This window comes from Oryza sativa, chromosome 10 (assembly GCF_034140825.1).
Source record: "Oryza sativa Japonica Group chromosome 10, ASM3414082v1".
Taxonomy (NCBI): domain Eukaryota; kingdom Viridiplantae; phylum Streptophyta; class Magnoliopsida; order Poales; family Poaceae; genus Oryza; species Oryza sativa.
In genome coordinates this window covers 15,516,045-15,581,019 of record NC_089044.1, presented here as the reverse complement: position 1 = coordinate 15,581,019, position 64,975 = coordinate 15,516,045, and the positions used below count along the sequence as shown (strand labels likewise).

The following is a 64,975-nucleotide window of genomic DNA, read 5'->3' as shown; positions in this document are numbered from 1 at the left end:
CATGTCAGTCATGGTAAACAGTAACGTCAGAGGATCTCAATCCCACGCAACTATACAGGGATCATACGAACACACCATGTGCGCACGCGAGAAGGCGATCGAATCCAAAGCTCTCTCTCGTCGCGTGCCGAAAGGCATTTTGTTCTCGATGCCCAAATTCCCTGTGCAATTATCTCTACCTTTTTATCATGTAAAGCTTTGTCAAGTATTTGGGCGTCTCCTAGCTTAAGCTTAGTCGTCTCCATCATGGTGGGACCCAATCAGATGCACATCTTTGTCTGGCCATGATCGGACCCAACCTTTCTGGCATTAATGGAGATGATGGTACTTGCAACGCCGTGGGTCGGTCGAGTTGGGCTTGGATCTTCTGCTCGGAATTCTTTTATCGATTGAGATTCCATTTTTCCCAGCTTGGGAGAAAAGAGATGATAAATTATTGGAAGGATTTCTTGTGAAAACCTCTCTTGTAGTAATATATAGGTGGGATGCGTATCACGATTCGTGATGTTGTCGCTGGGCCTGTTTGTCGGTGACTGTTTGTGTTTATGTTCTATAAGGAATTTTGATTGTGAGTAAGCGGGTGTTTTTTTTTCTTTTTTTTTTAACATATGGGGCCTGTGGATAAAGGAGGCAACTTTTAGATGCTAATGATTGTGTTTAAGCCTGAGCTATTTTTTACTGTGCACTAAGACTGTACTGGTTGAGCTGCTTTTTTTGTGGCCAATTCTTTAATTCTGGAAACTGATGGGGTAACAAAGTCTTTCTCTGAAGACTTGCTGCCAAAGCAATGGGAAGTTACTGATGACGTTTTCTGACCGGCAAATGAGAGATTTCAGGCCTGGAAAAGCCGCAACCCCAGCTATCTGGGGCCATGCCATGTGAATTGTGATGAACCGTTATATGCCGTTGGATCGAAATCAGACGGCGGTCGGCCGCTCCAGATGTGCAGGGGAGGATGATGACTAGGTACTATGATGGACCGCTTCCATGATTTCAGAGACAGTTTGGGGGAGACATGGTGCAATGGTAGAGGCAGTGGACCATTGCAAACTGATCATTCTGATTCAGGTTTGGGGTGACAGAAGTAATATCATTGTCTGATTTGTGTGCGGCTTTCTTGATCCTGATAAAATTAACTTCTGTTCTGATTTCAGAAGTTACAATGATGTTCTGTCAGTCATTGCATGCTTGTGGTTCTTGAACAGATCACTGTATCAAATTCTACTACTCCATCAGTTAGGAGTAACAGCTGTTGGAATCTCGGCCAACTGGCTTCTTGTCTTGCTCTGCTTCCTTGATCACATCTTTTTGAGGAACTTTTGATCAGATTTGATTAGATGGCCTGGTCTCTCTCTGAAGAAAACAAATGCCCAATTCAGCTTTGCAGTGCCAATTGCCAAGCTGCTATTATTGTTCTTAAAAAAAAAGCTTTTAGAAATCTATTTCTTGCTGCTGGCAAATCATCAAGAACCCCCAAAAAGACAAATTTCCACAAGCAATTCTTGCACAGAGACCTCAAACACCCACAAAGCAGTTTGATCCTTGGAAGAACTGTAGTAGACTCCAAGTTGCATTTGGATTCTGAAGTCTGGTGATTTTTAAGTCTGAAACAAAGGCCTGTTCACTTTGATGCCAAAAAAAAACTTATCAAATTTTGGTATTGCCAAAATTTTGATAGAATTTCTTATACAGTTACTAAAATTTGACAGCAAACTAAATGTAGCTATTTTTTTTAGCAATTTTATCAAAATTTGGTAAGATTAAAAATAGCATCAAAGTGAATAGGCCCATGGCTCCATCAAGCCTATAGCCTAGCGTGGCAATCCATCTATCCACGCTGTCAGATTAGCTAGACCGGCGCCTAATCAGCCTCTCCAAGCTAGTAAGAAATTGCAGCCACTTGTTTGGAAGGAACCAAAATGTCAGAATCTTTGCTGATGGTGGCTAACGACTGACGGCAGCTTATCATCTGACCAACCAAACCAACCACTCTTCTGCTCATCATCAGTTTCTTTTTATTGATTTCCCTTTACAAAATTGCGGGCAGAGAAAAGTTTACTTGTCATCAAGTATAATAAAAAAAAACCAGTTGGTACAGTACAACATCTATCTTGGATTTCTACCATTGCTGAAAAATGACTCGAAAAGAAAAAAAAATATTGCTACACGTACTAAATTTTTCTTACTAAATTTGTTCGAACAATCGTCTCAACTGTTTGATTCAAGCAGATGGAAGTTATAAAAAATCTAGATACACTCATAGCATGACATGTCAGTGTTAGTAAGAATTTAGTAAAAAAAAGTTAGTACGTATAGACTTTTCCAAAAAAAAAATCATTTCATCCGAAGAACTGCTACTCGGAAACATGACACTGACACTGTGACACAGCCAAGAATAGTTCATCTACATCTCTCGACTACAAATTTGCGAGCAGATGATGTTGAGTTGTGATGAAAATTTATTTGCACATAATAAAGGCCAGCTTCTGTCGGAGCGAAGCGGAGGCCCGTCATTGCCGGAGGCTTGGGCCGGAAAAATGAATCAAAAAGGAAATTCTCATTTCTTGGATTTTCAACATTGCTGGAAAAATGAATCAAAAAGGAAATTCTCATTTCTTCTTCTGAAGAAGAACTGCTAATCTGAAACATGATACTGTCACAGCCAAGAACAGTGTTCATCTACAAAGGAGAAAAAAAATATTAATTTTCTCTTGCTGCAATGCTGGCATCACAAGGATGCTGTGGCTGCACTCGCTGAGGGTGGGGCCCACATGGCCGCCGCCTGGCGGCGCCCACCGGCCAGGCTTTAAAATTCCACCGCGGGATTAAAAATGGGTTTGATTTAGTGTGAGAGATAATTAAAACCGTCGTTATCCTGGGGTATCCAAGAGAAGAATAAATTGGTTCAAGGTCGGAAACGGCGGCACGCAGCCACTGGAGAAAATTTTCCAGCGATTTGTTTTTGCACACCCGATCGATTTTCGCCTACCATTTCATGTAGCAAAGTTAATCATCCGCTCTATTATGTATAAGAGTCTTCCAATAAAACAATGTGATGCACATTGACAATGATAGCATCATGATTAGAAGATACTAGTACTTCTCTACTATTGTTGACCCTCGTAGCACCGTTAATTTTATCTATAGAATTTACTTAAAAAAATCTATATATACTAAAAAAAGAGTAATTATGACTGCTCGGATGGCCTGTATATTGGCGTTGTTTTTACCTTGCGAGTACGAGTTACAGACAAATTTCATCCAAATTCTATCAGAAACGCAATTTTGCCATAATTTCTACATTAGGAACAGAAAAAGGTATGCCTTTCTATACATTGCAGCATACTACTGAACGGAAGCAAAAGCTCCAAGCAACGTGAAATTTGTCACGGACAACTCTGCAGCCACAAGGAGCTCACATGGGGATCATTACTCTGCCGCGTGTCTTGATCTCCGGATTAGACTAATCAATCGGATAAACCAGCGGCCTACAATGATCCAATCGAAGCAAATCCCTTGGTAAACGGCTTAATTAATTATTAGGAGTAGACAATACTACCAGCTCTGGTCTGGAATGGACTCTGGCAACTTGTCCTGATGGAGAACCCAAGAAAGAACATTGTTGAGTGACACAATCACAGTGGGGAGGCTTGGAGGTTGGATCACATGGACATGACAAAAATTAATCATATTGGTTACTCAAGGAGTGATACTGCATTTTAGTAGTGATTAAAAAAATAAAATACATGGCACAACCAAATGTCATTTTAAAGGCTGAGATGAAATGTAAGCAGTAGAAAAATGAACGAAACTTATTTTTAAGATAAAACTCTATATCTGTATTATTACTGGTTTAAAAACTCGCAATGAAAAATAAACAATTAAAAGTCCCAAAATCAATTCTAATATTAAAATTTAAGAAAATAAATTTTAGGTGCATATAATTTTAAAACCAATAAGACAATGGAAACCATTTGATAAGCTCATGGATTAAATCCACACCTTCATTGTACTCTAAAAATTTCTACATACGTCTTTATTGTACTCTATAAATCTTGCTGGAACCACCATTAATGTAGTGCTTAACTGCTTACTAATGAGCTACATATATACTTTGCTTACACACAAAATCATAGTTAACATACTAACCGGGTAATATGCACATGATGGGTTACGCATTAAAAAATAGTATGAAACGAAGGATGCGGACTAAGCATGAAAATGCTTAGTGTGAGAGCAAAGTTACGGTGCACTTTATCATGTAGTATCATACAAAGTTCAGCATGCTTTTTAAGTTTTCTTTACTTATCTAAAAGATTCCTGTACAATAGGAAAATGCCACAAAGGGTTGTCCATAACATGAAAAATTCTGTTCAATTAAATGCCAAAAAATTCAAGACAAAAATTCAAACACCCCCCTATAAAACCCATCATTTCGATTCGAATCAACAAAAAAAAGCTAACCTTTTTCAGTAGTCAAACAAAAGAGAAATGCCAACAACCCAATACAGAGTTTGCTTAACCAAAAACCATCAATTCCAAATATTAAAACCGTTGCACCAGCATTTAGTTTTAGATTTCACCCAAATAAATACTCCAATCCCAGTAATGACGCAGTTATTCCCAAAAAAAAAAAAATCACAGCTCATCGCATTAGTATTAGGCAGCAAATCAAATCACTGGAATCACTCACTGCTCCTGAAGAAAAGTTTCCCCTTTTTTATTCTTCTTGCTCAATTTTTTTTTTCTCTCTTGTTGGGACCTACCACCACCTTCAGTGGTAAGGCAGCCTTTCTTCTTGGTGGCATCGAAGCAAGCACTGCACAGCGCAGAGCAAGAAGCCAGACTCCAGACTGTGAGAGAAGGGGAGGCAGGATGGGTTGAGGAGGAGGAGGAGGAGGAAGAAAGGAGGCGACTTGGTGGATCCAAGGAGGCCACTGCTTTTGCTTTGCTGCTGCTGGGATTCCACTTGGTATGCTTCTCTTCTCTCCCTTTCTATATCCCCTCGATTTGCAGGATTGGATCTTTGGTTTTTCTTTTCTGCTCCGGTTACTGGTTTATTGATCTTTGTTTGTTGGTGCTTGAAAGATCCGATTTTTTTTGTGGTTCTTGGTGGTGTTTATGTGATTTGTTTCTGCTGGGGAGGAATTGTTTGGTGTTGACGGGGTGGTGGTGGTTTGGTTTGGTTGGTGGGACAAAAGAAGAGCAGTCGGTGCCAAGCCTAAGGAATGTTTGTGTGGAATTTGATCATGTGATGAATTTCCTTCCCCCCGGTTTCTTGCCCTTTTCTTCTTGATGATTTGGTTGGATTGCTTGGTTCGTGGTTCGTACGATCTCGTTTCTTCCTGGTGTTCTTCTTCCGTAACATCGCTGTTCGCGATTTCCTCGAGGAGCTTATGGAATTTTGACTCTGGGCTATTCTTCTGTTTTGGAATCCTGCCCGGTTTTACCGGTCATCGTTGAGAGAATTCTGTGTTTGTTTGCATCGGAGGATGGGAATTCTGTGTTATTAGAGGATAAGGTGGCTACTCTGGTGGTGTGTTTGCTTTTTTGTGCATGCAACAATTATTTTTTCTTATTTTTCCTCATCTTATTGTTGCTTGATACATTTTTATGATTCAGTTTCAGGGAGTTGCGACCTGCCAGTGTATCTTCCTGCCCTTTCAATTAATTGGAGAATTAGAACCTGTAAGTACTACTCTAGACTACTGTTGCTCATAGCTGTGTATACAACTTGTTTAGTTGATATTATCTGTACCATTTCTGTTTCTGATATTGTAGGTACAATCATTGCCAAATTGCAGTGGCTGTTCTCTGTGCCTTTCATTCTCTTAATTTCGGTTTCGCTCCTGTTCTGAAGAGTGGGGGAAAAAAATTAAGGCAGTTCTTAGCTTTGGGAGCTGCAGAATATTGCATTGTTGCATAATTCAAGTGCTGAGGAAGTGAGGTCTTAATTATTGTTTGGAGTTTTGCTTTTGTGGCACCAATGGCGGCCTTGGTCGGTCATGACGCGAGGCAGTATTCATGGTGGTGGGTTAGTCATATCAGCCCCAAGAACTCCAAATGGCTCCAAGAAAATCTCAATGGTGGGTCTTCTTCTGTGTTTAGCTCATTTAGTCATGTTTATGCATTTCTTTGATCCATATCATGAAATTGTAATTAGCACTGCACTTTATATTTGCTCACCAAACCGTCAGTAGTATGCTATTCTTTAATTGTTTCTATTTAGCAATACATTTCCAAGGCACATGGTGTGCATGCAAAACACTTTTTCTTTTTTTTATCCCCGTCCTGATTAGCCTTGATGCCAGGTTCAACACAGTCTGTATCTAATTTAGCAATTTGAGTATGCATATGATTTTTTAAATAGTATTAGGTAAATCTTGTAAAATATAAGCTAAATCCTGACATATTTATGCTGCAAGTAAATGAAGTAATATTTTAATCTCTCAGTTTTGATTCATGAACTTATATTGTATGATTCTGTGACTTGTGCCATCTTCTGTTGTCCCTCGAACTTTTGAAAGCAATTTAAGACTATGCCTTGAGCTATCTGTAGTATATGTGCATGCCTTTTCTTGGATAAATAATGATTGGGGTTCCGGGTTTTCTTCTTAGGGCCTCATTTTCCATTTAACTGTTTTCCCATGGGGTTGAAACACTTAGATGATTTTGTAGTTGAATTTCAGTTTGATGCCTGCATATTCACTCATATCATTTAGCAACAAGTCAATAACCAAGGTTGAAGCTAATCTTGTTTTATGCAACAGACATGGATTCAAAGGTTAAAGCTATGATCAAACTTCTCAATGAAGATGCTGATTCTTTTGCACGAAGAGCAGAGATGTACTACAAGAAACGCCCAGAGCTAATGAAACTGGTGGAGGAGTTCTACCGAGCTTACCGTGCATTGGCAGAAAGGTATGATCAGGCCACCGGTGCACTTCGACAGGCCCATAAATCAATTTCTGAAGCATTTCCCAATCAGATGCCACCAATGTCTGATGAGTCACCCGCTTCTTCGGGCCAAGAAGTGGAACCACATACTCCAGACCTGCCCACTTTCACCCGTCTCCCTTTTGATTTGGATGACCTGCAGAAGGATGGAGTAGGTGTGTCACCACAACAATTCACCTCCAAGAGGAATGGTACACACCCTGAGGAAGCCAGTGCACTGCCAAATCGAAAAGGTTTTGATGTGAAAGTGCGTAAAGGCCTAAGCTTTGGAAGCCCAGAAGTTAAAGGCAGTGATGCCATCAGCAATGAGATGGTAAATTTGCAACAAGAGATTTCAAGATTATTAGCTGAGAGCAACAGCATGAAACAACAGATATTATCAGAATCTGAGAGGGCAAACAAAGCTGAAAATGAAATCCAGGTTCTAAAGGATACCATCTTGAAATTGAATTCTGACAAAGACACGTCTCTGCTGCAATATAATCAGTCCACTGAGCGGTTATCTACTCTGGAGTCTGAGCTCTCTAAGGCCCAGGATGACCTCAAGAAGCTAACTGATGAAATGGCTACAGAAGTTCAGAAGCTGAGTAGCGCTGAAGCACGCAATAGTGAAATACAGTCTGAGCTTGAGGCTTTGGATCAAAAGGTGAAGATGCAGCAAGAAGAACTTGAACAAAAGCAGAAAGAACTGAAAAGCTTCAACTTAACCTTCCAGGAAGAACAAGATAAGCGCATGCAGGCTGAAAGTGCTCTGCTTTCAGAGGGGAAAGAACTTGCTCAATGTCAAGAAGAAGTACAAAGGTTGACTAAGGAAATCCAGATGGCAAATGAAAAGTTGAATGAGCTCAAGCAGACCAAAGTAAATCTTGAGAATGCTGTTTCTGAGTTGAAGAAAGAAGTCGAGAATCTTACTGAACAAAACCGCTCCTCCGAGCTGCTTATACAAGAACTTCGCGATGAAATTAATTCTCTGAAGGATTCAAAGAACGAACTTCAAAATGAAATCCAAAGCCTTCGGAGCACCATTTCACAGTTAAACACCGAGAAGGATGCAACCCTATTTCAACACCAGCAGTCTGTTGAAAGAGTATCTGATCTGGAATCTCAACTCTTGAAGCTACAGCCTGAGCTGGAAGAAATTGAACAGAAGGTTCAGATGCTGATGCAAGATCTTGAACAGAAGAGACAGGAAGCAGATAGTGCCCATGCCCAGCTGCAAGATGAATGCAATAGGCACACACAAACTGAAGCAGATCTTCACAGGTTTAAGAATCTGCATTCTCAGTTGGAAGAGGAAGTGATAAAGCTGACAGAAAATCTTGACAGATCAACAAAGGAACTGGAAGAGTTGGAAAATGCAAAGTTAGACCTGGAAAACACATCAAGAGAGTTAAAAAGCACAATCTTAGATTTAAACTCTGAGAAGGATGCAGTACTTCTGCAACAACAGCAATCTTTGGCGAAAATATCTGAGTTGGAGCTACAGCTCTCTAAAACACAGTTGGAACTGAAGAATTCTGAACAGAAAATGCAGCTACTGGAGCTAGAAATCACACAGAAGAGTGAAAGTATGGACAGCCTGACGTTGAGCCTGAAAGACGAAACTGAGAAGAGGGTTCAAGCTGAAACATCACTCATGTCAATGGAGAGTATGTATTCTCAGTCTCAAGAGGAAGTGAATAGATTGCATCTAGAGATTGAGAAGCTTAATTTCAAATTGAATGAATTGGAAAACTTGTCATCTGAACTTAATAGCACCATCTTACTTCTAAATGCCGAGAAAGATGCTACCGATCTTAAGAACCAGCAGTCCCTGGTGAGAATATCTGATCTGGAGTCTGAACTCTCAAAGTTGCAGGCTCAACTGGAGAAAATTGAAGGGAAAGTACAGATGCTGGAGCAGGAACTCAAACATAAGAAAGAAGAAGTGGATAGTCTCCAAATCAGCATACAAGATGAAGCCCATAAGCGCAGTGAAGGTGAAGCAGCTCTCCTTGCAATGACGAATCTTAACTCTGAGTCTCAGGAGGAAGTGAATAGGTTGACCCTGGAAACTAAGAAGCTGAAAGTGAAGTTAAGTGAGGTGGAGAACAGTAATACAGATCTTGAGAATATCGTAGCCAAGCACACACAGGATATCCATGTCCTTCGTGAAAAGAATGTTTCCACTGAACTTATGATAAAAGAACTTCATCATGAGTTGGATGCCCTGAAGGAATTGAATGTGAAACTTGAGAGTGAAATGGGGTTACATATAGGCGAAAAGGAAGCACTTCAGAGAGACTTTGCTTGTCAAAAAGAAGAGAAGCAAAATCTAGAGGGGATACACCATTCTCTCGCTGAGGAAATGAGTACTTTAAAAAGCAGATCAGCAGCAAACCAGAAGTTGATTGAGGACTTGCAGATCATGAACTTAAAACTGAAGGAAGTGTGTGCGAAGAATGAGGTAGAAAAGGCACTTCTCTCAGAAAAGGTTCAAGAGGTGGAGAAGCTTTCTGAAGAATTTTCACTCATGGAGAACTCACTTTCAGATGCAAATGCTGAAATGGATTCACTGAGGGAGAAGATTAAAGTGTTAGAAACTTCAGAAGGCTCTCTGAAGGATGTAATTTCCTCTCACGTTTCTGAAAAGGCTATCCTTACATCAGATCTAGAAACTCTTGGTAAAAGTTATGCTGATATTTCAGAGAAAAATTCTAACTTGGATATCTTAATATCTGATATGAAAGCTGAGATTGAAAATTTGAGAACAAAGCTGACAGATTCTGAAGAAACCTGCCAGGCTCACCTTGCAAATAACTCAGCTCTTTCTGATGAAAAGAACAATGTGTTCTCTCAGGTAACTACTGAAGTTCCTTCTGTAATAGAGATAAATTCTTGCTATGTTTCTTTTAAAACTTAAATCCTTGTATGTAATTAACATTATTTTGTCACTTTTGTTTTTCAGCTGGAGAGCGTTACAGTGGTTATGAAAGCCCTGGAAAGTAAACATGCTGATTTGGAAGACAAGAGCTCCTCTTTATCAAGAGAGATGAATCTTGCATATGATCAAGTAAGAGAATTGCAGGATCAGTTAAGAGTAAAGGATGAAGAATATGAAGCATTTGTTAAGTCACATCAAACACAAGTCAATGACTTTGAGGAGCAGATCTCTTCTCTGCAAAAGAAAAGCTATTACATGAATGAGTTGCTTGAACAGGAACAGGAGAACCACATGAGTGCATCTATTAATGTAGTGATCTTGGAGAACTGTTTGGCTGATTTGAAAGACAAGAACGTTGATCTTTTCAATGAATGCCAAAAGTTTGCAGAGGCAAATCATGCCGCAGAGATGTTAATTTCACAGATGAAGGATGAAGCCAGATATCATCAAGATGAGAGGAAATTTTTGCTAATTCATACTGAGAAACTAAGAGAAGGGATTTCACAGCACATGAAGATCCTAAATATATGCAAGGATCTAGGTCCTGCTAATATAGCGGAGGACAAAATTATTTTGCAGACTGTCTCAGATGAAGCCTCCAACATCATGAAACTTAAAGAGCAAAGTGAAGATGCAAACAGGCTCATGTACACTGAGCTGACAGTTCTCGCAACAGTTATGTTGCAAGTAGGATTGGAACTCAGAGATCTGAATTTGCAGAAGCGTGCCCTTGAGAAAGAATTGGAAACTAGGGCAGCAGAGTTCATTACATTGCAAAATAACAATGTCCAGATGTTGGAGTGGAACGAACAGCTGAAGCAAGAGTTACAGCAAGGCTGTGAAAGGGAAGAGGTTCTGAAAGCTGAAATACTTGTTTTACAAGAGAAGCTATCTTGCTCAAGAGAGTCCTACCAGACTTCACAAAATGAAATTGTGAGCTTGACTGAGAAAAATGAGACCTTGTGTAAAGAATACCAGTCTTTGATTGAGAACTACAATGCTTTGGAGGATGAGAATGGAACCCTTCTTTCAGAATGCATGAGGCTCGAGCACTTGTCTTTGTTCCTTAGGGGCCATAACAATGAGGTAGCAACTGCATTGGGATCTCTTACTGATGAGATGGCTTTGTTGAGTGTAGGTAAGGATGAACTTGATTGCGAAGTCCAAGAGCTTAGCAGAAGAGGTATGATGCTTGAATCGGAAAACAATAACCTAAAGGAGTATTTTATCTACCTGATAGAGATTCTCAGCGCTCAGTTAGCCCTCTCAGAGTTTGATTTGAATATCAACAAAAGCATTTGCCAGGAGTTGGCCAGTGAACTTGAGAGCTGCATGGCACAGCTGTCGCAGAAGGATGATGAGCTACTTGAAGCAGAAGATAAGGTTCATTTGTTGCAAGGAAAGAACCGAGAATTATGTGGAGTTGTTGGCTCGCTTCAGGTTGCCATTGAAGGGGCTAAAATTGTGAAAGAGGAACTCGAGAAGAAAATCACAACGTTGACTGAAGAGGGAAACACCAAAGATGGTGAAATTTCGCTTCTTCGCCAAGCAAACGAGAGACTGCAGGTGGAAGCTGACATCCTAAAAGACAAGGAAGACAGTTTGACTTCCTCACATGAATTACTGTCGAAAGAGGTTGAACAACATGAAGGGGAATTTGTTGTGTTGATGGATGATGCGATATCCTCTTCAGTGAATGCGGCAGTCTATGAAGAGAAGGCACTTGAACTTATGACGGAAAATACAGAACTAAAGGCCAACTTGAGCACACATGTAGCTCTGATAGCATCTTTGTCTGATCATGTCAATGAGCTGGAAGAAAACACTCTTTCTCTGTCAAAGCCCTATAGCACAGAAAGCAAAAAGGTACGCTTCTTCATTCATCTTGTTGACTAGGAATTATTTTCCTTTTTTTTTTGCCTGGTAAAGCAACAAGCAGCTCTTACATTTTAGCAAAATTTAGCCATCATTTAGACTTACATCACCAGTATAGAATGCTCAATAGTAGTATAGTAGTATTATTGAAATTTTTGCTGCTGATCATCCTCCTAACATCTAATGGTAGTACCTGAATATTTCTATTATAGTTTCGTACGTGACATGGGTGTGACACCTTATCATGTTGAACTAGCGTTGTCTACTTCTCACCTCCCTATTTAACAGCTTATCTTCTTTTTTTCATAGGAAGATGCAGAGGTACCTTTTATGCAAGAGCGCAACCATGGGCCAGAATCTCACCCCTTGCCGGAAGGAACTCCAGAGCTACAGCGGTTAATTGCAAGAATGGGAGCACTTCAAGTTGCTATTCGAAATGCCAAAGATCTTCATGATCAGGAGTCAACCAAGTCTGCTGCTACGTTGGCAGCAGCACACAGAGATATTCAAGAGCTTAAAGCAAGAGGCGGGTCGCAGATGGAGGCAAGGGAAATATACTCCGACAATGAGAAGCTGAACAACGTCGAGGGCTCCAAAGGGAAGCAGGTACAGATGATGAAGGATATCGAACTTGATCAAATATCCACATGTCCACCATATGGCACTGGAGCTGCGCTCTACCCACTTAAGAATGGCGCGAATGCTGGGATGGATGACGAGATGCTGCAGCTGTGGGAAGCTGCCGAGAGGAGCTGCAAAAACCAAACATCCAAATCATCATCAGCTGAGCACGACATAGAAGCGGTTGAGGAGGTGAAGAGTGAGTACCCTTCCTCTGAGCTAGCAAGGGGAAGAGACCTTGGAATCAATAAGCTTGAGGTGTCGACATCATCTGTAGAGCCTCATGAGCAATGGAGCAACAATGTACTGGAGAAGCTCTCTTCTGATGCTCAGAGGTTGCAGAGCATCCAAGTGAGCATCAAGGAGCTGAAGCGGAAAATGGGGAGCCCATCAAACGGGAAATCGCCCATGAACTCCGAATACAACACCGTCAGCACTCAGCTACTCGATACCGAGGGATGTGTCTTGGAACAGATCAATTACAACAACAAATTGACAAAGCGGGTTGAGAACTATCCTGCGCTATCAGATAGCATGAACGCGGAGCAAGAAGGGTACCCCAGTAGGAGGAAAATATCCGGACAGGTCCAGAAAGGATCGGAAAACGTGGGGAGATTGGAACTGGAACTTCAGAAGATACAGTATGTCCTGCTAAAGCTTGAAGAGGAGCATGAGTACAGGAGGCTCAAGGTCTCCGATAAGCGCACTCGGGTTCTTCTGAGGGATTATCTGTATGGAAGGAAGGAGAAGCGCGGCGGTGCGCAGAAGAAAAAGAAGAGGGCACCTTTCTGTGGCTGTGTGCAATCAAGAACTGAGACTTGAACCATTTTGTTCTGGCGGGAAACTAGCTATAAAATGAAAAGGGAAGATGAGAGATGTCAGCTCCAAGAGGCTGTAGCACTGCTTTGAGCAGGCCATGTTCTTGGGTTCATCCCCATTGTAATTGAGTTAGTATTTTAGTGCTCAAAACAAAGCATATGTATCTAAAATTTTGGCTTTCCTGTCTAAATGAGGCCATCTAAGCTTAGTTCAATATGTTATAGTTTTCTTTCCATAGCAAATATGATATAGGTATAATATAGCAAGGCATTTTATTTCAAACTATGCTGCATTTGGGTGGCTTCTGCAATTCATTTTTTTCCATCAAGGTCTCAGGCTACAAAAACAGGTAGTTCGTCTGAGAATTGCTACTCTCATTGGATTTTGATTCTCTTTCTGATAGAGTTTCACATTTCCTGTGGCTCGCTACTGTCATGCTCTGAATGCCAATGATTCTGCTGCGTCTTCTGTGCTTTCAACGACTGAACATAACAATGTCTATCTTGTTTGCTGGGGTATCAGATGACGGCAGGACATCAGGCTGTAAAAAAACATTTAATTTAAATTTAAGGACTTAACGTTTCCTGTCAGGCAGTATGTGTTCATGTCAATAATCACAGGAAAGACATCGATAGACCAATCTTCATGTAGAAGTTATGCAAATGGATTATAATTCTTTCAGGTTGAACGTTTCAGACGAATGGTCACATTCAAATTACAGTATTCATGAATTATTTCAGATGCAACTAAGCAATTTAAACACAAATCCACTATGAATTTAGAGTCGATGAATTTACTCACGAATGCAGTTCTCCATGAAGAGTGCTCCAGGGGGAGAAAAGAAACACCCAAACCTTATCATTTCATCAACTTCGTTACTTGCAAACTCATATCGCCTAAGCTTCATGTCAGTATCTCCTGTAAGCAACATCTTCCGGCTTCAAGATTCAGAAAGGTTATCTCTGTATTCCTTTAGGTTAAAGAATTCAGAAATGTAGTAGGTCGCCCACGCGTGGGCGACTCGGGGGGAAACCTAGCACCGCCGCTGCCACTCTCTCCTCCTCTCCCTCCCCTCGCAGCTACCGGAGAACCGAGCGGCCAGCTGGGACGGCGGCGGCAAGGCCAAACGTCGACGGCGCTATGTGCATGGAAGGCGGGCCGGCGCGCGGAGCAGAGGTTGAAGACACGGCGTGGAGGCGGCAGATTCAGCGCCGCCGCGGCTGGATCCGGCCTCCCCATGGGTGGATCTGGATCTGGCCGGAGCAAGCCGCTCTCGGGCAGCGACGACGGGAGGCGAAGGCGGCGGCGTCTGGTGGCTGGCGGCAGCTGGTGAAGGAGGCTAGCGCGTGCGAAGCTGCGACCGGCGGCGGTGGAGACTGGCACGCGCGGAGGACGCAATGGCCGCCGGCGGCGGAGGCAGTAGAGGCGTGGCTGGCGACGGCAAAAACCGGCGTGTGCAAAGGCGCGGCCGGTGGCAGCGGAGGCCGGCGCTCGTGGAGGCCACGGTGGCAGCCGCAGCTGAAGCTGGCGCGCGTGGCCGGCAACAGGAGATGACTAAACGGCGCGATGGAGCGGCTGAGGGCGGTGTAAAGCCTGTCGGCGGTGGCGACGCTCCCGGTGGTTGGCAGTGGACGGTGAGGAGGACGGAGGCTGCCGCAGTGAGAGAATGGAGGCGACGACGATGCGACCAGGCACCCGTTGGAACACGAGCGCCCTGGTCGAGGCGGCGACGACGGTCATGTTGTGAGGGGGGTGTTGAAGCCTACGGCCTTTTGCGGGGAAGAGGGGATCCATTCTTTTCTCACCCTCTCCCTCTCCAACCCAATCACGTGGGTAGCGGAAGCTGGTGCGCGTGGCCGGCGACAGGAGACGACTGAACGGCGCGATGGAGCGGCTGAGGGCGGTGTAAAGCCCGTCGGCGGTGGCGACGCTCCCGGTGGTCGGCAGTGGACGGTGAGGAGGACGGAGGCTGTCGCAGTGAGAGAACGGAGGCGACGACGATGCGACTAGGCACCCGTTGGAACACGCGCGCCCCGGTCGAGGCGGCGACGACGGTCATGTTGTGAGGGGGGTGTTGAAGCCTACGGCCTTTTGTGGGGGAAGAGGGGATCCATTCTTCTCTCACCCTCTCCCTCTCCAACCCAATCACGTGGGTGGACTTGAAGCACGACAAGGGTTGAGACTCTTCTTTGATGGCCGGCCGGCGGCGAGGCGTCGACGTGGTGGTTGCGCATCGAAGGGGATTAGATGGTGGTTTTGCTGAACTGGCATGCACTCTTTAGCGCGGGAGAGTAGAACAATGGGTGAGCCGGCAATGGCAACGCCTGCGGGCGTCGTTTTCCCCTTGGGGCATTGTTGTGTTTTCTATCGTTTCCCAATGGGTTCTTCAGGTGAAAACAACGTCCTGGTTCTCAAGGACAGGCGGCGGTGGCGCTTTTGGCGTCGTTTTCCTCCTTGGGGCATTGCTGTGTTTTCTATCGTTTCCCAATGGGTTCTTCAGGTGAAAACAACGTCCTGGTTCTCTAGGACAGGCGGCGGTGGCGCTTTTGGCGTCGTTTTCCTCCTTGGGGCATTGCTGTGTTTTCTATCGTTTCCCAATGGGTCCTTCAGGTGAAAACCACGTCCTGGTTCTCTAGGACAGGCGGCAGTGGCGCTTTTGGCATCGTTTTCCTCCTTGGAAGCGTCGTTTAGAAGACATATTCCTTGGGGGTGTTGTGTGCATATTTTGTTTTGTTTTAGCAGTATGATCAAACGTAGACGCGTGGTGTGGTGAACGCACGAACTTTATTAGCTTCAAAATGTTTTTATTTCCTGATACAATGCACAGGCTATTCTATTCATCAATTTTCGTTGTTTGTATTACTATCATACGAAATCTATAAACAACATGTGATGTAATTATTATTAGTGCCATATTAAAGTTTTCATCATAAAAGAATTACACTTAATAATTATTTATTACCTTACTGTGTGGTTTTAAATCGGTGTATAACTTTTACCTGGTACTCGTGACACATCCTAAAACTGTGAATTTGGAAGAGAGCATGTCCAAATTTCTACAACTCCCAACTACCTAATCACCCATAAGCAAATATCATTTAATAGGATATTCTAGTATTTTAATCTTACCCAGTAGAGAATAATCCCTTATATTATAGAATGAAGGGAATATCCGGGAAGTTGGGAAGTATCCAGTGCAATAGTACTTCTCGGTGGGAGAATGCGATATCCTATTGCTAGCCTTTAGATTTGAAATGGACGCGGTAGATTGGAGCACTTCCTATTCTCTTAGTTGACAAATGCAAAAAAAAGGACCCTATAATATGTGCCAAAATGTTACGAGCCCTTCCGTTCTCTTCTACTCTAATCTATCTATGGCTATATTTAGTTCCACACCAAAATTGGAAGTTTGAAGAAATTAGAACAATGTGACGAAAAAGTTAAAAGTTTGTGTGGCTAAGAAAATTCGATACGAAGAAAAAGTTAAAAGTTTGAAGAAAAAAAAAAGTTATGAATCTAATCGGGCATAGCCTATGCCTGAGGCTCTATCTCCCTTGTGGCCTTATCTGAATCATTTTTCATTGTTCACCTCTTGTTCGGATACTTGTCCCCTATCTTTTCCCCCTTCCCTGGCGTAAAAGAAAAAAAATATCTCCCGTCTCCACTCCACTCCTTGCGCCATCTCGCGGCTGAACAGGGGAGTGGAGGGGAGGGCCGCCTATCTCCATCTGGCGAGCAGAGCAAGAGCAAGGGAGGGGATCCTGGTGTGGTGAGCATCCACATCCTCTTCCTGATTCATCTCTCTCTCTCCCACCGGGACTACTTTTGCCTGGAATTTGCTTTGCTTTCGTTAAGCTCCTCTCTTAATTTCCGATACTTAACCTTAATACAAGTAGTAACAGTTTGTTTGTTCGTCTCAAGTTGGATTCTCGCTGATGTTTCTTGAAATTCTCTCAGTTTCTTGGTGCTTCTTGGGAATTTTTCAGGTGTTGTTGTTGTCGTTGTTGCTCGCCGGATGTTGGAGGTCTGCTGCTGCTCCGGCGTCCTCGGCGGGTCGCCGCCGTCGTCGAGGACTGCGGGGGTTTCCTCACCTGGACTATCGCCGTCTCGGCCCAGTAAGCGGCGAATCGGCCGCGCCCGGGTGCAGCCGCGCGCGCCGCCGCCGTGCGACGAGCGGAGGGCGGCGGAGGACGTCATCCACGCGCTCAGGTCGGCGGATGGCCCCGCCGAGGCGCTTGAGCGGTTCAGGTCGGCGGCGCGGAAGCCCAGGGTGGCCCACACGACCGCGTCGTGCAACTACATGCTCGAGCTCATGCGCGGCCATGGCCGGGTCGGGGACATGGCCGAGGTGTTCGACGTAATGCAGAGGCAGATCGTCAAGGCGAACGTGGGCACGTTCGCGGCGATCTTCGGAGGGCTTGGTGTGGAGGGGGGACTCCGGAGCGCGCCGGTGGCGCTGCCGGTCATGAAGGAGGCCGGGATTGTCTTGAACGCGTACACGTATAATGGCCTGGTTTATTTCCTTGTGAAGTCCGGGTTTGATAGGGAGGCGTTGGAGGTTTATAGGGTGATGATGGTGGATGGTGTTGTGCCTAGTGTGAGAACCTACTCTGTGCTGATGGTGGCGTTCGGGAAGAGGAGGGATGTCGAGACGGTTCTTTGGTTGTTGCGTGAAATGGAGGCTCATGGCGTGAAGCCGAATGTGTATAGCTACACCATCTGTATTCGAGTTCTTGGACAAGCCAAAAGATTCGATGAAGCTTATCGGATACTTGCGAAAATGGAGAATGAAGGGTGTAAGCCGGATGTCATTACCCATACCGTGCTTATACAGGTTCTTTGCGATGCTGGCCGTATCAGTGATGCCAAGGATGTTTTTTGGAAGATGAAGAAGAGTGATCAAAAACCTGATCGAGTGACCTACATTACTCTGTTAGATAAGTTTGGTGACAATGGTGACTCGCAATCAGTGATGGAAATCTGGAATGCAATGAAAGCTGATGGGTACAATGACAATGTTGTTGCTTATACAGCAGTTATTGATGCATTGTGCCAAGTTGGGAGGGTCTTTGAAGCTTTGGAAATGTTTGATGAGATGAAACAAAAGGGTATAGTGCCTGAGCAGTATTCATACAACTCGCTGATATCGGGGTTTCTTAAAGCTGATAGATTTGGTGATGCCTTAGAGCTGTTTAAACATATGGATATTCATGGACCTAAACCAAATGGTTACACACATGTTCTTTTCATAAATTACTATGGAAAATCTGGTGAATCTATAAAGGCAATACAGAGATATGAACTAATGAAGAGCAAAGGGATTGTGCCAGATGTTGTTGCTGGTAATGCTGTTTTGTTTGGTCTTGCCAAATCTGGTAGACTTGGCATGGCAAAAAGGGTATTTCATGAATTAAAAGCTATGGGGGTTTCTCCGGATACTATCACCTACACTATGATGATCAAGTGTTGCAGCAAGGCATCAAAATTTGATGAAGCTGTGAAGATTTTCTATGATATGATTGAAAATAATTGTGTTCCTGATGTTCTTGCCGTGAATTCTTTGATTGATACACTCTACAAGGCAGGCAGGGGTGATGAAGCCTGGCGGATCTTTTATCAACTAAAAGAAATGAATCTAGAGCCAACAGATGGGACTTACAATACACTTTTGGCAGGATTGGGAAGGGAAGGTAAAGTCAAGGAGGTAATGCATCTGCTTGAAGAAATGTACCACAGTAATTATCCTCCTAATTTGATAACATACAATACGATTCTTGACTGTCTCTGCAAGAACGGGGCAGTTAATGATGCACTTGATATGCTATACAGTATGACTACGAAAGGATGCATACCTGATCTTTCGTCTTACAACACTGTTATATATGGCCTTGTTAAAGAAGAAAGATATAATGAGGCATTCAGTATTTTTTGTCAGATGAAGAAGGTTCTTATTCCAGATTATGCAACACTGTGTACTATCCTCCCAAGTTTTGTGAAAATTGGACTGATGAAGGAAGCTCTGCATATTATCAAGGACTACTTCCTCCAACCTGGCTCCAAAACAGATAGGTCTTCATGCCATTCACTAATGGAAGGGATACTGAAGAAGGCTGGCATCGAAAAGTCAATTGAGTTTGCTGAAATCATAGCATCAAGTGGTATTACCTTGGATGATTTCTTTTTGTGCCCATTAATTAAGCATCTCTGTAAGCAGAAGAAAGCTCTTGAAGCACATGAACTTGTCAAAAAGTTCAAGAGCTTTGGAGTTTCACTAAAAACTGGATTATATAATTCTTTGATTTGTGGGCTTGTTGATGAAAACCTAATAGATATTGCTGAAGGCTTGTTTGCTGAAATGAAGGAACTCGGTTGTGGTCCAGATGAGTTTACTTACAACTTACTTCTTGATGCCATGGGAAAGTCAATGCGGATAGAGGAAATGCTAAAAGTTCAAGAAGAGATGCATCGCAAGGGATATGAATCAACTTATGTTACTTATAACACAATCATTTCAGGTCTTGTAAAGTCAAGAAGGTTGGAGCAGGCTATTGATTTGTACTACAACCTGATGAGCCAAGGTTTCTCACCCACACCATGCACATATGGCCCTCTTCTTGATGGTCTGTTAAAAGCTGGAAGGATAGAAGATGCAGAAAATCTTTTCAATGAGATGCTGGAGTATGGATGCAAGGCCAATTGCACTATCTACAATATACTACTGAATGGACATCGAATAGCTGGTAATACAGAGAAGGTCTGTCATTTGTTTCAGGATATGGTTGACCAGGGAATAAACCCAGATATAAAATCCTACACGATTATTATTGACACACTCTGCAAGGCAGGACAGTTAAATGATGGTCTAACATATTTTAGGCAATTATTAGAAATGGGTCTTGAACCTGATCTAATTACTTACAATTTGCTCATTGATGGTCTTGGAAAATCAAAAAGATTAGAGGAAGCAGTGTCTCTATTCAATGAGATGCAGAAGAAGGGAATTGTCCCGAACTTGTACACTTATAATTCACTAATTCTCCACTTAGGAAAAGCAGGGAAGGCTGCTGAAGCTGGGAAAATGTATGAAGAGCTACTGACGAAAGGCTGGAAGCCTAACGTTTTCACATATAACGCTCTTATTAGGGGGTACAGTGTTTCCGGCAGTACTGATAGTGCCTATGCTGCCTATGGTCGGATGATTGTTGGCGGGTGCCTACCCAATTCAAGCACGTACATGCAGCTCCCAAATCAGCTGTGACTAACTAGTTAGTGACTGAATGTACTTCTTCTGTATAGTTTTGTCTATAAAAGGAAAAGGATCAACTGTAGATAGTCCACTTCAATATATCTGAGGGTTCTGCTGGTTCTTGTTCTACACTATATTTTTGTACTTGATGGAAGAAAATTATTCAATACACAGCTGACTTGATCACTTGAATCATCTGTTCAATTTAACTGACATTGTGAGGTTACAGTTGTTAAACTCTTATCAAGTCCATCCATTATATGTGGTTCAAGTACAACTGATCTGTGTGCACATTACCCATTTTCTTTCTACTGGTATGTCTCTTCAGCCAAATGCTTGTGACATAGTTCAGTTTTACTGCCTGTATAGGTTTACTGATGTGTGCGCATCTTTAGGAAGTTGAGCTAGTGGTTCAGTTTCACAGTGTTACGCTGCTTAGCAACAATCAACTTTTTCCCTGATTCACCTTTTTCTCATATGATATAGCACTGCCAATGGACTGCTTGAGAAGGTTCTCTATTGTTGCAATACATGGAAATGCAGTTAGATGCTTCCTTTCCAAAAGTTTCTTTGTTCACATGATAGTGAATTGGTAGCATTTTGCATACTTTGGGTCAAAAGATGTGCTCATTTCTTGTAGACCATAATTACAACACTGGAATGGCCAATTTCCTTCATGAAAATTTTCAATGAGCAGCCAATGCAAATTCAAATTTACTATTTCCTTTAGTTTGGTTGTGTCTAATCTGTAAGTTTATGGTGATTTTTACTAGAAAAGGTATCGCTAAGTTTCTGAAATTATTTTCATTTCTCTTCAGTCTAGAACTCTAGATTAATTTGTTGATCTTGCTTATATGCCAATTTGTTTGACTATATTTTCCTGTTGTATCTATGATATGCTCTCTCTTTGTTTTGGGGTTTATCATGGTATATTTCTATATTTTATGGTGTTGAGCTGTTGATCATGAGAAAGTAAACTTGCATGTTAAACTGAAGTAATTGACAGTTTGACATTCGTAATACCTTGATATACCCTGATCAAATGTATTTTTGTTCCAAACTCAAGCTACTACTAGGGAACATTCATCTTGATCTATTTATTCAAAGCTTTCTTGTGGTGCTCAGTTTTGTTTTCTGGTTTTAGATTGTAATTTTGTCTGGTAACAAGCTCTTCTTTTGATATTTTTCCCCTTGAAATTCAAAGAAAGGTGTATTTTGCTTGCCTACCTAAAGAGAAGTTTGCAGTTCTAGTTGAACAGTTGTGCATCTGTGAAGTTTGTTATGGATGTCCCCTTTAGGATGCGTTTGGAGTTTGGTATTGAACTGAAGAAGCTATTAATTTTAGTGACCTAACTTCTTGAGTGTTTTTCATTCGTTTGGTGTGGTATATCCATATGCAGAAGTTGTGGATGATGCGTATTGCTTCTTTTTAACCAGCACTCTTCTCTTGTCATGATGAAGGACACCACAGATTCAATAAAGCCATACATATTCTGTTCTCCAGGTATGTTGTAGCATCTCCTTCCTTCAATATGCTAAAACAATTTGAGCTTGTAGATCCATGGACCGAGAAAAAAAACAGATGCAAAAGAATGAAGCATAGTTTACTCCTCTGCATGCTATTGCCAATTGTGCCTACAAAATGATGTTGTATACTTCGATTCAAGGAAAATTTACTCCTCTCATGGTTGCTTCTTGCTTGTTTTCTCATGACTCATGCATTGGGCGTCAATGATGCCCTGCTTTGTTTGCAGTTGGAGATCACCTAGACACCTGCCACTAAACAGTTTGGTCTGCTTGTTGCTGTGATGCGGTTATGCCCTTTTTTCCTGAGGTATTTTTAGAAGAAAATTTCTACATGTTTCATATTGCATTATCAGGGACTCTTCAAACTGTTCGTCCCCGGAAGCTGTCGGCACAGTGAGGAAGCAGATCACCAGCCATCGTAGCTATCACAATGCCAAAGAGCCAACAACAAAGGTCAGGGTCTTGATCTCTTGTATGCCCAGTAACAGGTTAATCCTCCTGGCTCTCTGTACTGAAACAATTTCTCTGGATCTCTTTCCCTTTTGTTTTGGACCTTATACAACCTGCTGATGGTTAATAATGATGTTCTTGAATAATAGATCATGTTAAGCTGTTTGCATGGTCTGCTGCTGTCAAATAGTTTTATGCGGTCACAACTCTTACTAACTGATCAGGTTGACTTCAAGCATTGGGCTAAAAACTAAGATTATGTAACTTAAATAACATATATGCCATCATCTTCAATTTAAGTGATATTGTGTCAATCTTCTGATCAACTGTTTACATCTTCGGGTTATGTAGATTCATGTCATCTTCTTTTACTCTGAAATGCTATATGAGATTGGCAGAATGTCCTGATTTCCCAGGCATGGCGATGGCTGTCCAAGGGCTGCTTAAGGAGAGCTGCTGCTGGAAATGCCCAGCAAATTGCTGATGGATGGAGGATGCATAATCACTCAGTGTGGTGACCATCTGATTTAGCATGGCGTATTTCGCAAAAGGTTTGAAATTCAAAACAGTGTCTCATCGGATACGCCATAGTGATTTTCAGTTTCTCTTATTGGCGTACCTCTGCTTGTGGAACCCTCCTGGATCTGAATATTGCATTCCCACTGTTCCATCTGGCTTCTCCTTCAGGCCGGCAAAGCATTGCAAAACAGACCTAACAAAGATTACTTCCCCCTATTTGTCGTAAGAAACTTTGGATGTTATGTAGAACAGACCTTGGTATATGCAGTTCTTGACCATAAGTTCACTATCTGTCTTCTGCTTGTAATAATTGATCCACCTAGAATTACAAAGTGGTCTTATTATTTCATCTCTGAAATCCTCACTACGAAAGAAACTGGAGAAGACTATTGCAACTGTCATCACAGCGACCTCAGTTTTGCTTCGACAGCTTCTTGTCGCAGTCCTAACACTTGTATATATGTACATACCCTAATCTTAATCTTGCTCCGTTTTAAATCTTGTGCTATCAGTAATCAAGTCCAGTTTGAGCTATGAACTGATCTGTAATTAGATATTACAATCAATACACGAGGAGAAGAACTGGGCAAACAACGTGATGCTGGTATAACTTCATCAAATGTTATATTAGAACTCATATCACGTCACATAAGTGTACACAGAAAACTCAAGTCACATTCTGATTTTTTTTTTTCTCGGATCATGCTAGCAGATGAGATGAGGAATAAATAAGATTGGAAATATGTTATGTACCAGCGAGAATTCTTCACATTCTGTTTTAGTTTGCTCCCTCCCAACTGTTAGTTTTTCACTTACAGATTCAAGAAAATTCAAGCTGAACGCTTAGATTTTAGTATGATACATTTCTTTTATAAAGGGTAGGACCCCCTGTCGTTATTGAAACCAAATGTTGGGGATGCAGAAATTTCAGGGCTAGGGATGCCAGCTAAAATTAAAGGATACAAAAGACCTGCACATCAGAGTTTTGCAGACCAAAGAATCTAACAACAACAGGACCTCACAGGAGAAACAATAAGGACAACACACACACACGAAGACCCAGTCTCCTGAAAACACTACATGGTCAAATGTATATCAAATATTGTGCAATCTCAAACAGGATTAACTTCTTGTATTAACTTGTATAAATGGGGAGTGATTCTCCCTCCCACAAAACTCTAAATAAATTTGTTTTCCTGCTCTATCAATACACAAGGCATAGTTCTTGCTTTCTTAGAAAACATTCTCAGTCAGGATCGCTTTGGAGAATTTGCATGAAAATGTTTGGCGTATCAGTCGCTATCGCTACTAAATTCCTCAAGTTTTGCTCTATCCTCCATCTGCAATAGCACACTCTTAAGACTGAAAAAAGGCATTTCAATACCGCACTCGAAGACTGAAAAAAGAAGATAACCTTAAAAAAAAGAGAGATCAACTCAGTTTGCTTAGGATTTTTTTTGTTCAATTAATTACCGTTTTATTGCGAGTTTGGCGAGTAAGTCCACTGTAAAATTTTACAGAAGAACTTCACATCAGTGAATAACTGGGGCCACGGCCCACACCCACCCTTCAACAGTTAAGAAAGGAAGTCCTCTTTCTATGTATGTTTCAATTTTGAAGATGTATCACAACCAAGCATGTCTAAAAGAGATCCAGCGTCATATTCAAAGAACACAGAGTGGTTTAATATTGTAGCAGCATGAAGATGAGGTACAGCAAACGCCAATCTCATATCGCGGTTTCCATTGAATTGGAACTTGAAAGTTGAAAATATGACAAAAACATCATTGTGGGAAGAAAAAAGAGAATAAACAGTAATCATCTCGAAGGAAAACATAAATTGGTTGACAGTTCCAAACAGAAATTGGTGATGCGGATCTACTTAGCTGCTGGTAGAACCCTTGGCATCCCGCGTCGCCGCTCCATCCATCACCGCCGCCCGCCGGCGTCATCCCCGGTCTCGGCGCCGCGCTTCTTCGGCCCATCCATCCGCCGTCGCTCCTCATCCCCAATCTTCCCTCTTCATCCTTCCATCTGCTTTTCAACCATTGACATATCGTCGAACCCATAGTCTGAATCAGCCGTAATAAACAATTGACGCATACAGTTGACGAACAAGTCAATCAAGTGTTTTGTAGCGCAAATTTGCCAGAAATTCCACTCAACTCGATATTACCAAAACTGCTTGTCCATCGGTTGAACGCGTTCGCTCCCTGCGCGCGCTTAACCACCACTCCATCCGTCCCGCCCCACACAACCTGGGGCCGCATAGTTTTGAATTAAAAAGAACAGCTACATCGTTTTTGGCCGGTGCCAGTAGGAGAGGCAGTGTTCAATACGTCAGAGGATATCGTTGCGTTGAGAGTGACACGCGAGACGACGGGACTCACCTTGTACTCTCGCGGTGGTCTCTCTCGACAGCACCATGGTCTGCGGCAACGTCAGCACCGTCGTCCCCATGTTGCAGCACACCAGCATGGCCAGGGAGCAGAAGTTGGTGCTCGACGCCGACGCCGACGACGACGGGTTGCACCACACCGGCGCAGGCGGGAAGCAGCAGAAGTTGGTGCTCGACGCCGCCGCCGACGGGTTGCACCTCACCGGCGTGGGCGGGAAGCAGCACAACTTGGTGCTCGACGCCGGCGCGGGCGGGAAGCAGCAGAAATTGGTGCTCGACGCCGCCGACGACGGGTTGCACCTCGCCGGCGTGGGCGGGAAGCAGCACAACTTGGTGCTCGACGCTGGCACGGGCAGGAAGCAGCAGAAGTTGGTGCTCGACGCCGACGACGACGGGTTGCACCTCGCCGGCGTGGGCGGAAAGCAGCACAACTTGGTGCTCGACGCCGCCGACGACGGGTTGCACCTCCCCGGCGTGGGCGGGAAGCAGCACAACTTGGTGGTCGACGCCGGCGCGGGCGGGAAGCAGCAGAAATTGGTGCTCGACGATGCCGACGACGGGTTGCACCTCGCCGGCGTGGGCGGGAAGCAGCACAACTTGGTGGTCGACGCCGGCGCGAGCGGGAAGCAGCAGAAGTTGGTGCTCGACGCCGCCGACGACGGGTTGCACCTCGCCGGCGTGGGCGAGAAGCAGCACAACTTGGTGCTTGACGCCGTCACCGACGGATTGCACCTCGCCGGCGTGGGCGGGAAGCAGCACAACTTGGTGCTCGACGCCGGCACGGGCAGGAAGCAGCAGAAGTTGGTGCTCGACGCCGACGACGATGGGTTGCACCACACCGGCGCAGGCGGGAAGCAGCAGAAGTTGGTGCTCAACGCCGCCGACGACGGGTTGCACCTCGCCGGCGTGGGCGGGAAGCAGCACAACTTGGTGCTCGATGCCGCCGACGACGGGTTTCACCTCGCCGGCGTGGGATGCCGCCGACGACGGGTTGCACCTCGCCGGCGTGGGCGGGAAGCAGCACAACTTGGTGCTCGACGCCGGCGCGGGTGCGAGGCAGCAGAAGTTGGTGCTCGACGCCGCCGACGACGGGTTGCACCTCGCCGGCGTGGGCGGGAAGCAGCACAACTTGGTGCTTGACGCCGCCCCCGACGGATTGCACCTCGCCGGCGTGGGCGGGAAGCAGCACAACTTGGTGCCCGACGCCGGCACGGGCAGGAAGCAGCAGAAGTTGGTGCTCGACGCCGAGGACGACGGGTTGCACCACACCGGCGCAGGCGGGAAGCAGCAGAAGTTGGTGCTCGACGCCGCCGACGACGGGTTGCACCTCGCCGGCGTGGGCGGGAAGCAGCAGAAGTTGGTGCTCGACGCCGCCGACGACGGGTTGCACCTCGCCGGCGTAGGCGGGAAGCAGCACAACTTGGTGCTCGACGCTGGCGCGGGCGCGAAGCAGCAGAAGTTGGTGCTCGACGCCGCCGCCGACGGGTTGCACCTCGCCGGCGTGGGCGGGAAGCAGCACAACTTGGTGCTCGACGCCGCCGACGACGGGTTGCACCTCACCGGCGTGGGCGGGAAGCAGCACAACTTGGTGGTCGACGCTGGCGCGGGCGGGAAGCAGCAGAAATTGGTGCTCGACGCCGCCGACGATGGGTTGCACTTCGCCGGCGTGGGCGGGAAGCAGCACAACTTGGTGGTCGACGCCGGCGCGGGCGGGAAGCAGCAGAAGTTGGTGCTCGACGCCACCGACGACAGGTTGCACCTCGCCGGCGTGGGCGAGAAGCAGCACAACTTGGTGCTTGACGCCGCCACCGACGGATTGCACCTCGCCGGCGTGGGCGGGAAGCAGCACAACTTGGTGCTCGACGCCGGCACGGGCAGGAAGCAGCAGAAGTTGGCGCTCGACGCCGACGACGATGGGTTGCACCACACCGGCGCAGGCGGGAAGCAGCAGAAGTTGGTGCTCGACGCCGCCGACGACGGGTTGCACCTCGCCGGCGTGGGCGGGAAGCAGCACAACTTGGTGCTCGATGCCGCCGACGACGGGTTGCACCTCACCGGCGTGGGCGGGAAGCAGCACAACTTGGTGCTCGACGCCGGCGCGGACGGGAAGCAGCAGAAATTGGTGCTCGACGCCGCCGACGACGGGTTGCACTTCGCCGGCGTGGGCGGGAAGCAGCACAACTTGGTGGTCGACGCCGGCGCGGGCGGGAAGCAGCCGAAGTTGGTGCTCGACGCCACCGACGACGGGTTGCACCTCGCCGGCGTGGGCGAGAAGCAGCACAACTTGGTGCTTGACGCCGCCACCGACGGATTGCTCCTCGCCGGCGCGGGCGGGAAGCAGCACAACTTGGTGCTCGACGCCGGCCCGGGCAGGAAGCAGCAGAAGTTGGTGCTCGACGCCGACGACGATGGGTTGCACCACACCGGCGTAGGCGGGAAGCAGCAGAAGTTGGTGCTCGACGCCGCCGACGACGGGTTGCACCTCGCCGGCGTGGGCGGGAAGCAGCACAACTTGGTGGTCGACGCCGGCGCGGGCGGGAAGCAGCAGAAGTTGGTGCTCGACGCCGCCGACGACGGGTTGCACCTCGCCGGCGTGGGCGGGAAGAAGCACAACTTGGTGCTTGACGCCGCCCCCGACGGATTGCACCTCGCCGGCGTGGGCGGGAAGCAGCACAACTTGGTGCTCGACGCCGGCACGGGCAGGAAGCAGCAGAAGTTGGTGCTCGAGGACGACGGGTTGCACCACACCGGCGCAGGCAGGAAGCAGCAGAAGTTGGTGCTCGACGCCGCCAACGACGGGTTGCACCTCGCCGGCGTGGGCGGGAAGCAGCACAACTTGGTGCTCGACGCCGCCGACGACGGGTTGCACCTCGCCGGTGTAGGCGGGAAGCAGCACAACTTGGTGGTCGACGCCGGCGCGGGCGCGAAGCAGCAGAAGTTGGTGCTCGACGCCGCCGACGACGGGTTGCACCTCGCCGGCGTGGGCGGGAAGCAGCACAACTTGGTGCTCGACGCCGGCGCAGGCGGGAAGCAGCAGAAGTTGGTGCTCGACGCCGCCGACGACGGGTTGCACCTCGCCGGTGTGGGCTGGAAGCAGCACAACTTGGTGCTCGACGCCGGCGCGGGCGGGAAGCAGCAGAAGTTGGTGCTCGACACCGCCGTCGACGTGTCGCAGCACACCGTCGGGGGCGCGGAGCAGAACTTGCTGCTCGACAGCACTGATGACGGGTTGCACCACACCGGCGCAGGCGGGGAGCAGAACTTGGTGATCGATGACGACATCGACGGGTCGAACCACACCGTCGGGGGCGCGGAGCAAGACGATGGGTTGCACACCACCGGCGCTGGCTGGGAGCAGAACTTGGTGCTCTGCACCGACGTCGACGGGTTGCTCCACACCGGCGCGGGCGGGGAGCAGAACATGGTCTGCGACAACGTTGGCACCATCGTCTCCGGGTTGCACGACACTATCGCGCGTTGGGAGAGGAACTTGGTGTTCGACGACGTCGGTACAGCCGTTCCCTGGTTGCGCCACACCGGCGTTGATGGGAAGCAGAACTTGGTGTACCACCTCGCCACGGCCACCGTGCAGAGCGTGTGGCGGGAGAATTGCATGGAGCAGTTCAAGCTCGTGCTGGAAGCGCTTCATCAACCTCATCGCCACCTCTATATCGCCGTCGACATGGAGTTCGCAGCGGACGCCGCCACCAACGTGAGCCATAGGCCAGTAACCTCCATCAGCTGCTACCAACACATGCGCAGGTACGTGAACGGAGGTGGCATTTTTCAGATGGGCCTCACATTTGCATTCGTCGGTGAAGGCGAACAAGCTCCCTCGCCGCTGATAGCACTGGAGATCAACTTCGACTTCAACGTCAATTCGCCAAAGTACCATGGCAAGTCGATAGATTTCCTATCCAGTCAAGGCCATGATCTCACGCAGCACAGCAAAAGAGGCGTCGCGCCGGAGTTTGTTTACGAGGGGCTCCTGCGCCACCTCCCGTTCGGCGACGGCTCCGTCACCTGGGTCGCCTTTCACGGCGACTATGACTTGGCTTTCCTCCTCCGCTTGCTGCAAGGGGGAGACCATGGCGGCAATTGCCTCCTGCCGCCTAAGCTTGCCACCTTCCTGCAAAAAGTGCGGGAGAAGTTCCCAGTCGTCTACGACGTGCGCGTCCTTGGGAAGCTGGTGAAGGATGGCTTCAATGGGAGCCTCACCGCACTAGCTGAATACCTTGGAATTCCGCGTAACGGCGACGAACACCACGCCGGCTCCGACGCGCTGCTTACATTGTCCTGTTTCTTCAAGATCGTCAGCCTTTCAGGTCACCAGATGCACCGCATGGATGCTCGGCGGGGATTGCTTGCTGGGTTGGAGGAGTGGAACATGGCTATCAAATGTGCACGCCATATTGACAACCATACTGGAAGCATCTACGTTGTCAAGATGCTACCACATAAGTTGGATGAAGAGGCAAGACGAATTGAAGAGCTGGTGGCCAGCAACTTCAACATCGTTGGAGTAGAGGTAATCCATGCTCAATTGGGTAAGCGCTCCTACGCAGTTGAAGCCCAACAAAATTATGAACTCATCAAGACATTTCTTAAGGATTCTGACTTGTACGAAATCATCGTCACATTTATGAACGCTGAAGGAATGTTGGCTTACAGTCGTGCCTGGAAATTCTGCATCAGTTCCAGGGCAGACAATGCCTGTGTGCATCCTCAACAGTTTGCTAAGTTTATGGCATCTTGTGGGGCATTGGGTGACCCCAACATATCTTGGGTGACATTTCACGGAGCACATGGGATCGCCAGGATGATCAGGTCATTCCTTTCTCCCCAAGACCTTCCAAGCCAATGGTGTTCTTACATTGGACACCGGAGAGCATTCTTTCCTGCTATATACGATGTTGCATTGCTTGTGCGTAGATCCTTTGACATCATCACAATTCCTTGGATTGAGTGCAAAGGAGGACTGCTCGATGTTGCTCAAGCACTGAACCTGAAGGAAATTGAGGCTGACATGGAGGCAGCCAGGGTTCTTCTTACTCTGAGATGCTATATGAGACTGGCAGAACGCCCTGATTTCCCAGGCACAAAGATGGCTGTCCAAGGGCTGCTTAAGGAGAGTTGCTGTTGGAAATGCCCAGCAAATTGCTGATGGATGGAGGATGCATGATCACTCGGTGTGGTAACCGAATCCTTGTTGTGGTTGTCAATGCCATTTTGTCACTTGTCCGTGTAGTTTTGTATCTTTTGTGCTCATACAGAATTTTTCCTTTTAAGACTCACATGACTGAGTTTCTTATGTTGTAACGGTGTAAGTTCAGTTGCTCTTTTGCTCAGACCACTCTTCTTTGTTTTTTTTTTCGGGAATACGCCAGAGGCGAATTTTTTCCATTAAGAGAAATAAAAGTTATTTACATTTAAAGAGAGAGCAGCAGGGGACAGGGACTGGAAAGCATTACAAAATCAAAACTCTTCTTTGTTTTAAGACTCACATTTATAGTTTGTAATATACAAATAGAAGTGTTTTGTTTTTGTAAATTGCACTGGGTTGTATGCAGATGAATGAGTAGAGCAGTTGGATGTGAATGGCGGGTGCCAACAAAAAACGCATCAGTTGTCGAATGCAGATGAATGAATGACCAATTGTAAATGCAGACTGTGAGTGAGAGGTGAATGATCCTTTCCTGACTACAAATAAGCAGTGATGCTAGGTGCTACTAACATGTGTTACTAGCCAACAGGTTGTGATGATTGCGTTTGGTAATGCAGTCTGAAACAAAACGTTACTTAGTAGGAGTAATTGTTTTCTTTTGCATCAGACTGAGCCTGAAGCAAATTCGCCCAAAATTCCAGGCACCTGATGGCTGATGCAAATATAGCGATTCAAGAAAGAAAAAAAGAAAAAGGAAAGAAAGAGACACACATGGCTCACTCGATTAGTACGCCATTAGTATTAGTGACATTTTCTCATGTTAAAGAAAAGGATTAGCCAGAGGAATTAAATTTCAGGTTAATACTAATTGCAAGGAGAACACTAAGAACTACTACTCCTGCAAAGCAGGGGAAACAGAGCAGAAGAAAAGCAGAGGAGGTATAGTAGATGGGGAGCGAGAAACAGTCTCCCTTCGACGCTCTGAACGGGTGAGAGTGACTGAGTGAGGCGGTCTTGGCCAACGTTCTCCAGGTGGCTCCACGCCTCCACCACCGTCCCTGGGGTTTGGTGGCGGCGCGACGCGACTGCGAACACGAGCGCCCACGCGGCCACGCCCACGTACGTAAACCGTCGCGAGAAAGAAGAAAAAGGAGAGGATTACCTGTCCGCCAGAATATCCTACTCATCAATCAGAAAAAAAAAAGATAATATTGTAGGAGTACTACGCGAAATCGCCTGCTACGATTCCGCCTAAATCCAATGTATCATTCGATTGACTTGACTGACATGGAAAGGTTGTACTGCACACCACACTTAGGTCTGTTTAGTTTCCAAAATTTTTTTCCTAAAAACATCACATCGAATCTTTTGACACATGCATAAGCATTAAATATAGATTTTTAAAAAAACTAATTGCACAGTTAGGGAGGAAATCGCGAGACGAATCTTTCGAGTCTAATTAGTCCATGATTAGCCATAAATGCTACAGTAACCTACATGTGCTAATGATGGATTAGTTAGGCTCAAAAGATTCGTCTCGCGATTTCCTGCTAATGGTGTTCTTACATTGGACACCGCAGAGCATTCTTTCCTGCTATATACGATGTTGCATTGCTTGAGCGTAGATGCTCTGACATCAGCACAGTCCCGCAACTGAGTGCAAAGGAGGCCTGTTTGATGTTGCTCGAGCATTGAACCTGAAGGAAATTGAGGCTGACAATGAGGCAGCCAGGGTTCTTCTTACTCTGAGATGCTATATGAAATTGGCAGAACGTCCTGATTTCCCAGGCATGGCGATGGCTGTCCAAGGGCTGCTTAAGGATAACTGCTGCTGGAAATGCCCAGCAAATTGCTGATGGATGGAGGATGCATGATAACTCCGTGTGGTAATCGAATCCTTGCTGTGGCTGTCAATGCCATGTTGTCACTTGTCCGTGTAGTTTTGTAGCCTTTGTGCTCACACGAAATTATCCTTTTAAAACTCAACGGTATAACTTTATTAGCTCATTTTCTCATACCACTCTTCTTTGTTTTAAGGCTCATACATTTATAGTTTGTAATATACAAATAAGAGTGTTTTGTTTTTGTGAGTTGCACTGGGTTGCATGAAGATGAATGAGTAGAGCAGTTGGATGTGAATGGCGGGTGCCAACCAAAAACGCATCAGTTGTCGAATGCAGATGAATGAATGACCAATTGTAAATGCAGATTGTGAGTGAGAGGTGAATGTTGTTTGGACTTGATGATTCTTTCCTGATTACAATTACAAATTAACAGCTATGCTGGCTGCTCCTAGCATGTGTTAGCCAACAGGTTCTGATGATTGCGTTTGGTCATGCAGTCTAAAGCAAAACGTTACGAAATGCTCCCTCCGTCTCATTATATAAGGGATTTTGAATGGATTTGACACATTTTAATACAATGAATATGGACAGACGATTCATTATACTAAGATATGTCATATTCATCCAAAATCACTTATATTATGGACGGAAGGAGTAGCAGTTGTTTTCTTTTGCATCAGACTGAGCCTGAAGCAAATGCCTCCAAATATCTCGGTTCAAGGAAAAAAAAGACAAATGACTCAGTCGAGTAGTAGTACGCCATTAGTGTTAGTGACATTGTCTTATGTTAAAGAAAAGAATTAGCCACATGGATTGATTTTTCAGGTTAATACTAATTACAACTTACAGGAAGAACACTAAGAACTACTCCTGCAGAGCAGGGGAACACAGAGCAGAAGAAAAGCAGAGGAGGTAGTAGATGGGGAGCGAGAAACAGAGTGTGTGTGTGCGCGGTGCGCCCATCCAAAGCGAGAAACAGAGTGAGGCGGACTCGATCGGGCACGTTTTTCTGGTTTGGTGGCGGCGCGACGCGACGGCAAACACGAATGCGCCCACGCCTACGAAACCGCGCGAGGAAGAGATTAAAAAAAAAAAAAGGAGAGGAGAGGATTTCTAGCGGCCCCACCAGTCCGCAAGAATATCCTACTCGCTCAGAAAAAAAAGATAATACTCCTTCCTTCTATACAAAAACTAGCTGGGTGGCCCGCGCAATTACGTGGCTAACACCCAAACAATATCATATATATATATTTTTATGATTTTACTTAAAATTTGTTAAATAGCTATCTCATTTTCTTAAGACTTTGAAAGACCAAACCTTATCATCATCGTGTTTCTAATTATATAGCTTTTAAAAGTCACACCAGTTGCTACCATTATATCATCTCCTTATTTATTTACTCGCTCGATCTACCACTATTTCTATTCATTTTTCTTGGAACCTTTAAAAATTGGATTTGATAGTTTTTAGAGTTTATTGTCACGTTGGGTTTCGTTTTTATAATTTCTAGATGTCCCGTCAAACGTTGTCATTATACTCCTCTACGTCCCGTCCATTGTCTCTTCTCTTTATTTTCATTGAGATTTTAAAAATCGAACATAATTATTGTTTGGGTTCAATTTTTACTTTCTAGAAATCCCGCTAAACTATTAGCGACTTTGCCATCGTACTGCTCTATGGCTCGCCTGCTGTCTCTCTTTTTTATTGTCATTGAGATTTTAAAATCAAACATGATTATCATTGGTTTTTTTTTACTTTTTAGAAGTTCCGAAACCTTAAAAATTGGACTTGTAGTTTCATTTTCTATAATTTTTAGAAGTCCCATCAAACGATGCCACTATGCCCCTCTACAGTCCGTCTGCCTACTACTCTCTATTGTTATTGTGATTCTAAAAACCGAACATAACTATCGTTGGAATTCACTTTTTTATTTTCTAGAAGTCCCGTCAACCGTCGGCGGCTCTGCAACTATACTCTTATACACCCCGCCCGCTGCTTCTCCTTTCTATTATTATTGAGATTTTAAAAATCGAATATGATTATCAATAGGGTTTAATTATTTTACTTTTTAGAAGTCCCGGCAACCGCCTTACTCGTTTGCTTCATGGCCTGCCTGACATCCCACGTTTTAATCGTCATTAGGATTTTATTTGGTGTTTTATTAATAATTTTTATATGTTGTATCAACCGCCACCACTTTACTTCTTTATAGGCCTATTACTTAATTTATCTCATCATATGTTTTAGATGTCTTTTCTTTCAATAGTCTTTATTTTTATCACAAATTTTAGTTATTTATAAATTGTATTCCTAATTGAAAATTTTCAGGATTTTTTTTTAAAAATTAGTTAATAATGTGTTGTGTTCTTTTAATAAAAATTTTTATTTTCAATTTCAGTTGTTTCAAAATTGTATTCCTACTTGACCTCTCTTTTAATTTTTCTAGTTTTGGATATTATATTATTTTTTATTCTAAATTTTAATTAATCTCGTATTGGGTTCTTATATGGATTCTTCTTTCAATATTACTTATTTTTAATTCCGAATTTCAGCTAATTTTAAATTGTATTCCTACTTGAACTCTTCTTTTATTTTCTTTTGCTAATTTCGGATTTATTTTTATTTTTATTTCGAATTTTAATTAATCTCGTATTGGGTTCTTATATTGACTCTTCTTTTAAAATTCCTTATTTTTAATTCCGAATTTCAGCTATTTTTAAATTGTATTACTACATGGACTCCCCTTTCCTTTTCTAATTTTAGAATTTATTTTATTTTAATTTAAATTTTAATTAATCTCGTATTGGATTATTATATGGAAACTTCTTTCAATATTGCTTATTTTTAATTCCGAATTTCAGCTATTTTTAAATTGTATTTCTACTTGGACTCTCCTTTCCTTTTCGGGTGTTTTTATTTTGGAATCTACTGCCATATTGCTATTGTTGTCGTATGTTAATTGGTGTCCTATTACCTGTACATGTCAATACTTATTGGTGTCCTATTACTACTGCACATGTCAATCCATGTCTGATACGTACGTCCAGTTTGCCTGGTATGTCCGTATACGTGAAACCAAGTCTAATCTTCCAAAATTTTAATTAAATCTCAGCCATTAAAATATAGGCTATCAATGATCAAGCGGTCGATATTTTTTCTTTTTCTCCGATTAATGTGGGAATTTCTAGCCCCCACGGCGAACGTGGTGCCTTCTTTTCGAGCTGTCTTAATAATATAATAGATATTACCATACAAAAATTTTTTGTGGCAAATACCTTCACATGCGTTATCATATTGCATTTTGTGTATTTTTTTTCAGATTTATGAAAAGGGAATTTGGGTGTTGTAACTATTTGGAAAGGGACATTTGGAAAGTAGAAACCTTTCTCAAATCTCAAACAGGTGTGAAGTACAACCTTTCCAAGTGATCTCAGTTCACTTCCAAGTGTCAGTCAAGTCAATCGAATGAAACATTGGATTTAGGCGAATCGTAGTTGGACTATTATAGTACTCCATACTTCCCTAAATGTTTGACACCGTTGATTTTTTTAAATATGTTTGACCGTTCGTCTTATTTAAAAAAATTAAGTAATTATTAATTATTTTCCTATCATTTGATTCATTGTTAAATATACTTTTATGTATATATATTTTTATATATTTCACAAAAGTTTTTAAATAAGATAAACGATCAAACATATTTAGAAAAATTAACGGTGTCAAATATTTTAGGGAAGTACGAACTATAATAGTCCAACTACGATTCGCCTAAGTCCAATGTTTCATTCGATTGACTTGACTGACACTTGGAAGTGAACTGAGATCACTTGGAAAGGTTGTACTTCACACCTGATTGAGATTTGAGAAAGGTTTCTACTTTCCAAATGTCCCTTTCCAAATAGTTACAACACCCAAATTCCCTTTTCATAAATCTGAAAAAAAATACACAAAATGCAATATGATAACGCATGTGAAGGTATTTGCCACAAAAAAATTTTTGTATGGTAATATTTTTATGAGAAAATCTAGATTCTAGAAATAATTATGGCCAAAATTAACGTGGGTAGGTTGACTGCACTTGTAACTTGTCTTTGGGAGAGTTTTTTTTTTAAAAAAAATAAATATTTCATGGGTATAGATTTTAAACGAGTTAAGGGAGATATTGATGATTTGAGGACAATAACAAGCGCACTTGAAAGAGACAAGAGGCATATAGTTTATCTCATCTATCTTAGCACATGCAAATGCTAAATGCAAAACCCGGCAAATTGCAGTCCTTGGCCTCCTTTTAATTATTGGCCAAGTATTAAGTAGACAAATGCTCCTTCCGTCCCATAAAAAATTAATTTCTGGGAATGAACCTAAACAGGTATGTGTCCAAATTCATCTCTAGAAATTGTTCTTTTTTGAAAGGGAGTACGTAATTTGTCCATACAATGAGGAAAATGAGTGATAATCACGTTTGATCTGGTCACCGTAAAACAGATCTTACAAAGATTGTGTACTTCACTTTGGATCTTATGTAGAACAGACCTTGCGCCGTGTTTAGTTCCAAAGTTTTTCTTCAAACTTTCAACTTTTCCATCTCATCAAAACTTTCTTACACACACAAACTTTCAACTTTTCCGTTACATCGTTGTAATTTCAACCAAACTTCTAATTTTGGTGTGAACTAAACACAGTTTTGGTATATGCAGTTCTTGACCATAAGTTTACTATCTGTCTTAAAGGTATTAATTGAGATCCACCTGTCATAGAATTACAAATAGTTCTTATTATTTCATCTCTAAAATCCTCACTATGAAAGAAACTGGAGAGTCGTATTGCAACTTTCTAACTTACGTCTATCATGGATTACCTTCAAGGTAAATCGTCAACTTTGCTCATTTTACTATGCTGCTTATACCTGAAATAAAAACATACCAGCTATGAATTTAAGTTGGAATAAAAAAAGGTCATGTGCTCAGGGAAAAAGATTATAGCAATTAAACGATCATGAGGTAGAGAAATTTTAAATCTTGTGCTATCAGTAATCAACAGGACCTGACACTTTAACAGGAGAAACAATAAGGACAAGAAGAAAAAAACACCCACTCTCCTGAACAGACTCCATAGTGAACTGTATATCAAATATTGTCTAATCTCAATTAGGATTAACCTCATGTATTAACTTGTATAATGGTGAGTAGTTCCCCATCCTACAAAACTCTGTAAATAGCTTTATTTTCCTGCTCTATCAATATACAAGAATAGTCAGGATCGCTTTGGAGAATTGGCGTCAAAATAACAGCCACTCTCCTGAACAGACTCCATGGATGCAGATTAATGCAGTTTAGACTTTGTTATCCTTTTCCCAATACAAAATAACAGTAGTGCTAGTTGCTTATGTCTTATCCAACAGGATGATTGCATTTGATCATGCAATCTGAAACCAAACGAAAGCTGCTTTGTAACGCACCGGAGTGAGTGTAATGCAAATGCCCCCAATATTCCAGGTACCTCTGGTGCAAATATATCGGTTCTAAATCCTAAAAAAAAAACCTTCTGAGACTAAGGGAGTAGATATTAGAGCAAAGTACAACAACAACAGACCATAAGCTAGCTATAAGCACACATGTAGAAGAGAAGAAGAAAAACGAGATATAGACTTTATAGCCAACTGCAGTATGGGCTTTAAGATATTATGTGTGCATAAGAGGTTCAAATGATAATGATATGATATATATTTATATGAAAATATTGTATGGATAAACTATTATATTGATTGTAGTGATGTGTTAAATTTTAAAGTTAATAGTTTGTTATACTATCAAACTTGCTTTTAGATTAGTGACATTGTCTTCTGTTTAAAAAACTGGATTAGTCACAAAACACTAGACTAATTTTCTGGTTAATACTACTAATTTTCTTTTTAAGAGTGTTAGCCGTAATAATTGGTTGTAGCTCGTTGAGAAAAAACCGTGATGTTTTATTTCTCTACTATTATAAAAATTGAAGATGTTTTTGCCGATATTTTGGTACATCATCCGTGTTTGAGTCGGTTTTTTAAAGTTCGTTCTCTTTTGGAAATACAGATCCGTGTTTGAGTTGGATTTTCATTTCGTTTGCTTTTAGAAATACAAAGGAATTATATAAGAAATCTCTTTAAAAAAACTCGCATGTTAATTTGAGATGAAAACCGGACTCTTAATTGCAGCTCATGATTTTCTAAAAAAATATATCCAAACGAATTCCCATAGTCAATTTTGCCATAGCCAAACCGTATAACAATGATAAGATTAAAATAGCATTCATCCATTACGACGCACAAGTATTTTTTTTCCCAGTCATCTATCTATTATATTATTAAAGCAGCCTTGAAAGGAGACACCACGTTTACTGTGGGGGCTAGAAATTCCCACATTAATCGAAGAAAAGAAAAAAAATATAAACCGCTAGATCATGATTGTTCAAAATTACAACGGTGTAGATTGATATCATAAGTCATACGATACATAAAAGTATTTAAAGTATTTAGAGATGGAGAAAGAATCTAATAGGAAATCGACCGGTCAATTTTGGCTAGAAAAGAAAAAAAAAGAGGAATCGGAATCCCTGCCTCCCGAGTGAAACAATCCGTACTAGACTTGGATTGTAATTCAGTAGGTGCTAGCTGCTATGTGTTATCCTGACTCATGTAGTCTCATGCATGCAGCATACGGAGTACGTGCACACATAAAATCAACAAACCAATTAAAGAAGTACAGTAGTAAGGCATGTCACTGGATCATTTTTTATCAGTGCTGAACATACAATTAATTGATTATATATATTAAAAACAATGTGTTTATGATCCAGAGAAGGGACGACGGACAGACCATTAAAACATCATGATCACAGTGGTTGGCGGGACTTCTAGAAAGTAAAAAAATAAACCCCAGCGATAATCACGTTCGATTTGTAAAATCTCAACGATAATAAAGAGATAAGACAGCGGGCGTAAAAACTATAAACAAACCCCAAATAGAATCCCAATGACAATTAACAGGAAGGAGAGATGACAGGCAACCCGTTAAGCTGCACAATCACTATGGTTGGCAAGACTTCTAGAAAGTAAAAAAATAAATCACAAAGGTAATCACATTCGATTTTTAAAATCTCAATGATAATTAAAAGAAAAGGCATCAAGCGGGCTGTAGAGTAGTATAATGGTGATGCCGCTGACGGTTTGGCGGGACTTTTAGAAAGTTAAAAATGAACACTGATGATAACTACGTTCGATTTTTAAAATCCCAATGACAATAAAGAGATGAGGCAGCGGATGGGCCGAAGAGGAGTAGAGTGGCAGCGTTTGGCGTTACTTTTAAAAATTATAAAAATGAAAGCCAACGAGATAATTAACTTATAAGGTCAATTTTAAAGTTCAAATGAGGATGAATAGAAGCCGTAGTAGATCAAGGAAGCAAATAAAGGGGTGACAAAGAAGGAAGAGGTAGCGATTGTCGTGACTTTTAAAAACTATAAAATTAGAAACATGAAAATGATAAGGTTTGGTCTTTTAAAGGCCTAAGATGACGAGATAGCTATTTATCAAAATTTAAGTAAACTCATATATAAAAGAAGGTAGTTTTGTATGGATACTAGCCGCGCAATTGCGCAGGCCACCCAGCTAGTTACTATAAAAAAGAAGTACAAGGTGCATTGCAGGGAAATCAGAGCATTGGGCACGTTTCTCGGGTGGCCCCACCTTTGTGGGGTTGGTGGCGGTGCGGCGCGACGGGATGCAACACACGCCCACACGGCCGCGCGAGAGAAAAAGGGGAGGATTCGAGAGGGCCCACCACCCTCTCCGCTAGAATATCCTACTACCATGACCCCTTTCTAGTAAAAAGCGACTGATGAGAAGTCAGGCTATAGGTGGGCCCACGCGAAAGCGTATCTGTGATTTTCCCCGTTCAAAACCACGCAATTCATCCTACGCACACGCTTCGGCGCTTCGCTCTCCTCTGCTTCGTTGCACTTGGCGCTAAAACTTTTGCACTGCTACGAATCTCTGTCTCTGTGATGTTATGACCGCTGTTTCAGACAGATGTCGAAGAAAACAACTGATGTGTTTTGTTACAGATTGCATCAGATTGTGCTGGCTAACAACATATTAGCGACTAGCATTTCTGCTCACTTGTAATCAGAGCGGACCACAAGGTCCAAACATCATTCATCTCGCAGTTGATTATTCATAATGTCATCTACAAACTGATGCAGTTCGTTCGCCTTATTCATCTGCGCATACATACAATACAAACAAGTACATTGTTGAATCATAACCGGGGCATTTCCTATCTTAAAAGCTAGTAAATGAGGTGAGAAGCTTCTCCACTTACATATTAGGCCTCTTACCCTTTCACAATCAATATGAAGCTATTCAACATGCAATTCACAAACAAACACTCATTTAAATTCTATTTAAAGCTAAAAAATTGTATGAGTCTTCAAAGAAGAAGAAGAAAAAAAAGTCGCATATATGAGCACAAACGCAACAAAATTACACTGTTACAACATATGAGGTTCACTCGAATGAGTCTTAAGTAGAATTCCTTTTTGTATCACAACAACAGCTAAAAAACCACACTGACAACATTGACAGACAGAAATGATTCGGTACCACACTGAACGATCATGCATCTTCCACCGTCGAGCGATTTGCTGATGGGCAGCTCCAGCAGCAATTCTCCATTGAAAAGAAAAAAAGGTAAGGGCTGTAAGCTACGAAGAGATCGAACAGCAGATGCCACTGTACTTTCAAAAAAAAAAAAACAGCAGATCTGCAGATGCCAGATGCCAACATGTTCCAGCCAAACGGAAGAGCAACATGATGCATTTCGTTTCCATCCACCATCAACATCCAATTAATCTCTACTTTTTCACCAGCATACAAACCCAGAGCAATTCACGTATGTACACCCTTATTATTATATTCCAAGCTAGGAATTTGTACAAGTTATAAGGAAAGTCATATAAGCACAAATTAAAGCTACAAAATCATACTGTTATCTTCATGCCCTAGTTCTAAATAAAAAAAAATCATACTGTTACAACATATACATATATGAAGTTCACACGTATGAATTCTGAGAAGAAGAAACAGCAAGGATTTGGTACCACTGCACACTGAACGCTCCAGCATGCAGCAGCTCGCCACAAGCTACCATTGGACAGCCGACTCCATTTCTGCCAATCTCATGAAGCATCTCAGAGTAAGAAGAACCCTCTCTGCCTCCTTGTCGGCCTCGATGGCCTTCAGTTCCAGCGCTCGAGCAACATCAAAAATACCTCCATTGCGCTCGGTTGTAGGGAGTGTGCCAATGCCAAGGAATCGACGAACGATCAATGCGACATCATACAAGCTAGGGAGGAAACTCTCTCCGCTGATCGATGAAGGAATAACACCACCATTGGCTGACCTGATCAGTCTGCAGATCACATCTGATCCGTGGAATGTCACCCAGGATACATCAGGGTTATCGGTTGCTCCACAAGATTGCACAAGTTCAGCAAGCTGTTTCAGATTCAGTACATTGCCATTGTCTGACGTGAAACGACTGATGCAGAATTTCCAGGCACGCCCGTAAGCCAACATTCCTTCAGGGTTCATGAACGCGATGACCATTTCATAAGCCTTCCTGTCCAATTGAGGATGGATTACTACCTGATTTACCTCTACTCCAATGATGCTGAAGTTGCTGTCCACCAGCTCTCCGATTCGTCGCGCCTCTTCGCCGAGGTTTTCTGCCACCACCTCGATCACCTTGATGTTTCTAGTGTGATCGTCAATGTGGCGAGCACATTTGATCGCCATGTTCCACTCCTCTAACCCAGCGAGTAACCCTCGCCGAGCATCCAGCTGATGCAGCTGCTGTCCTGAGAGGGATCTGAAGATCTTGAAGAAACACGACAGTGTCAGCAGCGCGTCGGAGCCGGCATGGTGCGCGGCGCCGCCGGTACGCCGGATTCCGAGGTGCTCGGCGAGCCCAGTGAGCTTCCCGCTGAAGCCATGATCCTCCGCATCTGCCTGATCACGCGGACGTCGTAGAACGCCGGGAAATTCTCCCGTAGCCGGCGCAGAAACGTGGCTAGCTGACGCGGGAGATCGCCGCCTCCGCGGCGGCGGCCTCCGCGTTGCAGCAGGTGGAGGAGGAAACTCAGGTCGTAGTCGCCGTGGTAAGCTAGCCAGGTGACGGAGCGGCCATCGTAGACGCGACGCGGCGAGACGCCCCTCCTCCGGTGCTCCCTCAGATCATGGCCTTGACGGGACAGGAACGCGATCGACTTCTTGTTGTACTTGCGCGCCTTGATGTTGATTTTGAAGTTGATCTCTAGTGTTATCGGCGGCGGCGAGGAGGAGGAGGAGGATTGTTCGCCGTCACCGACGAACACGAACGTGAGGCCCATTTGGACTATGTCACCTCGATTCACAAACTCGCGCAGGTGATGGTAGCAACCGGTGGAGGTTACCGGCCTTCGGCGGATGTTGGTGGTGGCGTCGGCGGCGAACTCCATGTCGACGGCGATGTAGAGGTGGCGACGAGGTTGGTTGAGCGCGTCGACCACGAGCTTGAACTGCTCCCTGTAGTTCTCCCGCCACACGCTCTTCACGATGGCATTGGTGATGCTTGCCGGTGCTGGTGGGATGCCGAGCACGTCGACATTGGCGGCCACCGTGTCTTGCTCACCGCCGGCATCCACCACATGGAGAAGGAGGTCTGCATTGGCATCGGAGTAATGGACTGGCGCGACGAAGCTGAAAGCATTCGCGGCGAGGTGGGTGTCGTTGTTGGGGCACACCGTGTTCCGCTCGCCGCTTGCACCGATGTGGTGGAAGAATTCTGCAGCAGAGTGATTGAACGGGGTGGCGAAGCTGAAAGCATTCATGGCGAGGTTGTCCGTGTTGGGGGACACCATGTTCTGCTCGGCGCCTGCACTGATTTGGTGGAATTCCTCGACAGAGTAATGGGCCGGTGTGGCGAAGCTGAAAATGTTCACTGCATGGGTGTCCGTGGTGGGGAACGCCATATTCTGCTCACCACTTGCACCATTGTAGTAGAATTCCTCGATGTTCTGCTACCGCCTACACCGTTGTAGTAGAATTCCACAGCAGGGTAATGGGCTGGTGTGGCGAAGCTGAAAGCATTCGCGGTGAGGGTGCCCATGTTGGGGGACACCGTGTTCTGCTCACCGCCTACACCGTTGTAGTAGAATTCCTCTATGTTCTGCTCATCGCCTGCACCATTGTAGTAGAATTCCGTAGCAGAGTAATGGCCCGGTGTGGTGAAGCTGAAAGTGTTCGCGGTGAGGGTGTCCACGGTGGAGGGCACCATGTTCTGCACACCACTCGCACCGTTGTAGTAGAATTCCTCAATGTTCTGCTCACCGCTTGCGCCGTTGTAGTAGAATTCCGCAGCAGAGTAATGGATCGGTGTGGCAAAGCTGAAAGTATTCGCGGTGAGGGTGTCCATGTTAGGGGACACTATGTTCTGCTCATGGCCTACAGCGTTATAGTAAAATTCCTCAATGTTCTGCTCACCATCTGCATTGTTGTAGTAGAATTCCGTAGCAGAGTAATGGCCCGGTGTGGTGAAGCTGAAAGCGTTCGCAGTGAGGGTGTCCATGTAGGGGGGCACCATGTTCTGCACACCACTCGCACCGTTGTAGTAGAATTCCTCGATGTTCTGCTCGCCACCTGCACTGTTGTAATAGAATTCCGCAGCAGAGTACTGGTTTGGTGCGGCGAGGCTGAAAGCGTTCATGGCGAGGTCGTCGATGTTGGGGAAGAACGCCGTGTTGTGGTCGCCACCTCCACCGATGTGATGGAGATCCGCCGTAGCAAAGTAAGGGGCCACGTCGAAGTTGGGGAGCGCCGTGTTCCGGCCGCCCCCCGCACCGATGCGGTGCCAGCCTTGAGCGGAGTAAGGAACCGGTATCGCGTAGCTGTAGGGGTAGTTCGCGGCGAGCGCGTCGCCGCCGGCGAACACCGTGGTCCGGTCGCCGGCGCCGCCCACACCGGTGTGGTGCTGGCGCAAGCTCAAGCTTGGCCCGATGCTATAGGAGGCGTCGCCGCCGCCGTTGGTTGTCGTCTCGGTGAACGCCGTGTTCATCGCGCCGCCGCCCGCACCGACGTGGCGCAACAAGCTCGCCGCCGGCGCCATGCGGTAGGGATTAGCGGCGTAGGGGTAGCAGCTTGCACTACCTGCAGCGAGGATGCCGCGACGGTGGTGGTCGGCGGCGAGGCGGCGGCAGCGCCCTGGCTGATAGGTCTCCATGGATCTCGACTCGATACGGCGGCGCTCCGATCCTGTACACTGTAGCGGTGATGTTGTCGTGAGCCCGGGCCTTTGGAGATTTTGGAGATAAAGAAGCCTAAATGAAATGGTGCGTTCTTCTTCTTGCTGGAGGATTTCGTAGTCGTAGCTAGAATTGCTGACGTGGCATCCCAAACATGCTGCAGCTGCTTTTTGCCTGTCCTACTGGCGAAGGGCGAGAAGGATGCTGATTGGCTCAAGTTTTTTTTTTGTTTAGTTTAAAACCTCCCCTGGGTGGGGCCCACCAACAAGAGCCGTGTTGAGCAGGGTTAGGGCTTTTGCGCAGGGGAGGCAGGAATGGGAGTAGTTGGGGTTGGGGTTCTCGAACTCGAGCACAGCAGGTGGTGGTGGTGTGTGTTGAGTTGGGTGGAATGGAATCTCACCCCCCACCCCTCGTCGTTGCTGTCCATTCGATCGATCTGCATGCCACACAATTTCGCATTTCTTTATCAATTATCATTGACTGGTTCTTGGTTGATTAATTTGTATATTAGTATATGGCACCAATTGTTTATTGGAGTACTACGGGATAGCTGATTCAGACTGAGCTATCTATCTATCTCTCATCTGTTTGACGATATGTCTCTATGGTTGTCAAGCAGATGGAAGATGCAGCAGTGTGGTGGTATTTGAGCCTCTCCAACCATGGCCACCTCCTTTTCAAGCCAAGTGCAAAGGTTCAATTGTTGAGCAGCAATCTTTACTATGGCCTGATCCATGGTTTACTCAAGGCAGTGGAAGCGTGGTGGTGAAGATCTCACAGTATGGGCCATCTCTTCCTGGAGCCATTTGCAAAGGTGACAGTGCTGAGCATCAACTTGAACCCTGTCCTGATCCACGAACAGTACAAGGCAGCAGAAGTGTGCTGGTCAAACTCTTTCAATCATGGCCACCTTCTCTTCAAACTAAAAGTAAGGAATTGATGTTTTTGACATTGACAGAGATCACTTCCTGGAAGACATGGCCACCACCTGATTTATGGATCTTGAGATTATTTTCACCTCATGTGCATTATTGTGGCGGTTTGACTAATGGGTTGGAAGTAATGCTGCAACCAAAACTATTGCTACTGTCATTTGTCAATTCTTGGGGAGAACTATGGGAAAGGCTGCAACAGTTACTAGTTAAATCTGAGTTTATTCTTCAGTGGAATCAAAGTGGGAAGACAAATGAGTGCTGTTTACAGAGAGAGCAGCTGCAACTGGGAGTTGTCAATTTCGGTTCCAACTACCTTCTTGATCATCCAACTGGAGACATAAGTGACATTGATTTGCTTGTGCAATCTTGGGCGAAGATAAATCCAAGCTGCATCTTGTACCTGGGTTTATGCAAAACCAGGCAGGTTCTATATGGGAATGAAAACTCATTTATTCAACAAGTTCCGAGTATGTTACAATTCAACTTTCTAGCAAGTTCTGTTTGGTGCAAGCATTTTCAAAGGAGATCAGATATTGCGGATGTTTCAGCTGCCAATGGAACACACTTTCAAGCCTTGCTAAAGAAACAATCTAATTGGGTCATTGTGATGCAATTATTTATTTATCAGTTCAGTGCAACTTGGGTAGTGTCAGTTTATTGTGAACAATCTAGCACAATACTTGATGCAATGGATCTCTCCGTGGAGTTTTGGATGAGTATATATCTTGCTAGAGCACTTTGTGAATCAAATCAAATATTCTTCAGCCACATCATCACCACTGAATTGCATGGAACCTTGCTATCTGTTGAGAGATTCTGGAGTACAATTCATCTTGGACTCATCAAAACTTTAGTTCTACCTGACTGTAAGGTGCAAAACATGAATGGTTTTATGCTGGTTGGTTTTGAACTGCTGTTCCTGAGCTGCAATGAGGTACTGGGCTGGTTTTTGTGTAGATGAGAGGATCAAAAGCATATACTCTATATGGTTCCAGTTGAAATATCACTTGGTTTGCATTGGAGTTCTGTCAGAATGGTGAGCATCATATTTAGACACATGATATTGTTCTTCAGTTGCACCAGAAGAGTTCCAATGATCTGGGATCCCGGCGGCTCTATGACTCTGTTGCATTGGCTTGAGGGCAAGCCGAAACTCAAGGGGGAAAGAATGTCACGATATGGGCCTAACGAGTGAGCTCTTGGGCTGAAGCAAACCTTGGCCCACTCAGCTAGGAAGTTGACTACTATAAAAGCAGCAGCCACACACGCTGGAAGGGGATCGATGAACAGAAATATAATCTGGCTTTGCCATGGCTCTCTTCCTCCTCCAACTCTGCCTCCCCTAATTTCTATTTCTCTAATCCTAGTCTCATGCTTCTGCCTTCTCTATGTTGCTCTTCCCAATCCCTGATTCTACTCTCTTGATTGTATCCCTGGGCACTTGTATTCTTGAGTGGATTTGCAATATATTGGTGGCACTGTGTGTGAGAGATTTGGTGTGATTGTGTTGGTTCGTGACAGATCGGGGCGACGTGGGGGTGGGAGGAGAGAGCGCCGCCCAACCCGAGACGGTGGAGGACGCCGGCGGCGAGGGCATCATGGCGGGCGCCGCCGCCGCCGCCGCCAAGGGTTCCAGGTCAGCTTCTCCAGTCTCCTCCTCTGTCCTCTGATTTCTTTCCGCAAGGTGGATATGCTTCTGTTCTTGCTGTTCTACCAGCAGCAAGTGTTATGTGCAACACAGGGTTGAGGTCTTGAGGAGCAAACAAGATCCAGATCCAGCGCCATCCATGGCTGTATCGGAAGAATTAATTAATCCTGGTTGGGATAAAATCTTCCCAAGCAAACAGAATTAGTCTAGGTTAAATTGAGGAGTTTAGCACTAGGTAATCTTAATACCATTGGATGGTCTCTCCTAGGACAGCAGCCATCCCAGCAAAAAGGAGTTTAGCAGGCAGTAGGCTAAAGAATTTGATGCAAACTCTCCAAAATGTGATCCTGGTAGTCGTTTGGAAGGGACAATATTTGACCATTTCAATCTTCTTGAATGTAGAAGGTTAGCATTTAGGAGGGAGCATCAACTAAAACAGAGCCTGAAAAATTATTTATGCTTCATAATTGTTATGTACTCCGGCCTTATTTAGGCTTCATATCTCATCTGTTAGTGTGATCCGAGAAAATTAGTGTGGCCACGCCTGAGTTTGCTATGTGTATAAACACTTCTTTGACACAATGCAGGTTTTGATATAGCATTTGATGAAGCTATACCAACATCAATTTGGTTCCTCAGCTCTTTCCCTGGTGTATCATTGTAGATCTAATTACAGAGCACAGTTCATAGCTGACACTGAGACCTGATTATAGCACAACATTTAAAATCTCTCCTGATGGCCGTTAAATTGTTATAATTTTTTCCCTGTGCATGATACTATTTTCTTCATTGCAGCTAAAGTTCATTTCTGATATGTTTTTGTTTCAGATATAAGCTGCATGGCAAGAAGAGCAAAGTTGACAATCAACCTCAAATTAAGGAAATCCACGATAAATGTAGGTCAGGAGAAAGTTGCAACACACTCTGGGTGGTTGCTTCCATACTGAGATTTTTTTTTATATGAAATAAGACCTCTTTGTATTTCTATGACAGGTGGAACAATTAATACATGTAAGACTAAGGCAGATACTAAACTTCATGGGGGGAAAAACTGCATATATCAAGGTCTGTTCTACAATCTACATAACATCTAAAGTTCTCTCCCCAAAAATGACAAAAGTACAAAATCTTCATTGTGTCCGTTTTTGAAACCTTTATTTTGAAGAAGTTTGATGGAACGGTGGGAGTGCCAATATTGAGATCCAAAAGGGTTCCACCATCAGAGGTATGCTTTGATTATTGATTGAATTATATTGTGGAAAACCAATGTTAGAAACTTAAAAGGCTCCATGACATAATATTTATTTTGATTGGCTGATAGGACTAAATGGCCAAGACAATATTTTTGAATTTCAAAACTTTTACATCCTTGATCCTGGATGTATCGAATACACCATGCGAAGGTAGATGGTCAAAGTTGTGCCTAACTGCCTATGACCCCTCGCTGGTAACCTCAATGCACTTTCAGTAATTTTACTGTACAAAATGAAGTGAATATCTTTTGCTTAACTTATAGCATACTCCCTCTGTCAAAAAAAAAAAATCAACCTGACAATGTATCTGGACATAGGGTATGTTCAGATACATTGTCCTATAAGAGGTTACATCCCTTTATAGGTTGATTATTTTTTTGGGACGGAGGGAGTATATGGTATCTCTAAGAGTAGCTAGTTTATCATTGACGTTTATGCCTTACGTACCAGTGCTTTTTTACTGCCTCTTACAGAGAGCAGTGCGCATCAACTGTATTTGTCCCTTTTTGCTGACCTTTGGCACTCTTTGGTGTTCTACTTGAGGGATGCAGTTAGCATGATACTCCTGATATAAGGTAGAGAAAGGGTTCTAGGTTCATAATTTAAAACATGGGTAAATTATTTAAATTTAAGGTGAAACCATTCTACTTTAGAATTTTCAATATGCAGAGGGATTAAAGCCAATCCCTTTTTGGAACTTTCAATTCATTTAACTGTTCATCCAAAGGGGCTGTGCCAAATACACATGCCCAAGCAAATGCTTAGAGATTTGGATAACCTGAAAGCAAAGGAGAATCTTTCATTTTCACATCAATTAAGATTGAAACCAATGGACATGCAAGGATGGTTGAATTTTGGGGCACTTTTTTCATGCACATTGTTCATTTGTTTCTTTTGAATGCGTTATTGCAGGAGGATTCAGATGCGATGGAGTCGTAATACATCAAGAGAATCGTTTGTTGTCCTTGTGGCAGAATTCGCAAGTCAAGGCTAACCATATAATGCTTATTTGTTCTGGTTTTTAAGAGCCTGTTCTTTATGGTGCAAACTTCAAAAAAAAAAAAAAAAAAAAAAAACTTTGCCTCAAAAAGAACTTCAGAAAATGCATCTCCAACTTCAATGGTCAAGCTAAGAAGCTAGGAGCTAGAGGTTGGAGCCGTGCCAAAGAGTCCTAACTTTCGTTGGGCCTGGCTTATGATACAAGATTAACATGATTTTATCTGGTTCATTTATTTGATGTATTTTTTGGTGTGGTTCTTGTTGGAAAAAGAGATGAACCGCAGAGTGCCTTGTTCTCTCGCAGTACTTTGTGGTAGCTGAGAACAGTACTGAGTACGACTGCTGATTACTTAATTGGATGCTGACAGCACTTGGTTATTCTCTTGGTTTGCACTAATATGAATGTTTTTCTTTGGACGTTTTTGGGCAGATGATGGACATTGGTGGTGAAGGAGATCCGTAGGTGCAAGATGAGGACCATATGAATTTGGTGAGACAGTTTTAGCTTTATCATCTTAGCATCAGTCAAGTCTACAGAGTGGAGTTGAGGTGGTGATTGATGTTTGACCATCAAGCAGGTGGTGCTTTTCGCAACTTCACCTGACCTTTTTTTTTTGTCCAATTGCTGAGTGAAAACATATGTGATGTCTCAAGTCTCTCTACCAATGCCAGCTTTCAATCCAGAACTTGAACATGAATTGCAAAACTGTAAATGAATTTGCTAGGAATTTACCATTTCAAGAAATCTTGGAGTATTAACGTGCACAAATTGCGGAGTAGCCAACTTCCATATCATTCCTTGAATAAGAAACACACTAGTAAACAACTAACGATGATTCCTTTTGCTTTCATGTGGTAACAGCAACAACGACATACAGGTTTTTTATTTTACAGCTTCTTTCAGGGTGTTCGACCAGGAATGACATTGCAAAACTGAAGTCACCATCATGATCATACAACAGGTCGGTTTCACAATCCCAATATGCAAAAGCTAAACAGGTCATGAAAGAGGACCAAGAGTCCAAGATTACAAGCACAATTACAGAAAGGCCCTTTCTTGAGCCTATATTTGCACTTGGACTCAGTCAACACGTGCCACGTGAGCTTGAAACGAACCAAAGCGTGCAGATGAGCGGCGTCACATGAGCTTCAAAAAAATTGCTCCATTTGTTGGTCAGGAAAGGATTTTCACGAAATAAACAGAAAACAATTTTGACCAACAAATTCCCTTTTCCGTTTATATATAAATAAGTCTTATAACTTGTATGAAAGTATTTGTAACGAAACACTTTGTATATTATTTTTATAAAAAAAATTCTTAAAAATAACTAAGGCCAAATAGGTTGACTACATACACTTTTCTTTGGAAAAAAAGAACTTTTTTGGCTCGAGGATGTACAAATATCCAAGTTAACGGTTTCACTGATGATTTCAAATTAAAGAACAACGACATATGAAAACGACATATGAAAGAGACAAGAGGTTATCACATTTAGTTATCCCCTAGGTTGGCCAAGTAATGTGTCCAACCGACAAGGAAAATGACATGAAGCCTCGAAAATCAATAGATTTCGTGTCGTCATGGTGATTGGACTGTCAGCTGTAGCTTGCAACCAATTGGCCGTGTTTAGTTGTTTTGGCAAAAAAAAAATTTTAATGTATACGGACACACATTTGACAGGGGCGAATCTAGTGTGGGACATGAGGGTACAGCTGTACCCCAAAAAATTTGACAAATAATCTTTGGATTAATAGGTATATTACCTGTATATATATCATTAGTTGGGGCAAAACAGCTATTCTTTAGCCTAAAATTACAATACAACTCATAGAAAACGGCTCAGGCAGACCAACACAAGCTCCTCAAGCTCATCGATCTCGTCTCATGACCTTGAATCTCTGGTTTGTATATGGGGCTTACAACCAGAATACCGAGATATCGTATGCCTTCCTATGGTTTGGAACAACCAACCAATTGCAGCCGTGTGCAGGCGCTGCTCGTGGTCACGGAGAGAAGCCAAGAACAAGCAGCTGATCGACAAGCCGCTGCACTGGAGAAGCAACCTCATGGCTCAATGGATTGAATGTGTTCGTATCATATATTTTTTTAGGCTCCCAACTATTCTTCCTGTAGTTCATGTTTGATTCAATTGATGGTTGCTTTTAGGAAATTTGATTAATGTGCATATCTGAATTTATATGGTAGAGGAGTCAAAAAGAGTTAGATGGTAGTGCAAAAATCTTTATGGAGTGTTTGGGATGAAAACATAGTATCTCTTCTCCAAGATTTAATTTTTCTTTAGCTATTCTTTTCACGAACGCGCAAATCTTTAGCTATTTTGCAATGTTTCTATTTTTATTTGTTGTAGCAAGAAAAACTTGCTCATTACTTTTCCTACTACTAAGCAGTTTCTTTATGGAACAACGATTTGATAACTTTGTACCCCCATCTTCAAAATCTTGCGTCCACCACTGACATTTGAAGTATTAAACGTAGACTAATAACAAAACAAATTACAGATTCCGTGTGTAAACCGCGAGACGAATCTATTTAAGCCTAATTAATCCATCATTAGCAAATGTTTATTGTAGCACTACATTGTTAAATCATGGCGTAATTAGGCTTAAAAGATTCGTCTTGCAATTTATATGCAAACTGTGCAACTGGTTTTTTTCATCCACATTTAATGCTCCATGCATGTGTCCAAACAACCTACTTTTTTTTTTTTGAAGGGAGCACATCCTACTTTTTATGAGCCCCTCCAAAATATGTATATAGTTGTGCTGAAAAAAAGCATCGTTTGGCTGCAACCAATTTTATTTAAATATTTGAGATTTTATTTTAAAAGCTTGATGTTATTAACAGAATGTCTGATTCGAATTAAAAGTAAGTGTGACCCATAGGTGGAGGGTTTCTGAGACTTTTAGGTTGGAAATGGAGAGTCACGTAATAGTAGTAGAATTTCTTCTTTTTTTTTTGTAAATTTGAAGTTCCAATTTCTGAAGCTAGAAGAATTTTAATTCCAAAGATCGATTTCTTGTCGTTTTTTTCTTATGTTCAATTTGTTGTCGTTGTTGCCTGAACTGGTCAGCTTGCAACCAATCATATATCCTTTCTGAAGTGAAGTGCATCTCTTTAGGGTGTGTTTGGTTGCCCATATTCCCCTAGCCTGGCTCATTTCTCGCATCCAGGCTGAGTTTGACCTTGCTAAGAGTATACATATGCAGTTGTTTGGTTGGTTGCATTGGTCTAGCCAGGCTAGCATGAGATTTTGTTTGGTTACTTGTATGAGAGATACGGTTTGAAAGGGATTTTGTTTGTTTGGTTGCATGGATGTGAGTGTTGTTTACCTCTTCATTTAGTTGGGTGAGGTTACCTCTACAATATATATAACAAATAATAAGAGTATTTTGATTTAACCAATTGAATATTCACTTACATATGCGAATGATACTGCAAAATCACTCTATTATCTACATAAAATAAGTCGGCCAACTTTTCACACCGAATCAGTGGTACGAAAAAGAAGAAAAAGGTTATCTATCTATTATATTATTAAAGGAATAGAAAAATAAGCCTCCACGTTCGCTCTCATGGCCTAGAAATTCTCACATTAATCGGAGAAAAAGAAAAATCAGAGTCCATGTAGAAATACAATTTAGAAAATAGTTGAAATTTGGAATTAAAAAAAATAAGAAATATTAGAAGAGGAGACTAGAGTCCATATAGAAATACAATTTAGAAATAGTTGAAATTCGGAATTAAAAAATAAGGAATATTAGAAGATGAGACTAGAGTCCATATAGAAATACAATTAGGAAATAACTGAAATTCGGAATTAAAAAAATAAGGAATATTAGAAGTAGAGTATAGAATCCATATAGAAATACAATTAGGAAATAACTGAAATTCAGAATTAAAAATAAGTAATATTAGAAGTAGAGTATAGAATCCATATAGAAAAAAAATTAGGAAATAACTTAAATTCGTAATTAAAAATAAGGAATATTAGAAGTAGAGTATAGAGTCCATATAGAAATACAATTAGGAAATAACTGAAATTCGGAATTAAAAATAAGGAATATTAGAAGTAGAGCATAGAGTCCGTATAGAAATACAATTAGGAAATAACTGAAATTCGAAGTTAAAAATAAGGAATATTAGAAGTAGAGCATAGAGTCCGTATAGAAATACAATTAGGAAATAACTGAAATTCGAAGTTAAAAATAAGGAATATTAGAAGTAGAGCATAGAGTCCGTATAGAAATACAATTAGAAAATAACTGAAATTCGAAATTAAAAATAAGGAATATTAGAAGTAGAGTATAGAGTCTATATAGAAATACAATTAGGAAATAATAGAAATTTAGAATTAAAAATAAGGAATATTAGAAGTAGAGTATAGAGTCCATATAGAAATACAATTAAGAAAAAAATAGAAATTCGTAATTAAAAAATAAGGAATATTAAAGTAGAGTATAGAAATACAATTTACAAAAAATTCGGAATTAAAAAAAAGAATTATTAAAAGACGAGTCTAGAGTAGGAATATATATAATTTACAAATAACTAAAACTCGATATTAAAAATAATTAATATCTCACATTAATATAAAATACCATATGAATATTACACATTTGTAGTTTCGTAAAGTTATTGTAAAATTTAAAATTATGATGTTATTTTAATATATTTGAATAATATAATAAGAAAACATATATGTTATTACGTGAGAGAAAATATAATAATGCTAGCCGCGCAATCTGTGCGGGCCACCATGCTAGTTTTTCTTTAAGCTAGATGAACCAGTGGAACTAATTAATCTATTAGTAGTAATTCTGCATACATTGACTTCTCTGTTGCTGGAGTACTTGCTAGTGAGAAACGAAAGAAAAAGAAAACAGAAAACCCGGGGAGAAAAAAGAAACGAAAGAGAGAAAGGAAGGGGATCGGCGTTGCAGCCGTCGCTTCGTCGTCATCAACTCCCGTCCGCCCGCAGCCGCATGCATGCCCACCTGCCCGCCGCTCGCCGTTCCTCCACCCATCTTCCTGCGCTCCTCTCCATCCGCCGCTTGCCGCTCCTCTGCTCCAGATCTGACCGGCACAGAAGAAGGTGGGATACGACGGTGGCCGACGATTGAAGATGGGATACGATGGGAAGAGGAGGGATGCGGCAGCAAGGTGGATCCGCCGTCCTCGTCGCCGCGACCTCCGCTGAGCTCGTCACCGTCAAGCTTTTTGCCGCCTCACCACTAGTTGGATCTGGCAGTGCTCACACCATCAGCGGGGACGTGTGGGCAAGGCGGTGGCCGGATATTGAAGGTGGGAGACGGTGGGAAGAGGAGGGGGATGCAGCAGCAAGTTGGATTCGTCGGGCGCCACTCCCTCTAGCAGAGCTCGTCTTCGCCATGTCGATTGCTGGGGGAAAATGACGAGGAGCAAGGGGCGGAGTGGTGACCCCATCGCTTGCCCTTGCACACGCGGGTGCGGGGCGCTGCATGCGCGGATGCAGCGCGTTGCATCGTGCGGGCCTGGCCGAGTAGCGAAGCTCAACTTGAGCGTTTCTGCTCAGCCTGGCTGTGGGGGATTTTTTGCATCCGCTCGACCAGGCTGGGAGCGAGCTGCAGGCAACCAAACAGCGACCTACTGCATCCACGCGTGCGAGCCAGGTTTCATGCATGCAACCAAACACACCCTCGCCTGTAGGCTGTACTTCATACCAAAATAAAAACAATCCAGTAGTGAGTACAATCTAATACTCCGTCCTAAGACATTTTAGACGGATGGGACATCAAAATCTCCAGATTTTAGACGGATGGGACACTTCCTAATATAATAAATCTGAATTTGCTCTCTGTCCAGATTCATTGTACTAGAAAGTGTCTCATCCGTCCAAAATCTCTCATATTTTAGAACGAAGGGTGTAGTATAAGATGTGAAAATCTTTCCTAAATTGAAACATTAAATCTTTGCTTTGTTTTGGGGTTGAAAGCTTATTCCTTCCTTTCTTTTTAGCCCTAGCTCAGTCCGCTACCTCCCTCCACTCAACTTACATCTCTTTGGCCTAGTCCATAAGTGAAGCCACGGGACGTCTCCAACCTCTGCAACACAGTCTTGTCCTGTGCCCTACGATGCCGGAGCTGATCTTCCCCACCAAACCAGATTGATTCTTTCTCGTTCTTCCAAAATTAGTTGATAAGTCTGTATGTTGCTGTTTCCACAGCAGAGCAAAAAAGATTCATCATGCAAATAGTAACTTGAAATTTCCTAATGCTGGAGTACTTTAGTTGAATCATTGTTCCTCATGTGTTTCTTATTCAAGGAATGACATCACTGGTGGAGAAACCATCTTTGCTCGGTCCGGCAAAATCCACAATAGTCTCGGATCCAAAAAGAACCGGGAGTAAAGATTGTTTTTAGTCCCGGTTATAAAAATTTTGATCTTTAGTCCCGGTTGGTAACACCAATCGGGACTAAAGATCAAGAGGTTGATAGTACCAATCGGGACTAAAATTAAACACGTAGTATATAATCCCTATCCCTTATCCTCTCCTCCACAATTACAACTTAACAGATCGAATCTCACCCTCTCTCCTCAGATCTATCCTCTCTAACTCTCTTCTCCAACTCCTCCCCTTCCTCCTCTCCTCCCCCTTCTCTCCCCTTCCTCCTCCCCTTCCCGGCCGGCGGCGGGCGATGGGGCGGTGCCCGGCGGGGTCGCGCCCGGCGGAGGGCGGCGGGCGGCGGGCGGCGAGGCCGCGCCCGGCGGCCGGTGGGGCCGCGCCCGTCGTTCGTGGCGACTGGCGGTGGCAACGGCATTCTTTTTTTTTTAATTTGTGATGATTCACTGAGATGTATTTGACTGAGAAGTTACAAATTTGTGATTCATTGTTTGGATCTGTGATGTATTTGAGTAATTTCTTAGGATATTGTGATGTATTTGATTTGTGATGTATTTATTTGTGTGTATAAGTAACTTTGATTTGTGATGTAGATTTGAGATGTTACTTCGATTTGTGGATTGGGGGTTTGATTTGGGATATGTATCCCACTTGATTTGGGAGAAAATAAAAAAGAAAAAAAAAGAAAAAGGGGATCATCTCACTGCCGCAACCCTCTCTTTAGTCCCGGTTGGTGTACCGGGACTAAAGATCCCCTCTCTTTAGTCCCGGTTGGTGTTACTAACCGGGACTAAAGATCTATTTTTAGTCCCGGGTATTTGAACCGGGACTAAAGATAACCGGGACTACAGGGGGTTGCGAACCGTGACTAAAAAGTATTTCTCCACCAGTGCATGGAATCGTTCTATATTTGTACCCATTAATATTGGAGGATTACTCGAATTGGTAAATCCCTAACAAGATCATTTACAGTTGTTAAACATGTTCAGGTTGACCGGTTCTCACTGTAAGCTGGCATTTGTTGACACGTCTGTTTTTGAACATGTGAAACTGGGAAAGTACCACCTGCTTGATGGTCAAGCACTAATCAATACCTCAACTCTGAATAGTAGACTGATGCTACAAAGATATAGCTGAAACTATCTCATCAAATTCTTATGGTCAGCACTAGTGCTAACTTTGTGTAATTATTGTCTCATCATCATCTTGTCCCTGGCTATCCAAAATCATAGCGACTGCTTGGGGTCACACAATCCCTTTCGATGAATAGAAAAATGAATTAAAAGCTCATCCCAAGGGATTGGCTCTAATACCTGCCTATAGAAAGTCCTAAACAGGAATACATTCACCTTACATTTAAGTAAGAAATAATTTTATCCATCTGTTAAATTAAGAACCTAGACCCTTTCTCTACCTTATATCAGGAATCATATGACTATGAGTAGGAACACATGTAGTTATAGACCACTTATCTAAGATGTCCGAATGCATCCCCCAGCAAAACATCTAAAGAATGCCACGGTTAGCAAAAAGGAATAGGAAATTATAGGTTCCACATACAGATATTGATGCGCACTGCTCTCTGTAATAGGCAGTAAAAATACTGGTACATAAAGCATATCTCCAGTTCACAATGAAGTCAATGATAAACCGCGATCAATAAAGTAACTACACATAGAGATTCCATTTGTGCCTGAATTTAGAAAAGGTAATTCACTTCATTTGCTATATTTTAAGGTACAATTCCTGGTGGTGCAGAGGTTACCATGAGGGGTGATTGTAGGATCGAATCACAAGAACTAAGCCAACCAGAGGGGGGTTGAATGGTTGGTATACCCAAAAACCGAAAACTTTTAGCGGAAATAAAAGTTACCCTCGAAATCGACGGAAGTCGGTCTGACCGAGATTGATCTGCTGGTCTGACCGAGTGGATGCCGCTGGTCTGACCGTGTAATGCTCCGCTTTTCGTGAGACGTTAAAAAACTAATTCGGCAAAATCCTAAATGCGAAAATTTTCGTTCTCTGTGTGAGAGTCTAAGTTGTGCCAAGGATCCCAATTTAATCCCGTTGTTCCCTCTCATCGAAATCAAAAATCCTCCCCCTCATCCAAATTCCTCTTCCGATTCGAGTCTCTGAAATCAAATTCTGAAATTCAAATCCTTCCTTTGAATCCTCGCCAAATACTTCTACGAATCCAGAATTATTCAAATCCCGCCTCGAATCCTTTCCTAGACTCCACCCTATGTTCCCGAGAACAAATATCCAAGTATTCCTTTTGAATCCTTACCATGACTTCTCCTTGAGTTTCCCCTGATATATCCCTAAACCCTCGAGTTTGAATATCAAATTTGAATTCGAATCCAAACCCTAAATCTCTCCAATTCTATCCAAATCAGTTTTCTCTGTAAAAGTCTACTTTACCTCCCTATGTTTTTGGATGGACCGACTCTCCTCCCCGGCCCATCTCCCCTCCCAGCCCATCATCTCCCCCCCCTCGCACGTGCGTTGCACGCATGCGAGCCGAGAGAGAGAGAGAGCCGTCGCTCGCTCTCTCTGTCTCTCTCGCTCTCGCTGTTTCTCCCTCTCTCTCTCTCTCGATGTCTCTCTCTCGCGCCGACGCCGCTTCCCGCCGTCGCCGCCCAAAACTCGCCACCGCCTTTGCTCTTTCCCGCGCTCGCGCGTGGCCGACCGGCCGGTCGTTGCTGCCGTCAGCCCTGCCGCGCCTGCGCCGCGCAACCGCCCGGTCGCCGCCGCCGTTAGCGCCTGCGTCATGCTGCCGCTCGGCCCCGCTGCCTGCCGCAAGCTCTGCAGCGCGTGCCCAAGCCGCTCCACCCGCGTCCATCCAAATCCCGAAGGCAGAGCACTCCCTCTCCCACCTCCTTTTTCCCAAACCGGCATGGTAAAGTCCCCCCTTTCCACCGTCCTCCCTTCTCTTTTTCCCTCCCAAGCAACGACGCCATGCCTCCGCTCCTTGGCCGCTAGCGCTCGGAGGCAGAGACACAGACGCCAGCGCCAGCTCGCCGCCCCCACCTTGACCGCGCCAGCCCGCGCTAATCCTCCCGCTCCCGCGGTTCGATTTTCCGCCGCTCGATCCACCGCCTTCGCCGCCCAACGCATCCACACCGTCGCCGCCTTCGCTTTGCCCACGAAACCGCCGCTGCCGCCCGTGAACACCAGCCGAGCTCCCTTGACCGCCAATGTCGGTTTCCCTCCTCCAAACCGACCTCTCCTCCTCGCCTATAAAGCCCGCGCCCTCCCCTCTCACTCTCCGCGCCGTGCCGCCCCGCCGTCACGTCTGCCTCGCCGCGACTCCATCCGCCCCGCCGTTCCCGCTCATGGGTGAGCTCCCCGCCCAAATCCTCTCATCTATATCCTCTAGCGACTCCTAAACAGCACTGGGGCATGGTAGTTTGTGCGTTCGTCCTCCAAATCGCGCCCTTGCCGGTGCCTTGCTCCCGCCGCCGCCGTGCGCAGTCGCGCGCCGCCGCCGGTCGGTCCCGTGCCGAATCCCCTCGCCGCCACCCACCTTGAGCTCCAATGAACCACCCCAAACCGCCAATTCCGCCGCCGGCCTCCTCTTTTGCTCCCGCGCCATGCCACCCATCCCGCCGCCGCACGGCCGCCGTCGCCGGCCTCCGTCGCGCCTCTCTCCCATATCCGAGCCGGTGGATGGAACCTCCGTGACCCCCTCTCGCTTCCGGTGCCCGCCGCTCGCTCCGGATTGCCACCGTTCGCCGGATTCCGCCGCGCGCCGTGAGCCGTCCGATCTCCGGCCCGGCTCCTCTCCTCTCTCTCTCCCGTGCCAACGTGGCCGCCACCCTGGCCCGCCGGCCCAGCTTGACCGGGTCAAGCAGCGACCGGTCAGCGTCGCCCGCGCGCGCAGGCCTGGCTCGGCTCGGCCACGCCCACCCGGCCGTGGGCCGCCCAACCCGAGCCGGCCCATCTCCTCTCTCTCTCTCTCTCTCGCTAGCTGATGGGCCTCACCTCTCTCCTCGCTCCTTGGAACAAAGTCTATGTTGCGTCTCTCTTCCAAACCAGCTGCCGTGGAACAAAGTCTAACTTTGCTCCCTCGTCCTCCCCCTACCACATCCGCCACCCATTGGACCGCAGCCCATCTATCCTCTCTCACTCTCACTTCTTGTTGGCCCCACTTGTCAATGAGTCAAAGATATTCTTGAGAATATCTTTTCCAATACTCCACAAATATTTCTCTTTTCTATAAATTCAATAAATCATTTTTCCCTCTTTCAGAAATCAATTCCTTATTCCAAAATTCCATGAATCATTTTCCTTGGTCAGTGACTGTCAATAATATTCTTGAGAATATTATTTCCATAAATTCCGACAAAACATTTCCTTGTCCAGAAAATCCATTTAGACCTCCAAAATTCATATCCCTTGATCCGTAGCTCCGATCGACTCCGTTCCACTTCCAATAATTCCGTAAAATTGAGATCTGTTTAATGGCACTATTATTTAGTCTAAATAGGATCTTTCTTTTGGTCTTTTGTTTAGGTTTTCGATTGTTTGCGTATAGTTGCGGTTATCGGATTTTCGTCGATCATGGGATTTCTCGAAGATTCGTAAAGCTTCGTGAAGACCTTGAGAAAGACAAGTCACCCTTTGACCAATTGCTCCTATAATTGGAAAATCATTATTATTTTGTTTGCAACTGGCATTATTAGAATCACACACTTAACTTGCTTGGCCTCGGTTTGCGTGCCAAACCGACGGACCTACCCAGTAGTCGCACTAATTTCCGTAGGTCGTACTACCCTGATTCCTTGTCGCTCCACCCTTGTGGTACCTCGGTATTCGTGCTCTCTGAGCGCGTATACCAAATATCCCACATACACCGTTGTTTGTCGAAAACTTGGGAAATGGGTTTGTGAAGCCTTCAAAACCCGACATGTGGTGTCGGTGTGTTTGAAAATAAAATGAATTGTGAAAACTCGCGATGCGGGGGTTGTGCCTATGTGGCACTGTCCTGTATTCGCATATAAGGACCGATTCCTGTGGGAAACTCATCGAACATAATCAAAGTGCAACCACAAGGTGGAATGGGACACCCTGGCTAAGTAACTAGTCGATTCAGGGAAGCCTCGCATGCCAATAGTTGGGAACGCCGGGGCGGGGTCGGACAAACCGGGTTCTTAGTAAGGCAAGGACGAGAAGCTTGCTCACTTACCGATCAAGGTGGTTGGAGTTTGATTTGTGAACGCCTAAAAAGGCCTATGTTTATGTGAGGATTTGATCCTTCTATGTGGCATGAGGTAACCCTGGGTCGGCTTGGGAAAGGCTTTGTTGCGAACCTCCGATACCGACGGGTGTTCGGAATAAGTTCGTATCTTGTGGGTAAAGTGTACCCCTCTGCAGAGGTTAACTAACTGTTCGAACAGCCGTGCCCACGGTCATGGGCGGATGTGAGGTGGTTCCCGTTGCGTAGATTTGTTTGCCTGTGCTTTGTGAAAAGTTGTTGTGGTGTGGGAATCGTAACCAGAATCAGCCTATGTGACAGATGGATGACCTGAGTGGTCAGAAACGAATCTGTGTGATTCGGGATGTCTGAGGGCATCATAGACTAGGCTTCCCGAGTAGAAGCGGATTGTTGTGCTGCTGGGCAGCTGGACTCTGGGAGTCCGAGAAAATGAAAAAGGCTCTGGGAGCCGATTAATCAAGTGGAATGGCTCTGGGAGCCGAGAAGTAATGATCTGACCCGGGAGGTCGGTACATTACCAAATGAGCTGTTGAAAAACATCTCTTAAGGTCGAAACGAGACGTAAGTCTCTTTTCGGCCCAAACTTAGAAAGAAATAAATCACTTAGTGATTTCAAAATATCTTCAAATAAAAGATTTGCAAAACAACCTTGCCTCTCTTCCAAGCTTGCATTAAACACCTAAGTTCCCGTGACTTGCTGAGTACGAAAGTACTCACCCTTGCTCTATATAAATATATATATAGTTCCTCCGCCCTGAAGAGAAGATAAAGTGAAGTGAAGATTAGGGTTTCGTCCTGGTTCCCAGCCGTCGCCTGTGGTGTTGGGTGTTAGACCGTTGGTTCCGCTGCTGCTGCTGCTGTTGGTGTTTCCTCGTCCGCGTCGTCGGTTGTATTCTCGGGCTGTCTGAGCTGCAACCTAAGTTAAGGTAAATAAGTCCTCTATTTATTTTAAGGATTGCTATGATTCATATTTGTCACCGTGGGTACCAGCACTATGTCCTGGGACTGGTACCGAGATCGCGGTTTCGTAGGAAGCGGTTCGCGCTGTTTTCCCTACGACACGCTCCTATCAGGTGCCGTTGTACGGCGGTATCAGATTGGGGTGTGACAGACCGGTGTTGAATCTCCGGTCTGACCGCCGAGATTGCCTGCCGCGCCTGTCGCCGCCGCCGGTCTGACCGCCGTGCTCCCACCGGTCTGACCGCCGGTAGATCGCCGGTTAGACCGCCGAAACTCGATGAAACACAAATCGAAGAACTCTTAAAGTACATGACGACTTTATTGATTCTCTCTGTGTTTTCAAAGTGCACCAACATCACTCCTTACAAAAATCTCGACTAAACTCGAAACCCTAACTCAAAACTCAACTCTATTGCTCTCAAAAGCGATACCGGGAGGCCTCACGCTCCCCTTCTATTTATACATGAGGTAGGCAGCCTAAAGCCACGAACCAAACTCATACTAGGAGTTCTAAACACCTTAGGAAATCCTCTAGTACAAGAAAGAAACTTTACATAACCAATCGTACCAAATTTAGACTCCTTCCAAATTCGACTCCGCATCCCATACGCACACAATAACTCCATCGTATGCCATATGGAATCTCCATCAACCATGTGCATCAACTCTAGCCTAAGTATCCCACATGATCTCTGACCACCATGGACGTCATCTTATCCCCAAGCCGACTCCCGGTCCATCACCGCAAATACTCTCCCGAGACATCGAGTCACCTACACATGAAATAAACAAAGAAACTATATTCCGAGACCAAGCTATCTCCAACTTGACATCGAGTCATCTAGAAGTCATAATCATAAAATAAATTCGGATATCCAAATAAACAACTCAAAACCGAAACCGACACAGTGTCGGCCGGTCAGACCGTGGGCTGCGCCGGTCTGACCGCGCATTACACGCCGGTCTGACCGGCACACACTACCCGGTCTGACCGGTCACATAAAATGACGATCCTGCGATTCACCTGTAAAATCCAATCATCTCAAAAACCACTTCGTGAATAGATTCTAAATAACAAAACCAATAATCTCCAATGTCCAATTGTTCATCACAGAATAATAATCAAAAACACTTTGATTTTACAGTGATAGCCTGATCGTCTACTTTAGCATGGTGTATTTTGCTCCCTCTAAGGTCTGTTAATTACCTTGGAGATTTGAGAAAGACCATTATCCCTCAGGGATGATGATGTTATACAGAGTCCTCATGAGCCACATGGGCCTACAAGATATGTGCTTGAATGTTTGATATACTTAACACCCCCCTTCAAACTCAAGGTGGAAGGGGAGGATCTGAAGCATTGGTTTGAGTAAATGAAGGAAGCCGATGATGCTCTCGAGTTTGCGATTTAGTGAAAAAAAAAACTGCTACTTGCAATTCTAAGGGAATACTGAAGAGCAATTGTTTTCTGATGGCAATGAGACCGGGTAAAGGAGGCATCAACACCAATATGCTTTGTAAGTTCATGTTTCAAGGGATCATTGACCATAGAAGAGGTGTGGGGGCATAACAGGAAACATTGTCTTATCCATTTAGTCTTATTCTTATCAGATAGTAGTGTATTATGCCATAGTGCTTTTTAGAAAATGTATTGGTTATCCCAAAGATCAACTGAATCAATAATCAATGGCATACCTCTTATTGTGGAGCCCTTCTGGATCTGAATATTGCATTCCCACTGATTCTTCAGGCTTCTTCAAAAAGACCTTGAACAACTTAGTTGGGTCTGCAAAGCTTGACCTAACGAAGATTTTGTACCTTCTATTTTTGGATAGAGATCGACTTTGAATGTTATGTAGAAAAGTTGGAATATGCATTAGTATCTGTCTTACATGTATTAATTGATCCACCAGCCACAGAATTGCAAAGAGTGTTATTTCATCTCTAAAATACTCAGCATGGAAGCAACTGGAGAGACCTATAGCAATTTTCTCTTGATTCACATTTATCATGAGTTTCCTTCAAGGTAAATTGCCAACTTTGCTCTTCTTACAGTGCAGCTTATACCTGAAGGAAAAACATACCACCTATGAATTTGAGCTGCAATTAGAAAAAAAATCATGTGTACAGGGAAAAGATTAACAATTCAACGGCCATGAGATAGAAAGATTTTAAACCTTGTGCAATCAGTAATCAAGTCCTATTTTCAGCTATGATGTGCCCAATAATTAGATCAACAATCAAAAGAAGAACTAGGCAACGTGATGTTTTGTACATCTTCATCAAATGATACATTATAACAGATTATGCCATGGACAAACTCGAGCCATACAGTAATTTTCTTGGATCATACTAACAAATGAGATGAAGTGTAAATAAGACTAGAGTGCATCACAATTAATACGAAAAAGGACCAAAAGAATTTAGGTGATGCTTCGTCCTAACTGTTAAATTTTCACTTCATTAAACCTAAGGATATTCAAGTTGAATCGTTTTCATATATAACTTTTTTTTTTGGATAAAGGGCAGGGCCCTTGATTTTATTGAGAGCGAGTTTGGGATATAGAAGTTTGAGGGCTGGGGACAACAGCTAAACATGAAGGAAACAAAAGACTAACATATCTAAGTTTTGCAAACGAAGGAAACATCAACAGGGCCTAACAGGGGAACAAAAACACTGATTCAATCGCCATTTTGTTTCTGGTTTGCCAAAGACCCCAAACAGAAGACAATCCACACCCTAAAGAAAGTAAGTCTTTTCTATTGTTCGCAGATCAGTCGCAAATAGTCTCTCAAAAAACAGGGCCCAGAAAAATTTAGCCTGGTGTTATGCAAATGGAGAACAGAAACTATACTATATGAGCAATTCTATGGTTCTTGAGGAGGTACCGTGAGGTA

The 64,975-nt window shown here is 44.0% G+C and overlaps 2 protein-coding genes and 2 long non-coding RNA genes across 7 annotated transcripts in view; 3 read left to right on the top strand and 1 right to left on the bottom strand.

Moving 5' to 3' along the window:
- Nucleotides 1–4,825: 4,825 nt before the first annotated feature.
- On the top strand, nucleotides 4,826–13,519 carry LOC4348655 (protein NETWORKED 1D). Its single transcript, XM_015758595.3, has 6 exons — nucleotides 4,826–4,972; nucleotides 5,623–5,688; nucleotides 5,782–6,086; nucleotides 6,771–9,796; nucleotides 9,905–11,746; nucleotides 12,065–13,519. Exons 3-6 carry the CDS (start codon nucleotides 5,987–5,989, stop codon nucleotides 13,196–13,198), a joined length of 6,102 nt encoding a protein of 2,033 aa, XP_015614081.1. The 5' UTR covers nucleotides 4,826–4,972; nucleotides 5,623–5,688; nucleotides 5,782–5,986; the 3' UTR covers nucleotides 13,199–13,519.
- Nucleotides 13,520–16,829: 3,310 nt separating this feature from the next.
- LOC4348654 (pentatricopeptide repeat-containing protein At4g31850, chloroplastic) lies at nucleotides 16,830–20,627 on the top strand. Of its 2 annotated transcripts, none has more exons than XM_066304905.1 (2): nucleotides 16,830–16,964; nucleotides 17,182–20,627. In XM_066304905.1, exon 2 carries the CDS (start codon nucleotides 17,211–17,213, stop codon nucleotides 20,451–20,453), a length of 3,243 nt encoding a protein of 1,080 aa, XP_066161002.1. In that variant the 5' UTR covers nucleotides 16,830–16,964; nucleotides 17,182–17,210; the 3' UTR covers nucleotides 20,454–20,627. The 2 variants fall into 2 exon arrangements, with proteins under 2 accessions (XP_066161002.1, XP_015614728.1); XM_015759242.3 differs by having other exon boundaries at nucleotides 16,864–17,044.
- Nucleotides 20,628–47,166: 26,539 nt separating this feature from the next.
- On the top strand, nucleotides 47,167–49,601 carry LOC4348653 (uncharacterized). Of its 3 annotated transcripts, XR_010737192.1 has the most exons (6): nucleotides 48,073–48,141; nucleotides 48,239–48,310; nucleotides 48,411–48,470; nucleotides 48,567–48,692; nucleotides 48,972–49,073; nucleotides 49,411–49,601. It is a non-coding gene; the product is annotated as an uncharacterized lncRNA (long non-coding RNA). The 3 variants fall into 3 exon arrangements; XR_010737191.1 differs by lacking the exons at nucleotides 48,567–48,692; nucleotides 48,972–49,073 and adding an exon at nucleotides 47,167–47,233 and having other exon boundaries at nucleotides 48,074–48,145; nucleotides 49,411–49,591; XR_001540289.3 differs by lacking the exons at nucleotides 48,567–48,692; nucleotides 48,972–49,073 and having other exon boundaries at nucleotides 49,411–49,591.
- Nucleotides 49,602–62,371: 12,770 nt separating this feature from the next.
- The window catches only part of LOC107279027 (uncharacterized), a 3,204-nt gene continuing 600 nt past the window's right edge, over nucleotides 62,372–64,975 (bottom strand). The window contains exons 2-3 of the long non-coding RNA XR_001540440.3: nucleotides 63,773–64,144; nucleotides 62,372–62,850 (exon numbers count right to left, since the gene is read on the bottom strand). This is a non-coding gene — a long non-coding RNA (uncharacterized lncRNA). The remainder of the gene's footprint in view (nucleotides 62,851–63,772; nucleotides 64,145–64,975) is intronic.

Bases quoted from the DNA above. Each gene is read 5' to 3' on its own strand.
- LOC4348654 (XM_066304905.1), top strand. From the start codon at position 17,211: ATGTTGGAGGTCTGCTGCTGCTCCGGCGTCCTCGGCGGGTCGCCGCCG.
- LOC4348655 (XM_015758595.3), top strand. From the start codon at position 5,987: ATGGCGGCCTTGGTCGGTCATGACGCGAGGCAGTATTCATGGTGGTGG. The intron at 6,087-6,770 runs GTGGGTCTTCTT...TTTATGCAACAG, and splicing joins GCTCCAAGAAAATCTCAATG to ACATGGATTCAAAGGTTAAA. The intron at 9,797-9,904 runs GTAACTACTGAA...TTTGTTTTTCAG, and splicing joins AGAACAATGTGTTCTCTCAG to CTGGAGAGCGTTACAGTGGT.